Source organism: Lepus europaeus, chromosome 7 (assembly GCF_033115175.1).
Source record: "Lepus europaeus isolate LE1 chromosome 7, mLepTim1.pri, whole genome shotgun sequence".
Lineage (NCBI taxonomy): Eukaryota > Metazoa > Chordata > Mammalia > Lagomorpha > Leporidae > Lepus > Lepus europaeus.
In genome coordinates, this window is record NC_084833.1 from 70,562,399 (window position 1) to 70,634,487 (window position 72,089).

General features: G+C 37.4%; 1 protein-coding gene across 1 annotated transcript; it reads left to right on the forward strand.

The window, feature by feature from the left end:
* The first annotated feature begins 3,629 nt into the window (after window positions 1–3,629).
* On the forward strand, window positions 3,630–56,145 carry LOC133763849 (large ribosomal subunit protein uL23-like). Its single transcript, XM_062197574.1, has 3 exons — window positions 3,630–3,709; window positions 51,243–51,354; window positions 55,641–56,145. The coding sequence occupies exons 1-3, from the start codon at window positions 3,630–3,632 to the stop codon at window positions 56,106–56,108; spliced, it is 660 nt and encodes a 219-aa protein (XP_062053558.1). The 3' UTR covers window positions 56,109–56,145.
* The last annotated feature ends 15,944 nt before the right edge of the window (window positions 56,146–72,089 follow it).

A 72,089-nucleotide genomic window follows, 5' to 3' on the forward strand; every position in this document is an offset into this window, starting at 1 on the left:
ATAAAACCGTCCCCATTTGTATGATAACCAGAGTAGAATAGGGTAAGAATTGGGTGAAGGAGAAGGAGGGAATGCAGTACACCTGGTAAGCTATACGTAACAATAGTAGACAGAGCTAAACAAAGAGCAGGTGTTCTAGGTTTAATTAATGGCTCCAATACTCCTTCCTTTCCTGGAGGATAGCACTTTGCTGCTGCTCCTTCTGAAAAAGAAGAGTATTTCACTTTTCATCTTTGGACTGGACCGCTGACAAACCTTGTTTCATGGAGTAATGTAGAAGTTACAGTGGGATAAATCTGAGCCTAATACTAAAGAGTTTTTGAGTATTTCTTCCTTTCCTGTTGGGCCTCTGCCCTAATCCAGGTTTTGCCAATGATTTGAGCAAGGTGGGAATCATGTAGGACAGAGTACCCTCAGGTGAGCCTCACTGTGGATCAAAGCTGCCCAGCCAAGACTAGAGGAACCTCAACCAACCCAAAGACATGTGAGTGAAAATAGACTGTGTTTTCGCCACTGCATTTTGGTGAATGCTTTTTGCATAGCAAGAGCTCAGAGATGGAGCAGGTGATGGAGCAGAACTGTTTAAGCTGCCGCTCAGGATGCCCAGCATTCCTTATGGGAGTACTTGGGAATCAGTCCTGCCCTCATTGTAGATCCAGCTTTTTGATAATGTGCACCCTGAGAGGCCAGCAAATGATGGCTCAAGTGCTTGGGTCCCTGATACCCATGGTGGGAGACCTGGATCCTGCTGTTGGGGCACATTTGGAAAGTGAACCACCACCTTTGATGGTATGGGCATTAAATACATCTTTCTCTTTCCTCATAATATTTATTAGGACACACAATCCCACTATCCCCAAGAAAAATGCTTTTTGCTAATAGAATCAACTCCATTTGCTTTATAGCTTTCAATGCCAAAAATAGGTTGGGAGTTAAAGCACAATTCAAACTCTTCAAAATAAAATACTAACTTTTATTTCAAGCCATCCCAAGAAACATTTAATTCCTCTTTAAGTTACAAAGTGTCGTATAGAGTATGTTAAGTGCTAGAAGCCTTCAAATAGGATTGCAAGCCAGAAATCACTGCAATCCTTGACTGTATCACCATTGGTCTTATTTGTTATAAATACCATGGGGTGCTGACTAGGAATACAGTGTCTATCAATCAACAATATGTTAAATAAGGGGATCCTCACAGGTAAAACAAGATTTCATTCTGACTGGTTGATAAGAGTATGATGACCTTGGGCTTGCAGGAATGTAACCCTGTAACTCTTCTAAACACGATGTTTCAGGATTTGCTAATTCAATGTTCCTGGTGTCTTTAGAGACCAAACTACTGTAAATAGTGAGAATCAGCTATCGGTATTTGCTTATATATATATATTGTGTATATATATATTCATGTGTCTGGGATTATGTCAAAATATTCATGGAAAAGTGGAATATGGTACAAAAATATTGAAATGCATTCAGGTTGCTTTTTCATTCTATGCAATTTCCTTGAACTTTCTGAAGACCCAACATTAACATGAATTTCAAATCTTTAGCACCAAAATAAATCTATCTCTGATTCCACTTATTCTGTGAAGTGTTTGAGGCTCCTATAATTGTGTAGATAAAATATATATCTTTCATAGAATAGCATTTTAACTACATTTCCTGACATGCAATCACCATGCAATTCTTTGCAGAGGGAAGCCACCGTTTTCTCCAAGCAGAGCTTAGAATTTTCCCTGAGAAGATTATAATGACAAACAATGTTCTTAACTCTGTTAGTCATTCGCACACACTGTAAGTACTGGGCATGTCAGCTCTTCATCCTTTTTATGCTTTTTTGGTTGTAACTTTTTAAATGAATTAGATTGCTACCATGTAATTCAGGGGGAGAAAATAGCTGAATATAAGCTGCTCCAAATTTACTTATAAGGCAGACTTATAAAGAGTATTTTTAAGTCAGTGAATCATTTCATTTAAAATGAAGGCTACAGAAAGTATGAGGAGCAACTGTTTATGTCTAAAATATTCTCCTTCCTTTATTCAACTCACAGTATCGTCGCTGTACCTGATGTTTGTCCTTAACCTGCATTGTGACAGTTCATTTTATTTTTCTTTTGCCTTTGATCTCTTCGCAGCATCTAGCCCTGTGTTTGCAGCAGAGTAAGTTCTTAATGCAGTTATGAACTGTAACTATGGATTGTATAAGTGTCACCACACTGGGGCATTATTTGCATTGCATATAGAGGTATATGTGTGGGCATCATATATAATATTTAGGAGGATTTATTTATATTATTGTAAACTGCCCCAAACCAATATTTTAACCTCAGACACGTTGGAATTTCTTTATAAAATTTCCAATCTTCAGTCTAAGTCAAGCCTAGTGTAGTGGAAAAAAATGTAAATTTCAGGGGCTGGCGCTGCAGCTCAATAGGGTAATCCTCTGCCTGCGGCACCATCACTCCGGGTTCTAGTCCCAGTCAGGGTGCCGGATTCTGTCCCGGTTGCCCCTCTCCCATGCCAGCTCTCTGCTGTGGCCAGGGAGTGCAGTGGAGGATGGCCCAAGTGCTTGGGCCCTGCACCCGCATGGGAGACCAGGAGAAGCACCTGGCTCCTGGCTTCGGATCAGCGCAGCGTGCCGGCCGCAGCGGCCATTGGAGGGTGAACCAACGGCAAAAAGGAAGACCTTTCTGTCTCTCTCTCTCTCTCTCACTGTCCACTCTGCCTGTCAAAAAAAATAAATAAATAATGTAAATATCAGTTAAATAAGTAGTTACTTTCTGGGTTTACCACACACTAACTGAGAAACACACAAAAAAGAAACAAAGCCTTTATGGTCTTTTTTTATATTAAATGTGCAATAAAATAGCATTCCTCTTCGGATGACTATGAGGATTTTACATCTTACACATGAAAGTGGCTGACATATACCATCCACTTTATACGTTAGGTTTTTCTTACAAGATAATATTTATGCATGTATCTTGAAATAGTTCAATGATAAATTTGCCCCTCACAGAGGTTATTGTTGTTGTTTTAATCTTCTGAACTGTAGGCATCTGGATGCAGCTGGAGGGCTGTGAGTTATCAAAAAAAAAAAAAAAACTCTACTATAGGCAATAATTTTAATGTTAATTAACTCCATCTGGAAGGAAAAGCAGGTGTTGAAATTGATCACTTAAGTACAGAAAGCAAAGGCTGTTTACTAAACTCTCCCTAAATTAATTTGGCTGAGCTTGTGGTTAAATTGCTTTCAATTCACTTTTCTATAAATGCCTTATGCCAAATGCTGAAATTGGAAAAAGAAGTAGACCAAGCAGATTTTAATGAAATGTAGCAAATTGGACTGAAAGGTCACCTACAAATAAAATACTACATTTTAAAAATAAAAATATGCAATTGTTTTTGCTTCAATAGCAGTTGGAAATTGAGGGAAAAAATCTGAGGCATTTCCCACATGTGGTCTACAAATCACCTGCGTCAAATTAACATGAGCTTGCTAGGAAGGTCGTCTTGGGCTCTCTGCCAAACCTACAGAGTTGAGTTTGCCAGCAAGGCCCAAGACTCTGCAATTTAACAAGTACCCAAGTGATATTTACTCTTCCTAAAGCTTAATCATTCTTCTAAAGATGGAGAAAAACCGAACAACACTGCTAGTGACGCAGGGTCCTCGAAAGTTGACAAATAAAGATAGCGGTTTTCTGAGCAGGTAACATATAAATGAGAAGCTTGGAATGTGTCATTAAGAAGGTGAAACACAAATCCAGAACTACATAGTCCATTGAAGAGAACACTGATAGAGTGGTTACGTTCATGTAACTGCTTTGCCTTCTGACATTATGTAACTCCTCCATAGAAAGCCAGATCCCTTAAACGTCCCTCGGAGGCCCTCTACAGTCTGACTCAGTTGCCCATTCCACTCCACTGCACAGTGTGGTCCAGTGTCAGCAGCAGCCTCACTCAGACCTTCAGAGTCAGAAGCTCTGAGGGTAGAACCCAGCAGTCTGGGGCTTGACAGCGCTTCCGAGTGATCTGGTTCAGTTTAAACTTGGAGAACCACAGTACACCCTTCCTAGTTCAACAGATTTGAAGTAGTCATCTGCTTTGAACAGGCATGAAACTAGAAAAACAGAAAACGTGAGTCTTTTGTTTCTCTGTCAGATAGAAAACCAGTTGGCACAATCTGCTAGTGCCTCCAACCATGAAAGAACCAACAGTTAATGAATATTTACATGTCAATGTGCTGCTGAGGGCTCTACACTTATTGCTCAGTTAATCCTTCTACAATCTGATGATGTGGGTTTGAATATTAGCACCATTTTCTGCACTGGAATTGAGGAACAGAGAAGTTTAGCAACAACTCCAAAGCCACATTGCTGCTAAGGAACAGAACCAGGGATTGAATACAATCTGTTTCTAGAGCATGTGTTCTCTACTGTTCAAACTGTTCCCAGGGAATGTTACCAACTCTCAAAGGACACCTGAAGAACTCATACCCTTAGGACAGACAGTGACTAAACTTAAGAAATGATCAGGACTGATTAGCTCAATACTTCCAACATTATGAGGAAAGATGTTTTCACATGTAGGTGACTTCTTTTCAAATATTCCTCTATTTTTTTAATCACTTCAAGACCTGCTTATACTTGAGTCGCTATTCAAACAGCACTTTAGTTGAACATATCTAACAGCCATGCAAAACACCTTGTATCAGAGCCTATATTTTCTCATCTACAGACTGAGGATAATATTTAATCATAGGCAAATAGTATGAAATCAGGGAATGTTATGTGACTGTGCATCTTAAGCTTTAAAACATTAATTATATGCTTGAAATGTTGTGTCAGAGTGTTTTTCATATAGTGAACTTCAAGTACTTATTGATTGAAGAGTGTCTGCTTTAACTGATCTTTTATGCCATAATTAACACTTTCTTTTTAAACTGTTTACATATACTGCTTTTGTGTTAGCAATTCATTTATAAACCTCCAACTCTCATCCTCCATCCAGTAGTAAAATGCTAAAATTAGCTTGAGGTACTTATATGAAACTCATATTCTTCTCTGTCTGCTCTGTACATATTAATTATTTATTCTACAATGAAACCTAGAATACTTTATATTTTAATGAATACCTCAAGTTATTATGATTAGCTGAGTGAGGAAAATAGTGCAAAAATCTTCCAAATATTTAAAACTATACAAAAATACATTATAGCAAAAGAAATGACCTTCACTTTTTATCTTATAATATAAAATTTTTCAGATAGGTTTGCTCATTGGTTTATCAAAATACTATTCAATATTCATTTATCAAAATATAGTTCAATAAATACATTGTCATCTATTAACACTAATATATTTGTCATAATTGCTAGAAGAGTGATCCTTCCCTTAAAAGAAGATTCATTTTAGGAATTTGGAAAACCTCTCTTATGATGCAGGAAAAAATTAGACACTGAATCCCAGGGCCTTAACATGATAACTATCTCTTATTCATTATGGTACATGGCCATTGAGGATTAGCCAAAGATGGGAGAAACAGAATGGAAGCTCTATTCCATGTGCTTAGTAATGGAACAAGACTAAGTATCTGCCACACTAAAGCTCCAAAATCTGAAACTGTTGTCTCTTCAATTTTCATGGGAGAGACTGAGAACTTGCACTTCAGTGTTTGGTGTTTCATTACCTCAAGCTGCAAGAGTCACACAGCATTTCAGTCGGTAGTCCATTGACTGAAACACTCAAATAACCCAGCCTTAATGATAGGGGCCTTGGAGGTACAAAGAGACATATTGTGGAGTATTTTGCAAATCTTATTGTCTCCGTATCAGTCTACTTTAAACTCAATGACTTGGCTAAATAATCACCTATCCTTAAGCAATTTAAAGTTACCAAGCAATCTGGAATGAAGAGAAGCTCTAACTGAATTGGTCTCTCATCTCCAGAATTTAAAATTTACTTAAGGCTGTAATGAATGATTCATTAAATTATAAGGAGTATGCACTAAACAGCTAAATTGCTTGATACATGCTTTGATTGCAAAAAAATGGACATATTTAGTAAGGCAGAGCTTCATGCAATAAAATGATTAAGGAATATAAGATGTAGAAAAAGTCTAGGAATACATAGAGAACATTTTATTAAGATTTACTTATTTATTTATTGAAAGTCAGAGTTACATAGAAAGAGAAGGAGAGGCAGAGAGAGAGAGAGAGAGGTCTCTATCCACTGGTTTACTCCCTAATTGGCTGCAATGTCCAGAGCTGTGCTGATTCAAAGCCAGGAGCCAGGAGCTTCTTCTAGGTCTCCCATGTGGGTGCAGGGTGCCAAGAACTTGGGCCATCTTCCACTGCTTTCCTAGGCCATAGCAGAGAGCTGGGTCAGATCAGAAGTGGAGCATCCAAGACTGGAACCAGGTTCCATATGGGATGCTGGCACTGCAGGCGGCAGCTTTACCCACTAAGCCACGGTGCCAGCCCCACAGAGTACATTTAATTGGCACGAGAATCATTCATGAGAAAGATGTCAGTCATTTTTTTGCTCCTAAAGTAAATATGGAATTGAGTACATGATTTAGGACAACACAGCATGCTTCATTCTTACAGAAAAGGAAGGAAAATAACTAATCTGTTAGACAACTTCCCCATATGCAGGAGCTCTGCTAATGTTTTGTCTATATCATATCTATTTCATCATCACCAATGACCCGTAAAGCAAACATTATTCCTATTTAATAGATGAGTTCATAAATGTGGATCAGCTTGAGCAAGATCACACAGTAACTAGTAGAACAAAGATTCTGAACCATAATTATTTCTAATGTATGTGTATAGGTATGAACATATTTTTATCATTCACAGATGGGATACATCCTGCACACAAGCAGTGTAAGATTAGAAAAACCATTTGGTCTGGCCCTGCCAATGCAACCATGGATGGGACTCTAAATCTATAGCTGGCAATGGTGCTGGCATTGTGGTGCAGCAGGTTAAGCCATAGTCTGAGATGCCTCTATCCTATATCAGCACTTGTTGAGTCCCTGCTGCTCCACTTCTGATCCAACTCCCTGCTAATGTGCTTTGAAAGGTGCAGAAGGTGATTCAAGTGCCTGGATCCTTGTTCTCCACATGGGAGAACTGAATGAATTTCCTGGCTCCTGGCTTTGGCTGGCTCTGTTGCTGCCATTTGAGGAGTGAACCAGCAGATGGACGATCTCTTTCTGACCCTCCCTCTCTGCAATTCAGACTTTCAAATAAGTAAATACTAAAAACATATTTCACAGGCTAATTTTTAAGTTGATAAGATTGTATGGCCTGCACAGGATATTATAATTATCCAAATGGCCCTTGGCAAGAAACATTTCCGCAACCCCACATTCTATAATAAAATAGGAGCCCCTTCACTGAAACCCTGCCTGTATAAGAAACAACACATGTCCTGTGAAAACACATTAGTGATTTTAATGAAGTCATAATCTACTCATATCCATACTCAGTGAGCCCGTTATAACTTTATGTATAACATTTTTGTAATACAGGACCATGGACATGTAAAACAAATAGGCAAGATCATTGAGGCGTATTCTTTGAACAGCCCTTCTCCACATTTTCATTCTAAATTGCACAAGAATTGGCAGCTAATTAGCAGCTCATTAGCAACATTGATAAACCATGTGACAAAAACAAATGCTGTTCTAACAGAAGGAACAGAACTTTCCAATGAATATGAAATAGATTATAGCAATGGAAACACATCGCTAAAACATAGCACCCTATTCTTTCTTAAGTCATTCATACTTTCAAATGTTTATTTGCCACCTGGTTTGAAGCAATTTGGTAGTTTGGGGTATAAAAATATGAATAATTGCAATTCTTTCAGGATCTCATGAAATACTGAAACAATTAAGGAATCTATATGTTCCCTTATTGTAAATGATCTTTATGAAGCCAGATTATGATCATTTAGGAGGAATTTAGCATTATACGGATGTATCCACACATACACCTCTCCAAATACTGGCCGATTACACTGCTGTTAAAGTATGTATGACATCTATGACTAAGAAGCCAGGAGAAAACCTTTGATGTATATGAGAATTGGATCTCATACACCAGATTCCCATGTTTTGAATGATCAGACTTAATTTTCATGCAAAACTAAACTGTTTCTTCTCCGATTAAAAACATTTACTCATATCCCTTTCCAATGAGATTCTTCCTTAAAATAGTGCCCAAGTTTCAGCTTTTCTTTCTAAATTTCTTGTGTTCTATGCTCAATGCTTATAGATCTCAAAATGTTTCATATAGCATCACAACTGTCCTACCCCCTTACTTTAAATGCCTATACTACCAACTCATTTTGACTTTGTAATACTCTCTTCCCTCAAGATGCAGTTTACATCATCAACACAGAACATCTTCCTTGGGGGCTTCCGCCGTTGCTCATTTGGTTAATCCTCCACCTGCAGCACCGGCATCCCATATGGGCGCCAGGTTCTACTCCTGGTTGCTCCTCTTCCAATCCGACTCTCTGCTGTGGCCCAGGAAGGCAGCGGAGGATGGCCCAAGTCCTTGGGCCCTTGTATCCACATGGGAGACCAGGAGGAGGCGCCTGGCTCCTCGCTTCGGATTGACATAGCTCCAGCCGTAGCAGCCATTTGGGGAGTGAACCAATAGAAGGAAGATCTTTTGTTCTACTTAATACGATTGGTTGAACTCTTAAATTAACACACAATTATTTTTAGGTGTTTAAATTTAACTGAAAAGTGATCCCTATTAAATATAAGAGTGGGAATAAAAGAGGGAGGAGATGCACAGTTCGGCACATGCTCTCTCAGACTTACCCATAATGGAAGAGCTAGAAACGTGCCAGGGGAATCCAATTCAATCCCATCAAATGGCATGTACCAATGCCATCTTACTTGTTAAAGTGATCAGTTTAAGTTCATTATTGATCTAAAAGATAGGATTAAGTGTCAAAGGGATTACATAAATAAGACCAGTGTCTGCAAATAATTGATAGAATTAAAAACAGAGAATGATCCTACATGGGAATCAGGATACACAGCAGACTCATAGAATGGCGAAAGTCCTAAACAGCACTCTGGCCTCAGAATCAACCCTTAAGGTATTCGGGTCTGGCTAAAAAGCCCATGAGAGTTTTGCAGGCATGGAAAACCAAGACACTGTGGCAAAAAAAAAAAAAAAAAAAAAAAAAAAACACTAAATGAAAGATCGCTGTGAGTGAGATCCAAGTGAAAAGAACAGGCCATCAAAGAAGGAGGTACCTTTTCTGAAGGGAGGAGAGAACTTCCACTTTGACTATGACCTTGTCTAAATAAGATCGGAGTTTGTGAACTCAAGAGGCTTCCATAGCCTTGGCAACTCATGACAAGAGCCTAGGGTGATTACTGACGTCATAAATAGAGTGTCAATTGTTAAATCAACAACAGGAGTCACTGCACACCTGCTCCCCATGTAGGACCTCTGCCCTTAATGTGTCGTACTATGAGAATTAATGGTAAAACTACTACTCAAACAGTACTCTATACTCTATGTGTCTTTGTGGGTGCAGTCTGTTGAAATCTTTATTTAGTATATAGTAAGTTGATCTTCTGTATATAAAGATAATTGAAAATGAATAATGATGAAGAATCGGATGGGAGAGGGAGTGGGATATGGGATGGTTGAGGGTGGAAGGGAGGTTACGGGGGGAAAAACTGCTATAATTCAAAAGTTGTACTTTGGAAAATATATTTATTAAAGTTGAAAGAAAAAAATTAAAAATTCTACTGGATATTAGAATTGGTTATGAAATCTTGACTACTTTCAAAGCAAGGCATGAATATTAAATCCATTATTTTCTGTTTATAGATTACATATGTCCTCCTATTTCATATACTGTGCTGTTCAATTTTGGGCTTTACATGTTGACAAATCTAGAAGTTACAGTTATGCTCACAATGTAAGCCTCATTTTAATAAGTTAATTAATTTAATAACTTAAAGAAAGAGCTTTATAAGTAGAGTTGAAATAAGGTGATGATAAATAAATGTTTTTTCTTTTTTTCAAAAACACCTTTCTCTCTGTCTCTCACTGTCTAACTCTGTCAAATAAAAAAAGAAGAAAAGAAAAAAAAAAGAAAGTCTTCCTTAAACCCTACTAAATTTGCCAATTAGCCAGTTTTCATACGTTGAACTCATACCAGAAAATGGATACATTAACTTCTATTTCTTTGGAACTTGAAGATTTTTTGAAAGATTTCTTTAATTTATTTCAAAGTCACGGTTACATACACACACACACACACACACAGAGAGACAGAGAGAGAGAGAGAGAGAGAGACAGAGAGAGACAGAGACAGAGAGAGAGATAATCTTCCATCTATTGGTTCACTCCCCCAATGACTGTAACAGGTAGGGCTGGACCAAGCCAAAACCTGGAGTCAGGAAATTCATCCTGCTCTCCCACATGGACTGAGAGGCCCAACCACTTGGGCCATTTTCTGCTGCTACTTCAGGCCCATTAAGAGGAAACTGGATTGGATAGTGGAGCAGCTGTGACTCAAATTGGTGCTCACGTGGGATGCACGGAATAAAGGCAATGGCTTAACCAGCTGTACCACAATGCCAGCCCGAGGACTTGAAGATTTTTGACAGCAGGTTTATCTTCTCAATCTCTTTGTCAGTTAATACTGTACAAGGATACAATGTTAAATTTTTAATAAATATTTGAATGATTAAGGAAATCATACGTTTGTGTGATACTCAATCTCGTTTAAAATGGAAAAATATAAATGTTGTGTTAGTATATGTTAATCACAGAAAATTCTGCTTCATGCCAATAATTTTTTTAAAAAAATACATATAAATGTTTTATCTTAGAAAACAAGTTCAGCCGGCACCGCGGCTCACTAGGCTAATCCTCCGCCTTGCGGCGCTGGCACACCGGGTTCTAGTCCCGGTCGGGGCACCGATCCTGTCCCGGTTGCCCCTCTTCCAGGCCAGCTCTCTGCTGTGGCCAGGGAGTGCAGTGGAGGATGGCCCAAGTCCTTGGGCCCTGCACCCCATGGGAGACCAGGATAAGCACCTGGCTCCTGCCATCGGATCAGCACGGTGTGTCAGCCGCAGCGTGCTACCACAGCGGCCATTGGAGGGTGAACTAACGGCAAAAGGAAGACCTTTCTCTCTGTCTCTCTCTCACTGTCCACTCTGCCTGTCAAAAAAATAAAAAGAAAAAAAAAAAAGAAAACAAGTTCTATTTTCACAGGTGAATAATATTCACTTGCTATGATTAAAGCTTAGTGATATAAATGTATCTAGAATCCCATTCAAATTGTAGAATGCTCTCAATTCTCTCCTTTCACACATAGTAACTATTAACATTGGGGGAGTTCTCTTTATATCTTGCCTTTGCAAGTATGTATGACAAAATTGATGATTTTTTTTTCAGAAATAAGTAGTAAGAATTTTTCCTTAAGCTTTTCAAGCAAAATTAAATAAAAATATTAATAACTAGGATTGATTTTGAATAACAAAATTGATGAATTTGAATAGGGACTTTTTAAAAAGATTACAATAGTACCTAAAACTACATGGAATTGGTCTGATTCCTCATTTTCTATTACAATTAATTTCAAAAACCATTGGAACAGAATTTTTAGCATTTATTCTTCTCTCTCTAGGATAAATTCTTTTCAAAGTCTTTTTTGAAATGTATAGTAGCTTCTCAGCCTTGACTATCATCTGGGAAGACAAACATCAGTTCAGCTATCTATTGCGTTAGCCAGTGTCAAATATTAGCACTCCTCATCATCTTCAGAGTTATAATTTATTGTATTCAACTTCAGATATACAGTTTGTCCCACACCTGCTGCTAGATTTATCTATTTAAACCTATATATAAAATGGTCCAAAGTTGATTAAACAGTAGAGATAGTGTAAGTTGTATCATACTTACAAATATACTCAGATAATGTGCTAATTTTAAAGGTAACTTATAGTTCCCATGTGATGTAAAATACAAACCAAGCAGACAAATAATAATAGGAAATACTACCATAAAATGTCATATAAAAATATGAAAATAAAGGACCAGCACTGTGGCGCAGTAGGTTCATCCTCCACCTGCAGTGGAGGCATCCCATATTGGCCTGGCTGCTTCTCTTCCAATCCAGCTGTCTGCTGTGGCCTGGGAAAGCAGAAGATGATGGCCCAACTCCTTGGGCCCCTGTACCCGCATGGGAGACTGGGAAGAAGCTCCTGGCTCTTGGCTTTGGATCAGCGCCACTCTGGCCATTGTGTTCATTGGGGAATGAATCAGTGGATGAAAGATCTTTCTCTCTGTCTGTTCTCACTGTCTGTAACACTACCTCTCAAAATAGATAAATAAATTAAATATAAGTTTAATATTGAATACATGTAAATTTTAGAATATGAGCAAATATGTTTATAAAGAAATTTTATTATAAATTTCCTATAAAACATTTAATATTATAAATACTTAAAAGATAAGTTATATTATGAAACTATTCATCCTGAGTAGTGGTCAAAACTAAGAATATAGTCTCATTAGTACATTTGAATCAGTTTCTTTACCTTAAACAGGTTTTTAAATTGTTAATACACATCTTTGTTGTAGAAAATAAATCCTTAGAAACAGACGAAAAACACATGTACATGTCTGTGATGTGAGTGCACTGCATACATGAATATATACACTTAATTTGCAACCCCCTAGCATTAATCTTATGTGCTTATTAGTGAGTAAACCCAAATTAGCCAATTGCATATTAAATTGAGTGAGAACATCATCCTAAAATTTTATACACATATGAACGGATATATAGTGACCTTCATATTATTATCATGTTTTTATATATGTATGTCATATCATATAAATGTTTACTATTTCTGAAATTATTACATGAAATGTGATGCCTGATTCACTGTCAGAGCTTTGAATTTATAGTACAGAGTATTCAGAGGATGGTAATAATATTAATTATATTATTAATATTCATTCAGTTTTCCACCTCCAGTACTACCTCTTTCCTCAAACCTAATAACTCCTCTTACATGGTCTTTTAAAAAAATAAAAAATATGTCACCTATACACACCTTGAATCAGATCATTGTACTTTTGTGTTTGTGTGTTTGCATATGATCATTATTTGTTTGAGCTGGTAGGCTGTTTAAACGATTAGTTATTTGGTAGGCAATATCACTGCTCCAAAATATAATGTAGAGATTATTAAGTTGTTGAGAAGAGGGAAAAGCCCAAACAGCATCAATAGAATTCCCGTTCATAAATGCTTACATTCCCTTGACAAATCACAATGAATTTGCACATGGTATAGTGTGAGAACTGTGTATCCAGATGCCTGGATGTACACCAGAATGTTGCCAGTAGGTTGCTGGATGACTTTGGATAACCTACTTGACCACCCAAGTCCCAAATTCTTCATTTGAAAATCAAAATGAATTTCTGTGTGTTAATGAACTGTGGTGTTAAATTACAGTGCTCAGCACATACTTGGCACATAAGTACTCCACATGTGATGTTAGCCAAAAGGCCAAGAAGCGGTATAGGTAAGTATTCAAAAAGTACTAGCTGTTACTGCTATATCTAATACATCACAGATAACATACATGATAAACTATTGAAAGATTATTTAATTCCCTGTTCTCTATTTGTGATAATGCTTATAAGGTATTCATAAATCTCAACAATGGACAAGGTATCTCAAGGTCATACATTTAACAATAACTCATTAATATATTTTCCTTTTAGTAAATCATTATCAGAGCAAATCATTAGGTGACCTTTTTGGTTACAGCAATCCAATAAAACTTACATTAGCCAGCATTTCAGGAACATTAGTCTAATGCGCTTTCAGAGATCACCTTCTGTGAGCAGTATAATAAGTTTGTGTGAAAAGCATAAAGCATGTAATATATAATAAAATTTGGACTTTAATGAACCATTTTGGCAAACTGACTAGTATTATAATTCAATAGTGCACATTCCATAATTAGTGAATTAAAAAAGCTAAGCATATTCCCAAAATGCTGCACTTGATTATTGTTTCACTTATTTTCTACCTTTATTATACACCTCTAATTTGTTTAGTGATATGAAGTGAAACTTATATGACCTTGGTTATGGAAATACTGGGAAATAAGAGAAGCAATTCTTTTGAGGTGGCAAAATTAGCAAGTTGGATAGCCATCAAGGCAGACTATTTCCTGAAATATTAGCCATTTTGCCGGTACCTATATCTTGCAGGGTTTCTCCAATACTCTCTAATAATTTGATGGTGTCAGGTCATAGATTTAAGTCTGTAATCCATGTTGAGTGGATTTTTGTGTAAGGTGAAAGGTAGGGGTCTTGCTTCATGCTTCTGCACGTGGAAATCCAGTTTTCCCAGCACCATTTATTGAATAGACTATTCTTGCTCCAGGAATTGGTTTTAGATCCTTAATCAAATATAAGTTGGCTGTAGATGTTTGGATTGATTTCTGGTGTTTCTATTCTGTTCCATTGGTCTATCCATCTGTTTCTGTACCAGCACCATGCTGTTTTGATTACAACTGCCGTGTAGTATGTCTGAAATCTGGTATTGTGCTATAACTTTATGGATTAAGTCCAGAGATGTTAGCAGGCTGGCATATCTCAAAAAGTCCAAGATTCTCTCAGTTGTAAGCAGAACCACTTCTTTTCATGATATAGCCAGGATATGTCTCCATTTGCAAGGCACACTCACATTACAGTAATAAAGAATTTGGGGGAATCATATCTTAGAATTAACACTTCTTTCTTCTTTTAATTTTTTATACTTTTAAATGAATAAGCCTCAAAGTCTTGTTAAAAACAAAATAATGTGAAATGAAAATTGTTTAACACCCTTGATAAGGACAAATTACTTAAAAGGAAGTCATTGAGGACGTTACACATAAATCTCTACTTTCTGCATCTTACTCTTAGAGCTACTTCTGGTAAGCTAATGATCAGATTTTCTAGAAAATTCTTGGAATAAATTGTATTTCTATTGTACTTAAACTTAGCAATCATTAAAGGAACTGTATTTCCTTTCCCTGAAGTTTGTTATAAGGAACTACAGCACAGACACAATAATTGTGATGATAATTTGAAACTTCTGGCATTATACTTAGCATATAATGGAAAGGATATAGCTTAGAAAGAAAAGTAATAAACATTAATGTGCAGATGGCTTTTTTATTAGCCAAATTAATTTCCTTTGGGTAAATTCCAAGGAGTGGGATGGCTGGGTTGTATGGTAGGGTTATGTTCAGGTTTCTGAGGAATCTCCAGACTGACTTCCATAGTGGCTTAACCAGTTTGCATTCCCACCAACAGTGGGTTAGTGTCCCTTTTCCCCACATCCTCTCCAGCATCTTTGGTGGTAGATTTCTGAATGTAAGCCATTGTCACCTGGGTGAGGTGAAACCTCATTGTGGTTTTGATTTGCATTTCTCTGATTGCTAGTGATCTTGAACATTTTTTCATGTGTCTGTTGGCCATTTGGATTTCTTCTTTCAAAAAATGACTATTGAGGTCCTTGGCCCATCTCTTAAGTGGGTTGTTTGTTCTGTTGTTGTGGATTTTCTTGATTTTTTGTAGATTCTGGTTATCAACCCTTTTCTGTAGTATAGTTTGCAAATATTTTTTCCCATTCTGTCGGTTGCCTCTTCACTTTCCTGACTGTTTCTTTTGCAGTACAGAAACTTCTCAATTTGATGCAATCCCAAATGTTAATTTTGGTTTTGACTGCCTGTGCTCCTGGGGTCTTTCCCAAGAAGTCTTTGCCTGTGCCCATATCTTGCAGGGTTTCTCCAATGCTCTCTAATAATTTGATGGTTTCGGGTCGTAGATTTAAGTCTTTAATCCATGTTGAGTGAATTTTTGTGTAAGGTGATAGGTATGGGTCTTGCTTCATGCTTCTGCACGTGGAAATCCAGTTTTCCCAGCACCATTTATTGAATAGGCTGTCCTTATTCCAGGGATTAGTTTTGGATCTTTGATCAAATATAAGTTGGCTGTAGATGTTTGGATTGATTTCTGGTGTTTCTATTCTGTTCCATTGGTCTATCCATCTGTTTCTGTACCAGTACCATGCTGTTTTGATTACAACTGCCCTGTAGTATGTCCTAAAATCTGGTATTGTGATGCCTCCGGCTTTGTTTTTGTTGTACAAGATTGCTTTAGCTATTCGAGGTCTTCTGTGTCTCCATATGAATTTCAGCATCATTTTTTCCAGATCTGAGAAGAAGGTCTTTGGTATCTTGATTGGTATCGCATTGAATGTATAAATTGCTTTTGGGAGAATAGACATTTTGATGATATTGATTCTTCCAATCCATGAGCATGGAAGATTTCTCCATTTTTTGGTATCCTCTTCTATTTCTTTCTTTAATGTTTATTGTAGCTCAATTCACAATAGCTAAGACCTGGAACCAACCCAAATGCCCATCAACAGTAGACTGGATAAAGAAATTATGGGACATGTACTCCATATAATACTATACAGCAGTAAGAAACAATGAAACCCAGTCATTTGCAACAAGATGGAGGAATCTGGAAAACATCATGCTGAGTGAATTAAGCCAGTCCCAAAGAGACAAATATCATTTGTTTTCCCTGATCGGCGACAACTGAGCACCAAAGGGGAAACCTGTTGAAGTGAAATGGACACTATAAGAAACAATGACCTGATCAGCTCTTGTCCTGACTCTAGATGTACAATGTAATACTTTATCCTTTTTAGTATTTGTTGTTGTTGTTGTTGTTCTAGTACTAGTGGTTGAACTCTGTAATTAACACACAATTATTCTTAGGTTTTTAAATTTTAACTGAAAGGTGATCCCTGTTAAATTTAAGAGTGGAAAAAGAGAGGGAGGAGATGTACAATTTGGGACATGCACAATCAGACTTGCCCCAAATGATGGAGTTAGAAATGTGCCAGGTGATTCCACTACAATCCCATCAAGGTGGCATGTACCAATACCATCTCACTAGTCCAAGTGATCAATTTCAGTTCACATTCAATGGCTCAGATAGGTCTAAGAATCAAAGGGATCACACAAACAAGACAAGTGTCTGCTAATACTAACTGACAGAATCAAAAAGGGAGAGAAAGATCCAACATGGGAAGTGGGATACACAGCAGACTCATAGAATGGCATTTGTCCTAAACAACACTCTGGCCTCAGAATCAGCCCTTAAGGCATCCGGATCTGGCTGAAGAGCCCATGAGAGTATTGTAGGCATGGAAAGCCAAGATACCATGGAAAAGAATAAAAGAAGAAGACCTAAATGAAAGATCTCTGTGAGTGAGATCCCAGTGGAAAGAACGGGGCCATCAAAGAAGGAGGTACCTTTCTCTGAAGGGAGGAGAGAACTTCCACTTTGACTATGACCCTATCGGAATAAGATCAAAGTCAGCGAACTCTAAAGGCTTCCATAGCCCTGGCAACTCGTGACTAGAGCCTAGGGAGATTACTGACGCCATAAACAGGAGTGTCAAATTGTTAAGTCAGCAACAGAAGTCACTGTGTACTTACATCCCATGTGAGATCTGTCCTTAATGTGTTGTCTAATGTGCAGTGATGCTATAACTAGTACTGAAACAGTATTTTTACACTTTGTGTTTCTGCGTGGGTACAAACTGATGAGATCTTTACTAATTATATACTGAATCGATCTTCTGTATATAAAGATAATTGGAAATGAAAAAAAAATCTGGTGTTAAATTGGAAATGGCATAGAAAATTAATTAATTTTTTAAAAAAAATATTATGTAGGATCTCTGTCTTTAATGTGCTGTACACTCTTATTTAATGCTATAACTAGTACTCCAACAGTATTTTTTTTCACTTTGTGTTGCTATATGGGGGCAAACTGTTGAAATTGTTACCTAATATATACTAAACTGATCTTCTGTATATAAAGAGAATTGAAAATGAATCATGATGTGATTGGAAGGGGAGAGGGAGAGGGAAAGGGGAGGGTTGTGGGTGGGAGGGAAGTTTTTGGAGGGGGAAGCCATTGTAACCCATAAGCTGTACTTTGGAAATTTATATTCATTAAATAAAAGTTTAATTAAAAAAAAAAGAAAGAAAAGTAGACATCTTAGGTAAATGTATTTGAGTTTATTTATATCTGATATAAATAATGATATGCACCCTTGTGAACTATCATTGTTTCCTGTTAGCCTTCATTATTGTTTTCTACAATAAAATAAATTTTATAAACATAAATATTCCACAAAATGGCTTATAATTTATATTTTAAAGCAAATAAAAGGAGATACATATACATATTTGAAAGTGTGTTATCTTTTGTGTTCTCTAGTTTTCAAGAAATCAACTGATGAATTTTGACAGAAAACATTAGCAAATTCAATTTGCCTTGTGACTTTAGATCTTAACAAAATGTGATCAGTGACATAATGACACTCCAACTATTTAAAATATTTTAGAGGTAACTTGGTTCATTTCATTGAGTTGCATAAATTTCTAAGCCATTACTTAATTTTCTTTTACTAAAGTAAGGTGTCTTTTAAAGGGAGACATTCTGGTTTCATGTATTTATTTCTTGAAGTGAATCATATTATTTGATTTCATGCTCTTTATACACAAGCCAGGGTTTGGGTTAAGCCTTACCCAGTCCCCATGCTCATTGTAATAAAAAGATACCTGCCACCCTGCAAGTGACATGCAAAAATGAAGCAAAGATTTGAGGTCCATTAGGAGTGTGGTATTGTTCTGTTATACCTTCCCTATTAGTTGATCACAGTAACTGGCAGCCTCGTAACTGGACATTCAGAACTTTAGTTTGTGATATGGTTTCTCCGAGAAGTACACACTAAATTGTCCAATTGTAAAACATCATTTTTTTGCTGGAAAGACTTATCCTCCTGGAACGTTTTACAGTCCTTTGGATGTAGTGTCCCCTTGCCTCTTGTCCTGCTAGTTCATGTCTTTCCAGCAAACATGGAATGGATCCTAGCATTCATTAGTGGTCAGAAATTGAAATATCCACAAGCCATGTTTTTATTAGCATAACTGATGACATTCCTTGGAAATACTTGGAAATGCTCATCTTACTTCACCATGCATCCAGGGACAGTAGATGTTTTCTCCTCTGTAGTAAGCACATCTAAGACAGTGCATGTCTTCTTGTGGTATGACTACACTGGTGCTCATCCCCTTTTCTTTATTTTCTTTCCATTTGCAAATAAATAAGCCCAATAGCCTGGCAATTCCAGTCCTGACTGGCTGAAAGAAAATACATAAAAGGTTGTATTAAGGGGTGGGTGTTGTGACACAGTGGGTTAAATCAAAGCTTGGGATGCATGAATTCTATATATGAGTTCCAGTTTGAGTTCTGGCTACTTCATTTCTATTTTTTTAAGATATTAGTTATTCATTTGAGAGGTAGAGTTACAGAGAGAGGGACAGAAAAAAAAAAAAAAAAAAGGTGTTCCATATGGTGGTTCACTCCCTAAATGGCTGCAATGGCCAGAGGTGGGCTGATTCGAAGCCAGGAGCCAGGAGCCTCATCTGGGTCTCCCACGTGGGTGCAGATGCCCAAGAACTTGGGCCATCCTCTACAGTATTCCTAGGCCATAGCAGAGGACTGCATCAGAAGAGGAGCAGCCAGGACCCGAACTAGAATCCATATGGGATGCTGGTGCCACAGGCAGTGACTTAGCCCACTACATCACCGCTCAGGCCCCCGCTATTTCACTTCTAATCCAGATATCTGCTGATTCAGCCTGGTAGGCACCAGATGATGGTTCAAGTGCTTGAGCACTTTGTCACCCATGTGGGATACCCAGATGGAGTTCTAGGCTCCAGGCTTCAAACCGGCCCAGCCCTAATTGCTGCTGGCATTTGGAAAAATCTTTCTCTCTCTCTCTCTCTCTCTCTCTCTCTCTCTCCAACCTCCATCATGCTGCTGCTGTGTATGTGTGTGTGTGTGTGTGCATCACTCTGCTTTGTCAAGTAGATAAAAATGAATAATACATAAACGTTAAGAAAAACAGTAGTGTGAAATCTGTCTGATCCAGACGGTATTCTCAGTAACTGCTAACGTCATTATTATTGGTAAGTAGATTTGAGTCAACACCATATTTTTTGTGAGCCTTTTAGATTCAAGAGAACAGAATGAGAGTCTCCTTTAGACTTTCAAATGCAAGCATTATGTAGTACAAACACACTATGCATATATAGAAGCTTATTAACTGTGAAGTAATATGATAAACAAAAAAGTTAAACTTTCTAGATTGTAATGCACTGAGGGTACAGGCATCTGTCCCTTCCCCAAACAATAATCCCACTTGTAGTACATAATTGCCCAACTTGGAAAGAAAAATGTTAGGAAAATCCCAAGGGGTTCATATTCATCTTCACGAGCTATTTCTACAATTGCTACAGAAAATGAATTGTTCATCTGTGTACTATAAATAATTGCATAAATAATGACGGTGCCAAAGAAATGATCAACAGCTATCCATGGACATTTCACAGCAGTCAATTCCAAATGCAACATGCTTGGAAACTTAAAGAAGTCAGACTTGTTAATTTTCTAGCAAGAAGCTTTAATAGAAAGGATGTAATTCAAACATATGTGAGCAGCCATGCTCCCTGGCACTTGAAATCCCTAAACAGCTGTGAGGAGAGAGCCCATTGGGAGGATGCATCAGTGCTGGAAGTGGGGTAGGGAGGAAAGGAGTGAGCAAGAGGAGGCATGGCAGCGGCTTTCCTGGAGATTTCTTCAAGGTTTCTGTCAAAAACCTTTCTAACGCCAAGTTTGTCTATGGGACTATGGCTAACATTTTCTGAAGACTTTTTCTTATGCTCTAGAAATTTTGCATGTGGTTGTCTAATCTTCACTAAGTATGGGACTGGTATTATGATTCCCAATTTGTAAGTCAATAAGCTGACTTAATGAGGTATCAGTGATTTAACTAAGGTGGATAACATATTCAGGATTCAAATCTCTAACTCTGAAGTGTGTGCTATTTCCATCACCCCACTGTCCTTCAGAGCACGTACACATAGGATAGTCAGAGATCTTCATGTGAGAAAGACTCCATACTTGTCATCCATTCATCCATCATTTTCATAGCAATCCAAAAGGATATGTATTATTTTTGTATTATTTCAAACCATGTAAAATTGGCAAATTGGACCATTTTGGCTATCAAGTGACTTCATATAGTTCAAATTAATTCACCCAACAATTTGATTTCTATGTTAAAACATGGGATGTGTCCTCCACTTTCTTACCAACCCCTCAACCTTTTATTATACTCTCTATCTGCCTAAAATTATCCTAATATTTTCAAATTTAGCTCAAGTATCAACTTCTTATTTAAGCCATTCCTCATCCACTATAATTGTAAAATGGGAAATGTTTTCTGCCTTCCCTTAAAGTTCTTCATCTGAATTTTTCTTAGTTTTTTTTTCTTTTTTGATTTCAAATTATAGATATTTTGAGTCCAGTGTAATTCCAAAATATTATATCTTTGAAGGAAAACTATATATCTTCATAATGTTATTGTTTCTTAAGACTGTAACCATATTATTCAATAAACATATATGTGATCAATGGTACCAAGTTTAAACTATGTATACCTTGTACTTATCACTTTCACAGTTTTGATATTATCTTATTTATAAATTGGAAAGTTAAATCTAGAACCTTAAGTGTGGGAGCTTTGAAGCATCAAATATATCTCTGGGTCAGGCAAATAATTGGTGCTTCGTAATTGTGTTTCATATACAGTGTGCTTCCCTACCCCAAAATTCACCTAATAACTAGAACAAATGTTGTTTTCCTTTCTGTTTACCAGCTCTGCATAAATATTGATATCATATTCAGCTCCATGCCTCTTACAGTACACAGTTCTTACCAGTCCATTATTCACTGAGTCTTATTCTAAGATAGTAAGGTTCTTTGTTTAATTTGGAAGCTTTGTAGAAATTTATTTTAAGATAAGACTCATGAACATGTCTGTCATTAATTTAATTTTCCACATATTTTCCTGTGAATGAGGAATGTGTCTCCTATATTTTTAATTCAATGAATTGCCAAAACTTTGACACTACAGGAATGAAATTTTTTAAAATAGAAAAGACAACACTACCCAGTATGTTTGGCTACATACGTGTGTTCTCTAGTTGTCTCTAATATGTTCAAATATACATATTATGAAAAAACTACATGTAAACTATATATTTATTGCATCAAAATAAATTTAACTTGATTTTAGAGGCAGGAAGATGGAAAGACAGACAGATACACAGATGGAGACAGAGAGCATTTTCATCCACTGGTCCACTCATCAAATGCCTGCAACAGTCAAGACTGGTCCAGACTGATACAAGGAACCAAGAACATAAGTGGGGAGTCCTCTGTAGGTGGCAGCATCCCATTCCTGAGTCATCATCTGCTGCCTCCCAGGATGCACATTTAATAGGAAGCAGGATGAAACGCAGAAGTGGGAATCCAACCGAGGTATTCCGATACATGATGTGAGCATCCCGAATAGTGTTTTCACTGCTGTGACAAATGCCATCCCCAATCTTTATTTTTCTTTTATCAAAGCCATTGATTGCCTAAAACAACCTAATGTTCTGTACAGAGAAGTTGTCAAGGACATTAACTGCCTCAAAGTAAAATGTCTGCTCACTGAAAAATAGTTAGTGGTAATTATATATTTATTTTCTTACTCATAAAATGTTTATATGCCAAGGCAAAGTGCTAATTAGTTATAACAAAACAATGTCCCACTTTATTCTGGTACGGATGTTCAAGAAAGTCCCCATCTCTGGCATGAATATTAAACCTGGCTTGGCATCAGGACCTGTAGGGATGTTTGTAAAAGCACAGCTTTCCAGGTCCTTCATTGAATTAGGATCTTTGGAATACAATATACTGATATTTTTAAATGGCTTTAAAATTGATTTTGGCAATGATGTAGAGGACTTGTAGTGTGTCAACTTATCTAAATTAGAACTGCATTTCCAGAATTCCTTTCTATGTATGGTTCCTGCTTAGATTAGTCAAATACTTTTTTTTTTCTTTTGACAGAAAGAGTGCATAGTGAGAGAGAGAGACAGAGAGAAAGGTCTTCCTTTTTGCCATTGGTTCACCCTCCAACGGCCGCCGCGGTCGGTGCGCTTGGCCGACACATAGCGGCAATCTGAAGCCAGGAGCCAGGTGCTTCTCCTGGTCTCCCATGAGGGTGCAGGGCCCAAGCACTTGGGCCATCCTCCACTACACTCCTGCACCACAGCAGAGAGCTGGCCTGGAAGAGGGGCAACCGGGACAGAATCCGGCACCCCAACCTGGACTGGAACCCCGTGTGCCAGCGCCGCAAGGCGGAGGATTAGCCTATTGAGCCATGGTGCTGGCTTAGTCAAATACTTTGTATAAGGATGTGAATACAGCAGTGAAGCAGCAGGCATCTTAATAGGTCAGGGCAGAGCCCAGGATCCTGGTGCACCTGACACACCTGGAACCTGTAACTCAGTAGGCTCACTTTAGTGTTGTGAGCCAACAGTTGCACCTACAGAGTCTCAATTTTCTGCTGAATTTCCTTCTTCAGTGCCATGTTCTCTTCAGCCGGGTGCATTTATTTATTTATTTATTTATTATTTATTTATATTATTTTTGCTGTGATAAAAGTTACCAGCCAGCTTCTTTTGAAGAATATCCTCAATATTAGAACTTTGGAAACAGTGAGATATTCAGAGTGCCCAGTTCAACCTTGACATTCCCAGTGGTTCTAACTACTGGCACTTCATGTGCATATTCTATGTTCAATTGCCTTCCTTACTGACCTTAAGTCTCAACACTAGCCACAACTTTGCATGAGTTGTGTAACCAGCTTTCACAAGTGCACAGTGTTAAATCCCTATAATAAATCCTTATATTTGTATATACATGCATGTGTACACGTGTAGGTAAGTATCCATGGTAAGTATACATACATGGATATAGATATTTGTGAGTGTATATCCCTATATATATATATATATATATATATATATACAAAAAAAATCCATCTGTTCACCCATAAAGCCAAAAGCATTTTCATAATTCTGCTTTTGTAATTTAACCTTCAATGATATATAATTTGTTACTGTAAGTAATTTCAGAAAAAAACAGATCTTTAATGATGTGCTCTCTGAATTTGTTTTATGTTTTCTGAAGTTATTTCTCTGATCTGATTAAAGACATCAATATCCTTTACTGCAGTGAGTAGGACACCAAATGCTAATCCTAGATACTAATACTAGTGACAAAAGAGTTATTTTTTAAAAAAACCTGATATTCTTCAGTAATAAATTAATCGTACTAAAGATTATGTGCCCTGAATATTTGTGTGACTAAGTAATTGTTGCCATAAACATCTTATTAAAAGTATTTTACTGGGGCCGGCGCTATAGCATAGCAGGTAAAGCCAGCTGCCTCCTATGGTGCTGGCATCCCATATGGGCACCAGTTCGGGTCCTGGCTGCTCCACTTCCGATCAAGCTCTCTGCTAGGGCCTAGGAAAGCAGTAGAAGATGGTCCAAGTCCTTGGGCCCCTGGGCCCCTGCACCTGCGTGGGAAACCCAGAGGAGGCTCCTGGCTCCTGGCTTAGGATTGGCGCAGCTCAGGCCATTACAGCCTACTGGGGAGTGAATCAGCGGATGAAAGACTCTCTCTGTGTCTCTCTTTCCTTCTCTCTCTGTGTAACTCTGACTTTCAAGTAAATAAATACATCTTTAAAAAGAAGTATTTTACTGTGTGAATTAATTGCCTCCAAATGCTTTGGAGAACTTGGAAGAAAATGAACTAAAAGCTTTAAATTCCCCCAGATCTGGAATTTTAAGTTGGGATAGACTTATTCAACAAACAGATAATTTTCCCACTAATTATCTGATCTGTAAAATGAGGTTTCTTAAGATAGAGGGAGGCAAAAGGAGAATCTAGAACTTCCTCTAACTTCAAAACAGTAAATCAAAAGCAACATCCTAGTTTTGGATGAAAGAAATAAATCAGTGAGCCAGCACGGGAACCTTGAGAGATGCAGGTGTTGCAATCCCTCTTCCATCCTGTTTCAACACATCTTTGTGGCTGGTGGAGAAGAAAGAAGGACCTTAGAGTACAACAGTGGCTTATCACAAAATTGACCTCATGATGACTCCAACTGCAGTCCCCATTTGCTTTTTTCCAAGTGGGATTTTATTGTTTGAGCAAATCAAGGCAACCTATTCCACCTAGTATGCATATTCTGATTTTTACATTCTTCCTTCTATGATTTCTTCCTCTCTGTATTCATTATTGAATGTTATCAAAAGTAGTTTGCTTCCAGGTGGAAAGACCAGAAATGCAAGGAAAATTAAAAAATTATGGAAATGTATGCTTTGAAAAAAGAAAAAAAAAACTTTGCTTAGATTTAATTTTTTTAGTCAAAATAACCTCATAGTTTCATTCCATTTTTTCCAGAATTTTGAAATACCCTCAGACATTTTCACTGTTCTTCTCCAGCACTGCATCTACTCACCATCCTATTCCATAGTCTAGTTCTCAGGGATCTCGATAATTTCTCCAATGCATAGAATAACATGTTCTTTTATTATATTGATGATATCACTTTGATTAGATTTAGAGAGCAGAACATTGTTATTACTACACATACATAATTAAAGCATGTATGCCAGTGAGTGAGGGAAAAATCCACAAAAAAATCAATAACCTGACAGCTAGGTAATATTTCTAGGAGTCCAGAGATCAGCAACCATGTCAGGGACAGGCTCTTAGGTAAAAGAAGAACTGTTGCACTTGAACCTCCTGCCTTTAAGAAAATAGCATGATGCCTAATGAATTTCTTTTGACTTTGCAGGCAGTATAAAATCATGCAAGCTGCTTTGATTCATTTACTGAATAACACAAAAGTAACAAAACAAGCTATCCTATTAGTTTTGGGTGGGTCCCAGAACAAGAAAACTCTGGTAAGCTCCAGGTTGCTGTGCAAGATCTTGTGCTATTTGGGCTATATGACCAGCAGATCCAGCGGTGCTTGTAGTGTTCATAGAACATAGGAATAATAAATCATTTTCCCAGCCCGCAGCATTCATATATCCTTTGAATCTGGAGCAAAGTTATCCCACCCTTTGCAGATAACCAATATACTTGTCATTATCAGTACCTCTATTGGGACTGGAACTTCACATAGCCTCAATGTTTGCTAATGACCCTGTATGTTACCACATAATCTGAGTCGATTATCATGAAATGTGAATTATCTGATACATCAATCCAAAAATTGGGAATATAAGGCATTCTGTCATCAGATGCAAATTTCCTGAAGAATGCTGAGTTTTAGCACATTCTAAATGTGCATATGAATTATAGGAGCAAGTGACACAGATGCACATGTCCTGTTCTCCTGTTTTGTTACCTCCTGTTGCCTGACCTTTATGTATCTATGATTTCATGAGGAGTTCTCTGTGGTCATTTGGTTAAGGGATAAAAATAAGAAAAGCCAGGTTTACAAATGGTTTTGCGAAAAATATGATGTCACTACATGAAAGCATAAGGCTATACTATTATAGCTCTGTAGCCAAATAATAAACCCATTCTGGGAAGCTCTGAAAGATAGTGGTGAACAAAACTTCTTCCAGTGAGCACAAATTCCAGTAGCATCCTGATTTTTCATCTTGCTAGAGGTATATACATTCACTGAAACATGAGCAGCAGCTAGTGGTTTGGCTCAATGCTCTGGAGAGTTAAAAAGGAACATGGTGAGAAGATCAGTATTAAGGAGGAACATGGATGTGGACAAATTTCTCTGAATGGATCTAGAATATAAAAATACATATTCCCCATATGAATGTTCAACAAAGGAAAGGCTAGGGTGAATGTTCTTGATACCCAGGTGGACAGTAGACCTCAAATAATGTGTCATATTCTTTATCCAGCTATCCCAAATGTTTTCCCCATAGGCTCATGACAAAAAGTGGTCATGGCAGAAAAAATAGAGGTTTTGTGTGGTCTCAGTAAAATGGACTTCTAGTCACCAATGCTGATCTTTAATAGATAGCTCTTGTTGAAGAGTCAACATCAAAGACCAAAACTGAGCACCCATTCTCCATCCGTCATCATGCTCTGAGAATCAGCTAGCTGGTAACAGGATGATTGGATAAGACCATAAGGAAAGAGGAAATACATTATTCTCATTGTAAGACAGCTATGTTGAATACAAATTTAACTTCCCTATCTGCAGGGCCGGACTGAAACCAAGAGTGAGGAGCCTCTTCTGGGTCTCCCACATGGGCACAGTATTACTCTTGACCATGGAATTCATTTTGCAGTGAACAAAGTATGGCAACTGGATCATTCTCATTGGATTCATATGCCTCCATATGATCTTAATCCAGCTGATCTGATACAACAGATAAATTAGAAAACTCATTATAGATATGAGCCAATCCCAGGGTAATATCTTCTAGGATGTTCCATATGCTCTTAAATCAAAGACTGAATCCTCAATTTTGAGAAATTTTAATGGAAGCACAAATAGAGCTTGTGATCTTATATGCTAAGAGAATATAGGTTTATGTTTCCAAGGAGCCAATGAATTATGTTCTGCATTCCCAGCAATCAAGTCAGAGATAGGATTACATCGGAGAATCTGAATTATCATGTATAGAGTGTTGATTTTCCCTGTTCCTAAAAGTATAACACAATAAAAGTATTGTGTTGAATAATTATTCCTATACTTTAGAAAAATAATTCTTCTTATATGTAATTATTAAAAGGAAAACCCCTTTAGAACTATAGTATTTGCTTTTGTTATTATTTAATGATGCATCATAAAGAAAAAAAATCACCAATTCACATTGCCATCCAAAATCTTTATAAACATAACAGGTAAAATGTTTCACAGCCTCAATTCCCATGATGTTCCATGACTTCAATAATTCAAAGAAACTCACTGATCTCTAAAAGGAAGGAAAAAGGAAGAGGAAATATGCATAGATCACTTCAGTTCCATATGTAATCTGCCTTGTGTCCATTATTATAATTACTGATGAATAACTCTATGGACCTAACATAACTGCATTGTTCTATAACTGTCTTCTCTAAATCTGGGCAAGTGGAGGATTGAAGCCAGAGAATGGAAGCAAGGATTCCAACTTGTTCTGGCTTTGTGAAAGACCTGGGTCAGAGGTGGAAGGTGGTTTGCAATTATGTTGCAGGAGTACATTAAAAACTCTTGAAACTTTGCTTCACTTGATCAGCTATTTGTCCTTAATTATCCAGTGTTGACAAATGCCCTAAATCCTACCTGTCCACGCCTATGACAAATTATTACCAGAAAGCAGTAGATATGAGAACCCTTTAAGGATGAATTATCTGGAAATGGAAGAATTACCCACAGAATGAGAACCCACAACTTATTTTTTTAACATTTATTTGCAACCATACTAAAACACATTGCAAGAAATAGGCTGACACCTTAATTCTTCCACCTTTAAGATGGGGTCATTAGTCCAAATGCTCAATTTCTGTAAATCTCAGTTTTCTGATGTGTAGAATGACATAAAATGCTAATCTCTTGCAATGTATCTATGAGAACTGCGTGAGGAATACAGTAAAGTCTGCACTTTATAACACTGGGACATAGTAAGTATTCAATAAATGGTAACTTAATTTTTGTATAAGACATCCTAATTTACAAATTAAACACTTCTATGATTTGTTACATTTTGAACAGCAAAAAAAAAAAACACTAATTATACAGCAAATTTTTTTATCCTGTAAATAAAAATAGAAGTGACAAATAGCTGTTAGTAACTGTGCAGATAAAGTTGACAAATTCTTCAGAATAATTTCTGCCTGTTTCTTTCCATGTTGAAAACAAAGGTAATCTGTTTTCCAAGTGTTTTGCCACCTTTCCCGAGCGCCCATCTTTAACAATGCTTTATTTACTTGTTTCTAATGAATTCCTTCTGCTTTTTTCATCAAACTGTCTCATCTGGAAAAGAACATCTGTACTGCAGGCCCTAATTAAGGCTAACTAAAGTAGCTCTTGCTTTTTCGCTTAATCCAATCTGCCAGCAATCAAGAGAAATGACCTGCAATGGCAGGCTGGCCTCACTCGGGCAGCCTTGCAGAAGTGGGGCAGAGTGCCCATGTCAAGCAGGAGTCCAAAATGATGCTAGATGAAAATGAAAATGACAGATTCTCTCACATGAAAAACGATGCCTCTTAATAGCTAAGGGACACAGAAAGCCTGGGAACACTAGAGAAAATGTATGTAGGGAAAATAGTGCCCTCTGAAAGCAAGAAAATGTGTAACTTCCTGTTATATAATTTCCCCCTTTGAGTCTTCTGTTCTGATCAAAATGAAATGAAACTTGAGTGAAATTATTTAATTTTGCCCTGCTTTCACTACAAAATGGGTTAAGATGGTTAATTAATATGCCTTTTCTAACACTTGCTTCAGCTTTAAGAAATTTTATTTTAAGCCATTGCATGGGCTTCCTCTGGAGATATTATTTTTCTGGTTAATGACTACTCTATTCAGTTGTACATTTTCCAGAATCAACTCCGAGACTGCACCACTTAACTTCACTCAAACCCAACCTTGAGGAGCAGGCATTTGGTCTATCACTTAAGACACTGGTTAGCAAATCTGTGTCCCACCTTGGAGTATCTGGGTGCAATGCTTGACTCTGATCCTGACTCCAGTTTCATGCTGACACAGACGCTGGGAGGCATTGGTGAAGACTCAAGTAATTGGTTTCCTGATTCCCATGTAGACGATCTAGACTGAGATTCCAGCTCCCAATTTTGGCCCAAAACATTGCAGGCATTTGGGAAGAGAAGGAGCAGAACTCACTCTCCCTTGCTCTCTCTCTTCCTCTCTCTCTCTCTCTCTCTCTGAATGTTTAAAAAATAAACAATAACCATTATATGTTTATCCTCTCTTGGCAAATCTATACAATGGCACCAATGCTACAGGAGTGCGTGGCAATGAGAGTGATGGAAGTTCCTGATATTTTCTACTTCTCCAGAGGCATGTCTGCATCCTTATTTTTTGCCACACTGTTTTTTTCTTAAGTGGTTTTTGTTTCACTTCTCTTCCCTAAAATCAGAAGAATTTTTAGCGTCAAAGCGACATGGTTTTCTTGCAGTGGAGAAAAAGAGGATGGGCATTGGATCCAGACAAGGCTTGGAGTCACCTCTGGCCGCTCTTATTCTTATCTATGTCATCCTCAGCAAGTGCCAGTTTCTCATCTTCTGTGCTATCATCTGGATGTTTACTTTGTTTGGAGATAGCATTATGTAACACTGTAGGATGGTTCGGGGATTACGTGATAGAGTAAGTATAAAGTATTTATAATGCCTGGTATACATACATGTCTGGCATGTACCATTTCATTTTGCTTCATTTGTGTCAAATTATATTTAGTATAGTGATATGGAAATTATCTCATTCCAGTGTGTAACAATTTTACAAACAGTCATAATCTCTTAAAGGTTGGGGCAAAAATCCCCAATTCTGTTCACATTTCCACTACCCTGAGCTCTAGCAGGCTTGGTCTCTGCTGCTCCTTCAAAGACTTCATATCTACTTCCACGGTGGTTTATTTTTTTCTTGCTGAAGTATAAAAAGACAGGGTCATGAGACTTTTGAACAATGCTGGAGCATAGTTCTTTGAAGTCAGACTAATTCCAAAGTCATTGTACATCTTTGAGAAGCTTTCTTTTGTGCATAGAATACAGTTCACATTCCCGGGCATTGTACAAAAGCCTTTACATTATCTGGTTTCCACAAGCATCTTCTGCTCACCTTTAGCCAGTCCTCACCACTCTGAGCCACTTATATCAACCACAGGCTTTTGGGCTTCACACTTGCACTTGTTTTTCCCTCACATAAAACATCTTACCCACTCTCTTTCTTTATAGTTTGCTCATTTAGCAAGACTCAGATTGAGGCTCTGGCACCATAGGTTAAGCCTCCGACTGCAGTACCAGCATCGCCTATGGGCACCAGTTTGTATCCCCACTGCTCCACTTCCAGCAAAGCTCCCTAATGGCCTCTGAAGCCGTGGAAGATGGCTCCCATGCAGGAGACCCAGAAGAAGCTCCTGGCTCCTGGCTTTGGATCGACCCAGCTCCAGTCATTGTGGCCATTTGGGATGGGAGACCTCTCTCTCTCTCTCTCTCTCTCTCTCTCTCTCTTTCTCTTTCTCTTTCTCTTTCTCTTTCTCTCTCCCTCTGTCTTCAATTCTGCCTCTCAAATAAATAAAATAAATGTTAAGAAAAAAGACTCAAACTGGAAAGTCCAACCTCAGTGATACCTTTCCTCGTTGGTTCAGGTTCTAAGGGCATTCTTGCTCTGTTTTCTCAAGACTCATTCCTGCTTACAACCATATATGCCAGAGAGCAAACACTCAGCATCCGTTTCTTAAATGACCTAATGAAATTAAGTACTTAATTAATTAATGTAATATGACTTGAAACAAAAGATGGCTTTTTAGCTTAGCACCAAGCCAATCACATGGTGAGAAGTCAATGCCCACGTATTGAGCAAAGCAAACAGATAGCTACCTAGGTGGATATTTAAATTCTCTTATACACAATTGTACTTTAGTGAACTTGAAAAGAGCAAGGCTACATAAGGTGATGTACAAATGAATTGGGTTACCTTTATCAGAAAAATAATTTTATTGACAATACTTTTTAAATTATGTTCAGGTAATGTGCTAAGAACTCTGTGTGCATGACCTTATATGATCATTATTACAGCTCTGTGAGATAACTACTATTGCTATTACTATCTTGAAGGTAATGGAATTGAATATGAAAGAAGTCAGTGGGTTGTCAAATGCTGCACCTCCAGAGAGTAGGAACTGGGCCTGTAAACACAGGTTTTTGTGAAGTAAGGGCCAACGTTGTCAAACACCTGCTAGGCTGTGACCACCGCTATTGTAGATGGTACCTTTCCAGATTGTCACCAATACCCTAATATTAATGCTATAAAAGTGATTCGCTGGCATCATAGAGAAATGCAGTTAACAAACTGTTGAAATCTTTACTTAGTATGTACTAAGTTGATCTTCTGTATATAAAGATAATTAAAAATGAATTGTGATAAAGAATGGGATGGGAGAGGGAGTGGGAGATGGGATGCTTGCAGGTGAGAGGGTGGTTATGTGGGGAAAAACTGTTATAATCCAAAAGCTGTAGGGGCGGGCATTGTGGTGCAGTGGGTTAACGCCCTGGCCTGAAGCACGGGCATCCCATATGGGAAAATTCTAGTCCCGGTTGCTCCTCTTCTGATCCAGCTCTCTGCTATGGCCTGGGAAAGCAGTAGAAAATGGCCCAACTCCTTGGGCCCCTGCACCCACACAGGCGACCTGGAAGAAACTCCTGGCTCCTGGCTTCGGATCAGCGCAGCTCCGGCCTGTTGGGGAGTGAACCATCGGATGGAAGATCTCTCTCTCTCTCTCTGCGCGTCTCCTCTCTCTGTGTAACTCTGACTTTCAAATAAATAAATAAATCTTTTAAAAAAAAAGCTGTACTTTCGAAATTTATATTTATTAAATAAAAATGTTCTAAAAAATTGATTCATGGGGGAATGTCAAACTTCATGGGACTTGAATGTACAAACTGGAATTTGATTAACACAACAAACATCTGGTAGGGTGCACATGAATTCAAGGTGCCTTGGTTGCAGAGTAGTCAAACACATATGACCGATGAGGATGCCATGTGCTGTGCTAGATGATTTGAACAGAGTGTAACTACTATCATCATCAGGGTATTTTTATGGTATGGGATATTAAGTTCAATTTCATTGATTAGGAGTTGTAATTTTTAAAGATGTATTTATTTATTTATTTGAAAGGCAGAGGCAGAGAGAGAGAGAGAAAGAGAGAAAGTCTTCCATCCGCTGGTTCACTCCCCAATTGTCCACCACAGCCGGGGCTGTGCCAATCCGAAGCCAGGTGCCAAGAGCTTTCTCCGGGTCTCCCACATGGGTGCAGGGGCCCAAGGACTTGGGCCATCTTCTATTGCTTCCCTAGGCCATAGCAGAGAGATGGATTGGAAGTGGAACAGCCAGGACTTGAACCAGCACTCATAAGGGATCCTGGCACTGTAAGCGGGAGGCTTTACCCGCTACACCACTGCACTGGCCCCTAGGAAATGTATTTGTGGCAAGATATTTCTTTTAAAAAATTAAATTTTATTTTTCTCATTGGATACAAATAAGAAAGGTAAAATTATTTCTTGTCATTTCTCTTTTTACCCCAATGGGTCTCTGAACTCAATTATCAGGGTGAGAGTGGACTAGAAATTAATATCTTTGTGTTCTATAGGTTGCTCTAAAGCCATTATTTCTGTGTCCCACATGCTTCAAGCTTTTGCTTAGCTGGATATGGTAACCAGCCATTTGAAGAGAGGGTTGGCTTCCCATAAAGTGAGAGTGCTTACTGCTAAGATTTCTCAAAGGGACTCCTTTGGCCTCACTGGTGCATAGCACTCAGGGAAAGAGGAAAATTGAAGCAAATTGATTCCATGAATGGCTCTAAAGGCTGGGACTCAGAAGATATTCTTGAATCCAGCATGTACAAAATAGAACAACACATTTTTGATGACTTATCGGAGGCAGGGAGTTCAAATAATGGCATTTTATGATGAACTTTAAATTAATTGGTGCCTCTTCATTTTATCAGGACTCTGAGAGGACAGAGTCATCTTCAATCCCAGGAAAAGATCTCTTGATTCTTCCCTTATTCTTGAACAACTAGGGTCAAATTTCTAGGAAAACCTAAAATATGGAAATCACTTTTTTTTTCTAAAATCACATATAGGAGACAAAATTTAAAAATGGTTAACTACTTTTATTTGATTACCTTGGTACATATTTATGGTGCTTACACTAATTTAACAAAATGACATTGATCACCCAAATATTCTATGCATTTTGCAAGGCACAAGGAGTTAGATAATAACAAAGATATAGGTCCTGATTTTAAATTGCCCGTGGTACTGGAAAGACAAAATGTAACTGGCAAACCTAATGCAGTTCAGAATAATCAAGGCAACAGAAACCAGAAGCACCAATTAAAAAGACCATACTGGAAGGAGTGCTGATCTGATTGTTCAAAATGAAGGAAAGATTCCTGGGGAAAAATAGAAGAGCAAAGCAGAGGTCTAAATGACAATGAGAAGTTGAGACTGTCAGTAAAGTTTGAGGCATGTGAGTTCAGGGTTATTAGCACCTTGCACATCTAGCAAATGGCAGAGTTGAAATCCAGAGCCTATGCTGTTTCCACTAATGTACACTGCTAGGAGAAAACCTTTGTCAAATGAAAATAGAAATGGATCAACAAAACCAAAGACAAAGAAAAGTAGATTTCAAGTACTACGACCAACATAGAATTCTGTAGGCACCATCTGAAGCCCAATCTTCAGAAACAGATGAGTAGACCAGATGTACACAGTTAGCCTGCTACCTTGCTGGTTTACTAATTTTCATTATAGTGATTACAATCTGATGTTAGTAAGATCTGGGCCTCAAAGAGCCTCCATCCTCCCTTTAATTCCACTACATGGAACAGAGAAGTGATTAAATCTCGAGACTAGAGAGGGAAGGCTAGTTGCTCTCTAGAAGGACCCCTAGGATACCACTGAAGAGAAGATGCTAAAATGCAAAAGGAAGTGTTAGCAAGTCCCTAGGTTTACCATATCTATTAAACACAGCACACAGGAATTCCACTCACTAGAGGCTAATACATGCTGTGCAGCAGCAACAGCAGCTAGAGCAGCAGCCATAGACAGCTGCAGTACAGGCACCATGAATTTGCATGAGGTGTAATTTTATTAGATAGATGGGCCTATTTGATTAATCATAGCAACTCGCAGGAAATGGTATTTGCATACAGCACATCTTTTCTGCCTGAGCATCCATTTGTATGTGAGACACATTCCACAAAAAGCAGTTAGGAAATGGGCATCAGGCACATAAAAGGTTTATGTTGTTTTTATGAACAAAATTGCTGTTTACAAATATCACACAGCAGGTTCTCTCTTTTATAGACAGAAATAATTCACCCTTAAGCTATAAAGGTCCCAGAGAAATAGGTTTGCTTATATCCATCCCATTTTAAATTATGAGAAGTCCAGGCCACCATCCTAGAAGCTTTTACCTTTCCAGGCCATGCCTTGAATATTCACACACAACAGCCAAGTGATGAAATAGCTGGGGATGCTTGCTGGCCACAGTCCATTTATAGCATGTTAGCTAAATGTCATTCTTTGCAATGTACAGACACTGAGGTTTCTATAGCAAGAAAGCCAGACTCTTCATTTTTCCAAAACATATATGTTTTAGGTCATTTCAAGGGGACAAGAAAATAAAGATTGTAGGCAGTAAAAAGTAATTCCCATTGTAAAGTACTTTTGGAACAGTCTTCCTAGCTAAAGCTTGAAGATGGTTTTCAGAGAGAACTTAACTCATAAAATTTTCTTTTTTCCCCTATTTTATATGATCTTGATTCTCTTATTTGAAATCACCACTACTTCATTTGGAAAGTGGGATTGGCTTTTAAACATAGCATTGATATCATTGACTTGGTAGGTAAGAGGATATTTGAAACGGCAATTACAGCCATACGTTGGCCTTCCATCTACAGTAGCATTAGCATCTTTCCACCAGAAAATTTTACAACACAAACAAAAAAGAGCAAAATCCTAACAGGGTTGAAAAATGAAAACAACACAAACAAAAACTTTTTTGACTTAAAAATTTAGAATTAACTGATAACTAGGCTAAGAAATCCAATAACAATTGTAGAATTGCATATAAACATACTTTAACATAAAATTTTAAATGATCTGGAATAAAATAAGAAAGATGGAAAACTGTAAATGTTAACTTTTAAAAATGAATCATCAAAAAGTAGACTGTATATTAATAAAGCTAATCATTAAAAAACAAAAACTAAGAGCATTATATACATAAATATTATTTCCTAAGTACATATTTCCTCTCTATATGAAAGCAATCTGTGGTAAACGCATTAAATTGTGTCGTATTATAGTTTTAAAATGATGTACATCTATCTATAGGGAGATGTCCATGAGATATAATGCAAGAAAATCAGAGCAGTATATATAATATATTTCACTTATGTTAAAATGTAATTTAATATGCATACAATATAGTTGATGTGAGGGCATTAGCTGTAAGGGAAAGATAGACTGATCGAGAGAGAAGTGACAGGCTGAAGGAAACTTGTTTGTTAATTTTAGCTATTTTTTACAATACTTTTTCCAATTAAGTCAGTGTTCCAGATGCGGGAATTTAGCCTAATCATTAAGACACCAGATAAGATGTCCATATCCCATATCAGAATACCTAAGTTAGATACCCAGCCCTACCTCTTGACTCCAATTTATTGGCAATACAGATCCTGGGAGACATTCATGATAGCTCAAGTAAATGGATCCAGGCCACTTATGCGCAAGACCTGGGCTGAGTTTCTGGCTCCTGGCTTTGGCCCAGCCCAATCACAGACATTGTGAATATTTGGAGAGGAAACTGACAGATGGACCATTCTCTGTCTCTTGCTTTTGCTCTCACTCCCTGGCTCCCAGGCTCCTTTGCTCCTCTCTCCCTCTCTCTCTCTTATCTCAAATAAGTAAGTAAATTAAATGAAAAGTATAAAGAAAACAATGTTACAACATGGTGTGGTGATGGGAAATGGATATGTTTATTTTGCTGATTTGGTAAGTGCATGCTGTATGCTCTCATATAATGTATTTAGAGGCATATGCAGTTATTCCATATTAATTAAAATATCAAAAATGTATTTTTAAAGAAAAAAGCATATTTTCACCCCCTGGCTCTAAAGATGGGACTTATTGGTCTAGGATTGGAGATTAAGAGTAGCTTTCAAAAAAAATTAAAACATTCCCAATATGATTATGTTAGACAGCAGATGTGTCTGCTATCTAACGACTGACACATCAAAGAGGAGAACACTGATAATGTTGATAATTACAACAAAGCCAGGGCCCGTGCCACTCCTGGTAACATGTTGAGGTGTCTGAAAACAAATCCGCCCTCCTCTGTGATAACAGATGTTCACAATTTCCCTACACTCTTTCTATCATAGAGATACACCTGTAACACATGAAGTCAATAAAAGGCTCTATTCAGCTTAGAACATAAAATAATATCATTGAAATATTACTCTAAAACATAATTTTAGTTGTATACTATTCCACATAGACATCTTATCTTTAATAATTATTTTTAAAATTTGAGTAAATTCTACTTTTTCTCTGCCATAACATCACTGAATATCCATATCCTCAAATCTGTATATGTCACAAATTATAATGGTAATATTTATAAGTAGAATATATAATATTTGCATCACAAGTTTGGATGTTTTACCAACTGATCACACATGGAGATCAATTTTATCATTGTAATCGCTAAGATTATGTATTCGTACTTTCTCATAAACACAACACTGAGAATTATAAATTTTAAAGAAACATCTACACTGATAGATGGTAATTCTGAGTTCAATAATTTTGCATTAATTTGAAAAGAGGATTGATTTTTCTCATGGTTTTTGGAAATATGTGTGTTGCCTATTCAATCTCTATGCTCTTTCTGAGGTTATAAATTTATAAGTTTCAACACTTCTACAATATTTTAGAAAAATGCAAATGAACTATATAGGTATCCCTAATACTTACAATAAGTGTCATTCATATGGAATGCTAGAGAATTTATAAACTTTTTCTCAGAATTTTTTTAGATATTCTATGTGAGTCATTCTATCATCATTTCACATACAAAATAGTCAGATTTCTTAATTTTGTCCAGTGGAGCACAAGTAGAAAATTGTGTTTCTGTACTTTGAGTCACATTTGTTATAATTTTCAAACTACATTTCAGTCAAAATAAGGAAATTCAATAATCACTTTACTGAGAATGCCAATTTCACAAAACAATAACAATAAATATGAGCCCAGTAAAATTCTGTAGCCATAGTTTGTTTTCACATCACCTATAGACATTATATTCAATCATAAAGAAAAAGCTATACTATTGTTCAGGTCAGAACAATACAGCATTTGATTATTTCATTAATAGATTATTAGGCTCATTGTGGGGTGAAAGCATCCTTGTGCTAACAATCTACCCCAGGAAATATACCAGTAACCACCTAGTGCCATATATTGGGCTAGGTTAAAAAAATAAAAATAAAAAAACAAATCTGACACATTGGTGCCATCAGTTGCTTTGACCCTTATCAGATATAGGCTGAGAGGGCAGTGTATGTTGGATGAGAGGCCATGAGATTCAGAGAATGACAGGATTGATAGAGGAGAGGATTCCTGAGTGATAAGTGGTCATAGTATAACCCCAAGACAACCCACTTACAGCTAATGAAATGGGACAAAGAAAGAAATTATTGCTGAGGTAAAAGCTCTTTCACCTGACATTCTGCCTCCAGTTCTCTGGTAATGCTGATAGTTCTATCTTTTGTGTGGTGAGTGAAAAAATCTGTATTTCCTGTTTCAAATTTTTTAAGACTTTTCAGTGTTTACCTAATGCACAGCCACATCCCTTGTGGGGTCCTCTTCTTTTCAATTTTCCTCTCCAGCCATCCCCATTACAGCCTGTTGTTTGTGGGTTGCCTCAGACCACAGATCTCAATTTGGTGTCTACTAGAACCAAAGGAAACCCACCCCCTAGAGTTCAGCATGCTCCAGTTATACCCTTTCTCTTCTCCCCACTGCGTCACTCCAATTTCATGTGCTCATTCCCCACTCCAACTGTACACACATGTACCCAACTGGGAAGTACAAAAACACACACATCAAGCAGGCACCTATCCTGGAAGTATGATATCAGTGTGTTATATGCATCCTCAATCTCATAGTCGGTCCCTTCACTTTGTATGTAGGTAGAAGAAAACCTCATGTGAGGATAACTGCAACCTGTAAAAGATCAACACTCCCTCCTGTATCCCATCTCCCTTCACTGTTCTCTTCTTATAATTGATAAGAGAAAGTGGCAATGTTTTGTAATAGAATTGTTTCTTCCTTTGCATCTCTCAAAAACCTGGAATTGGTGAATGGCCTCAATTGCAAGTGGTTCTTTGACTATGAAAAACGAATCCCATTTGACCTCAGCTCTGGGATTGGGAAGCAAGAAAAGTCCTTCTTACGTCCATGTACAGGAGAACAATTCAGCATCTATTACAGTATTCAAATTAAGAGGTTAAATTAACTGGATACCCAGTTAGGGTACTAAATTTTAGCAGTTAAGTTGTGAAAGAAATTCAAGAGACATTTATGAGGTAAAATTAGCAGAACTAGGCATATAATTGAATGCATGAGAAGGACAATGAATAAGAAAAAGAGTCAAGGGATTCCCTAAGGTTTTTGACTTGATCAGTTCTATTCATCACCAACCAAGAGAAGGCAGATACAAGAGGCTTCATTCAGGGCAGCATAGATGATCATCAGCCATTATGGGAAATTGTAGTTTGTTATGTCCATAGTCCACTCTAAAGACAACACTCAGTAGAAAAGTTGTCTGAAAACTCCAGAACTGAAGTGTTGGAAGTCAGAGCCAAAGCCCTATTTGCAAAGCTGCTTGTGGTTTTAGTGGATTGGGCTCCAGGCAAGGCTGAAAATTTATTTTCTTAGGGGGTAGGGCAAAGAAAAGGCTTTTTGGGCAATTTGGTGACAGAAAATTGTTCTTAAAAAGGAAAGAGGTATGTATTTATGTATTTGAACTCAAACTAATGGACCCCGTATTCAAGGATTTCTACTAGTATCAGTGAATTGGCTAGTAAATAAAGCTCTATGATGGTAACTGCTACAGTGTTTCCATAAGCCTTTCTCTGGCATTTTGTAGTAACTGCAAGGCAGACAAGATCATGTGGGAGATACAACTCCTGACGTTTCACGAGTCAAAATTGTCCATATGCTGTGTATAGAATCTATTGATACTTCTCACCCTTTTTCCAAATTGAAAATTAGAAAACGCTACGTTCTTAATCTCTTTAGTTAGATCATTGAAATGTGTCTTGGTCATACCAAGGGAAACAGTGACAAAGTCAAGGTCTTGTCCTAGTAAATTATTATAGCCAGGGAATTTCATTAAAAATGAGCATTTCATTGCCACCTATGCAACAAACTCTAGAGCCAAGAAAACTGAACAAGGCTATTAAAATTTCAGGCATAATATTTTGTGGCTCCAAAAGCTTATATTATCATGCAAGCATTTTGAACACCTTTAATCCAGAGATCAATAAATTATTACCTTGTCATATTGCATCACCTGGGATGCACAGAAAATAAATTGATTTTGTGATTGCTCAGCCTAGTCATTATAAAATATCGAACATAGGTACTATGTGATTTTTTTTACTAATTCAGGTGCTACCCTGGTTTGTTTTGAGTGTGGAAAATCAATTAATATCTGTTTGTCAACATTTTCTCCACTTCTTCCTTCATCTTGCTCTTGTCAGTCCTGTATATCTAACAACTCAGATGTACTGATACAACAGGACAGAGAAAGAAAGAAAAGACACAGCTTATTAAATTATCAGGGGAGCAAGATATAAATGGTTATAGGAAAGAAGTTATGTGAACCAAATTTTACAACCCAAACACTACAAGCACTGAAAAAGCTATTCAACAAAGCACCTGATAAAAAGAGACTATTGGAAGTGGTGATAATCTTCATGGTGTCTGAGCTGATTTTTTTTTAATTTAAAAATTATATAAAGGTAACAAATCTCTTATTTTTCATATATACAGTTTTAGGAGCACCTACTCTCCTTCCTTTCTTGTGTTTATTTTAATTTTTATAATAGCATACTTTGAATCTATACTTAGAAATTTAAACTTTTACTCAGCAAAGAATTCAACAAGTAGTAAGTAGAATCTTGAAGTGCAAGAATACTTTTATTATGTAGAAAGAAGTGGAAAGGTAATTTTAGGCATAGAGGAAATAGGGTAAATTAACATAAAGGCATCAGGGTGCCTTATTTTGTGTAGACATATTTAGAACTACTCATTAAGGGAAAGGCCTTTACCAAAGGAGAAGGTTCCTAATTATTGACTATTTGTAAACTGTGTTAGAAGGTCTGTTCTTTCACCTGTATCACAAAGCTTGCTTCTGAGAATTTGTTGCAAGGCCCCTTTTATTTCTTACTGTATACTTCATTTTTTTTCAGTCTTACCGACTCCAATAATTTCAACTTGCATGTTTATTCTTATTATTCCTAAATTTATACCCCAAGGATAGGCCTCTTTCTGATGCTTCAGATACACATTTCAACCTGCTTATCTTCACATAAATACACCACTTCTCTGCCATTTGCACAACAGTTAACTCATGGTTTCTCCCTGCTATCAGGGAGGTTCTCCTTATGTTCTTATATTCTCCTTATGTTCTTAATGATGCTATAACTTGCCAAAATACCTAAGGAAAAACCCCAAAAGTGATTCTTGACAACCCCTGCTTTTCTATTTTCACCTCCAATTAATTACTATGTTCAAATAACTATATCTCATAACTAGTTCACATTTGATATCGTCTCTCCATTCTTACAGGCTATAATCTATCGCTCTTAAAACTAACAGGAATCTATAGCTGTAAATATTATATCTTAGATAAAAGAAAAAATTCTATTTTGTCAGAGGATTAAGGATATAGATAAAGCAGCTATTTGTATTTACCTTTGACCATTGTATTGGTGTGTAAATGATAATCATTGTTAACATTAAAACAAATATTATTACACAATTTATTCAGTGGTAAATACTGAGTTCTGAACTAATTATATCATGCAAAATTTGCTAAGCTACAAAGCTAACTGAGGAAGTGTTAATGGAGTTGAGGCAACAGACATTTAAGGTACAATTCTCAGGCATTAATTAACAGCCAGAAGGATGAAAAGAAAGTAATTTAGATAAATATTTGAGGGAATCAAACCACACTGTAGGAAAATGAAGTGGTAGGTTTAGAGCAGTTTAGGCTGGGTGATGATCACTTCCTAGTAGTACATCAAGAAAATATGGAATGTCTGAAACAACTTTAAATTCAGTATAAGAAAGAATTTTTCATTATCAAACAGTCTGAAAATGAATTCACTGTTTTAGATAGCATTCTCTAGGCCAGGAAGATATGATGCAGCTGTACAATCATAGAATCAGAAGACACTTGGGAGATTCAACATTGTATGGTAGACCTTGAAGATTATCTAAGTTTTACTCCCTGTAATTCTAATGTGCCATGAAAGTTCCTTCTTTCTTACTTTGAGCTTTTAAACAATTTTGAAAGTACTATCGATAAACAGAACTTTAGGTCTCACCAAATCAAACTGAAGTTGCACTCAAGCACAAATTTTTACCCTGCTGAAATGCAAAGAGAGCTGTTCCCCGCTGGAAGCTTCAGGGATAAACACATCATCCTGGTGGTGATAATTGGTCACCTGTTGATAGTTCCCTGCTGTATGCAACTTAATAACTGCGCACTTCACTATTCATATTATAGGAGAGAATTTGTGACTGTGTGCTTGTAGGGCATACAACTGATAGGAACCAGAACACTCTATTTCAGAAGAGTGAACTAGCAGACAGCAGAACTGGTCTATAACTCACTTGATAGCATCTGGTCTGAAAGGATCAATTATTCTTCTCAGGAGCAATTCTGAGATTTTATAAACCATTCAAATTGACATAAAAATTAGTAGGACATAGTTCATTCATTTTTTGGAAACCATAATGTGTAGCTATTACAAGCCAACATTGTACAGTCTTGGAATTGGTTAGTTGAATAAGTAATGGTCACTTTAGAGGAACTTCAGCAAAATTGGCTTTACATACATGAAAAATCCATTACAGTCCAACTTTTTTTCATATCATATATGCTTATATAAGTCAGCAGGTGGGTGACTTATAAATCTATTTGGAGAAATTGAGAAAGAATTCACAGAGGTTACACTTTAACCCAGCCTTATAGAAAAGCTCATTCATTTGTTTATTCATTTGTTCACCTATCCATCCATTCATTAATCACTTTTTTCAACGCTTTTAATTCAGGCATGCTATTAGCTGAGGGAGATAAGGGTATAACAATATAGTGGTCTCTACTGACATAGAAGAAGGCAGGCCATGAAGAAGTGAGGAACATGAATTTCAGAGGCAAAAAAGACATTTTCCCAGTGCAAAGTGCCTGTACTGTGTGTACTGGGTCTGGGATATTGGAAGAGAAAAGAGAACAGACATTTTTGAGGTGGATTAGAATACACAGAAAAGAAGACATGAAAAAATAACTGGGTAGTTATGGTAGGGTGTGGTCGGGCAAACTGCAAGATGACTCTAGAAAGGAAGGGAAAATTTGGCCTGGTCTTCAAGGTTTTTGAATGGCATGTTAAGAACTCTAAATATAAAGGAATAACAAAACCAGTTTTTTGTTTTTTGTTTTTTGTTTTTTGTTTTGTTGTTGTTGTTGTTTTCTGTTTCTCTGTTTCTTAGTCATGTTGGCAGTATGGAGGATGAATTGAGTTCCAAGGCTGTCCTATTGTGGACCAGCTAGTACTCAATATATGCTATTTTTATACGAGTCACACTATTGCACCCTACTGTCAGGGAAATAGTAGCTTAAAAGGGGTTTGGGTCAAAGTTGTAAAACTTGAAAATTTTGCAAAAGAAAAGACATAAGGTAACTAGAGTATAATAGCAATGCATAGTGTACTGAGGGAAAAGGTTTTTAAAATATTAGCATAAAATACACAGTAATAAATATATTGATGAGCTGTGCATTATCTAGCTATAAAGTAATAAATCTAATTAAGGTATATGGTTTTAGATCTAATAAAAACAACTTTCCATAACAAGGCATTTGCCATTTAAAACTTGTGGTTTCTCATTTTTACTTTAATTCTAATCGCTGAGAATTATATCTAATGATGGTTAAAGACACACTCATGTGAGATGCCATCAATTCAGGAGAAAGTTGAAACTGAGCAAGTACTCAGACAGAAGTAGTGAGTATATCGTTGAAAAACATTTAAGGAAAAAAAACATAACAAATGTGCTACATTGAATAAAATAAACACATCCAGAAAAAAATAATAACTTTTATAAGTATAGGATTAGCTAAAATTATAGCAACTGAATTTGAAATTTTGGTAAAGGACAACATCCAGACAAATAGGATATAATGAGCCTATGTTACAAAATATCCAGACAAAATTAGTGGCATGTGGTTAATTGGTTTAGAGGTTTTTGCAAAGTGTTGCCAGAACAAGGGTATGAGTTTTTCATAAGAAACATGGATTCAAATATAGATGCTAAAAATTTAGCTGTTAGTCTTGATAGTTTTAACATAAACATCCAAATGAAGTAGAAGTATCAGCCCTAATTTGCTAATTAGAGAACTGAGGCCCAGATAATTTGAATATTTGAATAACATGCTCAAAGTCAAGATCATGTAACCAATTTCAAATCTATACTAACAACAACAAAAGACGTATAGTTCCCTTTGCCCTCTATATGTCGGACACTATCCTAAGGCCTTCATAGTGATATAACTCTTGTAACAGTTCTTCCAGGAACACACTAATGGTCTTCATTTTAAACATGAAGAAACTAAAGAATACATGTAAAGGTATTACATGTATTAACCCACTTAACTACCTCAATTCACATCCATCTCACCAATATCACAGAAACTCTTGCTATTTTTAGTAGTTTTCTTATGAAGAAACTGTGGCAGAAGTAAAAGACCCGGTAAAGGTAACCACCATTATGTAATAAAGCTGGGATTTAATGAAGTCTGGAGCACACCTCCACCCCTAGACAGCCATTCTGCAGTGTCCCTGTACCTTTCAGGAGCATTCCCAAATAACACCTTCTGGGATTGCCATAATTTTTAAAACATTTTTTCAAATAATGATGAGAAAATGAATTCTTTTTAGTATTCTTTCAGGATGCATATGATTTTGTTTTGTTTTGTTTTTTGAAACATATGATATTTTGACAGTACACATATTTTTTAGCAAGATTTACCTAGATTATATTGCACCCTTGCTGGGCCTCCTTCTTTGGTGTTGTTGCAATCCCTATCACTTCTGTGTAACTATGAAGCAGATATTATACCCCCTACTGCAACCTCTTATGCAGAGTTCATTTTTTCTCTTCATGAACACTTCTTTACTCAAGTCTATTTTTTACTTAAACCAAATATAATCAGATTTTTAGGATACCACATTCCAAGTTAAACCATTGGACCATTCTTTATGCTACTACCTACAGATTGTAAGCAGAGATGACTAACACAATGAGGAAAATGTGTCAGGTGAGGATTGATTATTAAAGCAGGACTGGGCACCATGGAAGAGAGGAATGTAGCATTTGAAGAGTAGATAGTGCTTGGAATGCCAGCCTTGTCACTCATAAGCCACTCACTTAGCTTCTCTGATGCTCAACATCTTCCATCAGCAAAAGGAATGTTATTTAATTATGTAGCAGATGTTACAAAGATTAGAGAAAGTCTATGTTAAATGCCTTTCAAGACAACTAGCAATGACTTCAGGAATTTGTGAGTGCCTGCAAACCAGTGGATTGACTTCAGAGCGTTTTTATCTTTCTTTTTAAAAATATTTTATTTATTTATTATTATTTGAATGGCAGAGAGAGAGAGAGAGAGAGAGAGAGAGAGAGGAGAGATTGTCCATCTTCTTGCTTACTCCTGTAATGGCCACAAAAGCCAAAGCTGAGCCAAGCCAAAGCCAGGACTCTGGAACACCATCCAGGTGCCCTATGTGGGTGGCAGGGTCCCAACTACTTGAGTCATCTTCTGCTGTTTTTTCAGGCACATTAGTAGGAAGCTGGATTGAAAGTGGTACAGCCAGGACTTAAGCTGGCACTATATGGGATCCCAGGGTCATAGGCAGCAGCTTCACCAATTGTGCCACAGCATTGGCCCTAAGCGTATTTTTATATTCACTGGTGCTGACTAGAATTGGGCATTTTCTTCAGTTATAATAATATGGGTAATAAGCAGTAATAATGCAAGCAGTACCCTGACTCTGTAACTAATAGAAATCATTACAGGTATTTTCACATCATAACACCTGTTTTGACAAACAATGCTTTGAGGAAGGGTCAATGAGTTTCTCAAGATCATCCTGGCCATGAAAAATGTTAAGAACTGAACTTCTTGTTGCCTTTTCATAGTCAGCTATGTACTTGGATATCATAGTTTCTAGAGGTTGATCTACAATACATAGAGCATGGGGACCTGGCTGGCAGTGTAAGAAAAGCAGGGAAATTTCATGGCACTAGGGGAATCTCTGAGTGTTTGATGTTAGAAATTTAAATTGAAGTTAGAAATGTTTACTTCACACCTGTTCATATCATCTCGGTGCCAAGAATCAGATAAACCTGCCAATCGTGAAACAAACAGGTTTTTCCCATATTCAGGTATTGAATCCTCAACTTAGTTGCTAACTGCATGAGTTCATGATTCAACAACATGAACCTGTCCTTTGGCATTACCATTTGCACCATGATTTAGAGTGGGGTCACAGATAATTATATCATCTTCTATTTATCCTATCTTCTGTTCAAATGTTTCATGAAGCACCTTAACTTATATCAGGAGCAGAGGCAGCCATTTGTGATCTATATTATTCTAACAAGATATAGCTTACCATGACATTTAGTACATTGCTTCCAATATCAGACAGCCCTGAGTATAAATCTCTGCCCATCATTGACTGGCCGAGTGCCTAAGGAAGTTGCCTGACTCACTGGGTCTTCGTTTACCCATCTTTTCTACAAATAAAGGCAAAGTTACAGGCAAATTCTTTAGAATATTTTATCAAGGGACAGAACGAGGTCTCTCTGTACTCAAAGAATTGAAAGCAAACGTGGTAGCAAGAAACTTTTTTAAAAAATATTATTTCACAGTAACTAATAAGTAATCAACTAGGGGTTGTGAAATTGTGATATTTTCATATATAATTCTATACAACTATTAAAATCACACTTTTAAAATCTATGACAGAAAAGTTACACATTAAACATTTTAAAAGATACATATATGTAACATGATCTGATTCTAAGTAAAACTGCACAGGAAATGTTGAGAGCGACTAGCTGTAGGTTGTGAGATTATGCATAATTTTTAAATTTTTATTTATTAAATTTATTAAATTATTAAATTTTTATGGTTTGTCCATCTTTAAAGAAGAATATCAGGAAGTTATGGGGGGGAGCCATTGTAGTCCATAAGCTGTACTTTGGAAATTTATATTTATTAAATAAAAAAGAATATTTTAAAGACCTCAATACATATTCAATGCTTCTTGGTTCCCTTCCTTTGACTGGCTCCTATCCCAAGTATACTCAATGACTTAAAAATCCAATTTCATTCCTGGATAATCGATATCTTGAAGTTTACTTTTTTTTAAGGGTAGAAATATTAACTATTTATTGATTTTCAGAAGCTTCATGGCGATCTGATAGAGGGAGAAGAAAGAATTCTAAGGCTGCCTGCTGTCCAGACCCAAGGGTTTGGACAGTGTGAACTTTTTTTATTTTTTATTTTTTATTTTTATTTTTGACAGGCAGAGTGGACAGTGAGAGAGAGACAGAGAGAAAGGTCTTCCTTGTGCCGTTGGTTCACCCTCCAATGGCCGCCGCAGTAGCGCGCTGCGGCCGGCGCACCGCGCTGATCCGATGGCAGGAGCCAGGTGCTTATCCTGGTCTCCCCTGGGGTGCAGAGCCCAAACACTTGGGCCATCCTCCACTGCACTCCCTGGCCACAGCAGAGAGCTGGCCTGGAAGAGGGGCAACCGGGACAGGATCGGTGCCCCGACCGGGACTAGAACCCGGTGTGCCGGCGCCGCAAGGCGGAGGATTAGCCTGTTGAGCCACGGCGCCGGCCGACAGTGTGAACTTGAATATTCTTGAGACCAAGGGAAGGGACACACAAGAGAAAACTACATGAAAATTTCTGGATGCCAGGGCAGATGTTTTATTTTAAAACTGCCAGTTAATGCATACAAAGTCCAAGTCATTAGCTTTAAAAATTCCAGAGAAGATAAATAACCTCTGATTTAGGTAAATAAGGGTCCTCAGAATCCCTTAGGGAGTGACTGAGCCAGAAGCAGGACTACACACGAGAGGAACACCTGGTAAGAGACCAGGTTTACCTCTATCTCAGTAAGTGTTCAATAACTCAATTCAAACATTCTAAAACATTCTACAAACCACACAATTCACTTGCCTTATCTCGGTACATAAGACGAAAGGAAGGACATGCATAAAACTAAAGCAAAGCCCCAATGCATGTCTGCTTTGTGCATTTGTTCTCTTTGTTAATGCATCTATTTGTTTTTCAAATTTTAACCAGGGAAGATTTTCTTTGAATGTTAGGAGAAAAATAGACTGAAGCTAATTTTTCTAAGATCTTCCATTTAAAACAGAGGAAGAACTAGTTGCTTAAACACTTCTCTGTGATAATGGTTTTCTTGGGCAAATTTACAAAATAAAATGCAGCTTGCCCTTTCTTAGCCCTCAGTGGAAATGATGCATTTTAAATACCAAATCGGAAAAACAGATTCCACTCATGAGGTCTAATTTACTTTAGCTGAAGTGCAGATGTTGGGAAGAGACTCACAGACACAGCCCTTTCCCATCACCAGTGTTCGCTGTCCAAGCACATGTGGATGTTAATGCATGCAACCAGGAAATAATAACCTAAATGATCCAGAGTTTAGGTCTCTAGTCATGATGAGCACAGCTATTGGACTGAAAAATGAACCAGGTCTTAAGAGTTCTGAGTCAGAGACAAAGCAAAGGGGCTTTAGCAGCATGCATGACATCTAGTTGACATTGCACTCATTCTTACTCTAGGCTTAGTCACCCTCTGTTGTTGAAAACTCACTGGCTCCATGATTCGGACAGAAACCACCACCAAATGATTTATGTTTCTCTGATTACTAATTTCTTTGTTGAAATACAATCAACCCACACTACTGCACAATTATCTTTAATAGTGGTATGAATTTGGGGCTGCCGTTGTGGCACAGTGGTTTAAATTACCACCCAAGATGCCAGCATCCCATATACACACCAGCTGGAATTCCAGGTGCCCCACTTTCGACCCAGCTCTCTGCTACTGTGCCTGGAAAAGCAATGGAAGACAGCCCAAGTATTCATGGCCCTGGCGCCCATGGGAGAGAAGTTCCTGGCTTCAGCCTGGCCCAGCCCTGGCCATTGTTGCCATCTGAGGAGTGAACCAGCAGATGGAAGATCTCTCTGTCTCTCCCTCTCTCTGAGTCTGTCTTTCAAGTAAATAAATAAATAAATAAATCTTTTTTTTAAATAGTACTATGAACTTGAAATCATAAAGTTAGATCTACAGAATTCCTCTCCTCAAATTCTTCCTGTTCATACCAGTACATATATATATATATATATTCCTAAATAAACTGCTGTACATCACAGTATATAATCTGAGAAAATCAGTATGGTATATGATCCCAAGTATAACTGCACAAAAAAGAAAAGTGTCACAAAAATGATCAAGGGAACTAACTTCATTTTCCTTTATAAGAAACCTCAGTATTCTAATACATGCGTCAAAAGCATGCATTAAGTATACAATTGAGCAAAAAGTACTGACATGTAAGTTAAGCAACTTAGTTTTCCCCTATATAATTTTAGGATTGAGAAGATCTATTTTCAAGGCCAGGTCTGTGGCATAGTATGCTAGGCCTCTGCCTGCAGTATCAGCATACCATGAGGCCACCAGTTAGTGTCCTGGCTACTCCTCTTCCAATCCAGCTCTCTCCTATGGTCTGAGAAAGCAATGGAGGATGGTCAAAGTGCTTGGGCCCCTGCACCCACATGTGAGACCCGGAAGCAGCTCCTGGCTCCTGGCTTCGGATCCGCCCAGCTCTGGCCAAACAGTGGTGGGAACAATACCCAGGGGGTTTGCATGTAGCAAGTTTCCCATGAGCTCATTTTTGGTTGTGACAGTACTTGAGGGCTAAGCTTTCTTACACTCATTTTACAGAAGGATAACTGAGGATCAGAGAGACTAAGTAAGTACTTAACCTACTTAACCCAAGGTTATAAAGGCAGTGAAACTAAACTCAGGCTGCATCTGAAAACACCAAAATCAACCTTCTTCCCAGGCACTAGGTGACCTCCTAATATGCTGATGAGCAATTTCTTTTATTTATTTTATAAATCTGTCTCATTCTCTTCCTATCTATTCTCTCTCATTCATTTTCTCATTATTGGTACCATGATTCACATGAGATCCTCTCTAACGTATTCTTAATATGAGGAACATAGTAATATTTTGGCTACCTCTGTAGAACTATCACAACTCACAAGAAAGACACATACTTTTCATAAATTTTTTAATATTTTGTATAGTCAAAATAGTAGAGAGACTTTGTACAGAGTGTTCCCCCAGGGAGGAAACTCAAAGGTGTTTGCCCTAGTTTGCACCTGATTAACCACTCCAGTAAGGTGCCCACAGTATAATTAAGTTTAAGTACCTCCTCAGGTGCTTTGCAAAAACCCATTCTGGTATAGTTAAGGCCATCCACACAGGGAGGGGTAAAGTGAACCTCATGAAATAGCATCTTTTTTTTATACGGAGTTCATTTGCCCCTGATGTTTATTGCCCACCTGAAGTCATAAGCTTGTGTCTGTGACACCCCAAGTGCTTGCTGAATAAATTATGTCGATTATGGAAAATAAGGAATACAAGTGCCTATTATCACGCAGGTGTTACTGTCAACCAGGAAGGGGCTTCTAAGAAGTGGGAGACATGAAAAGGGGACTCGGATTTTTTAGCAGTCTAATTCCAGAAAGCAGGCTTTGTACTTTCCTTAGGTTAAATGGAAATCGTAAGACACTGCTGCTGTAGACCATGGGTATTCCCTGGTGCCCCACAAGAGTCTCATAAAAGGCAATCTGGAAATCAGCAGCATCATCTAACAATTTACAAGGAAGAAACCTCATCTATTTAGTTTTTGTTAATTACTTTCCCCACATGATGGTAATTTTAATAGACAGTGTGAATCAAAGGATTTGCCTCAATTTGCTCATTATCCCAATGCAGACTACTCTCTCCAGGGAACAATTACCGCAATGCCCAGGGAGTGAAAACACATTTGAGCTTCAGGGATAGTCAGTGTATCAGCTCCCCCCTACTTGATCTTCAGTTTGTGAAGGTATGATTATGTCATCAGATTTCCATAGTCTCCATTTGCCAAGCCATTTTTTTCTGCGACATTTCACTCATTCATTCAAAAGTATTGATTCAATTCCTGCTGTATGGGATACATTGTGCTGGGAAGTATAGATAGAAAAATAAAAGCCTCACCACAAGGAATTTAAAGTCTAGGAGCAGAGCTACTGAGTGCCATCTAATCTTGTAGGAGACTGGGAGAAGTGAGACACCAGAGAGAGGCAGGTGGTGGAGAGGTTTATCTGCACAAGGGTAGGGAAAGAGCCCTGGAAGGTGTTTTGGAGAAGGTGATAAAAGTTCTCTAGCTGAACCTTGAAGATAATAGTCTGTTCATGAGACAACTGGGCGAGAGAAGTGCAAGCACAGGAGACCAGAGGTGTGAAAGTAGGAATTCATTCCATGTATTAGAAAACTAGGGCTAGTTACAAACCAGAGATAATAATAGAAACCACTTATCAATGATATGATGGATTCTCGACACTGTTCTAGGCTTTATATATATATATATATACACACACACACACACAAGATCTCTTTTATAATTCTCATGCTCTTTAAGAGGTAGAAATTTTTATTTGCATTTTAATTTTTAACTTTAAATTATTTGTGTGTGTGTGTGTGTGAGAGAGAGAGAGAGAGAGAAAGTCACATCTGCTGGTTTTCTTACCAAACACACACAACAGCAGAGGACTAAGCCAGGGCTGGAGACAGGAAGTGGTAGTACAATACCGGTCTCCCAATATTGGTAACAGGAACCCAATTACTTGAGGCATCAACAGTGACTCCCAGGTTCTGCACTGGCAAGAGACTGGAGTCAGGAGAAGGAGTTGGAAATTGAAAGGAGGTACTCTAATGTATGGTGCTGGCATTTGAACTACTAAGATAGAAGCCTGTTCTCTTAAAAAAAAAAAAAAAAGCTTTTAAAGGTTGTTTGAGAGGCAATGAGACAGAAATAAAGAAAGAGAAAGAGAGGCAGATAATATAACTTTTTTATCGATGAAGTCCATATCTCAATGTCGGAACTTGTCCAAGATCATGTAGTCAGTGAGAAATAAAATTAGGATCTAAGAGAAGTACTCTCATTTTACACAAATACTATTCACTACAATGCTATGTTGAGGAAGAGGCTTCTAGGCCATTACAAGGACTTCTATAGGATCTCATCTAAGAGTTTCATGAGAAAGAATTTTAGGACAAAATAAAAAAACAAAACACCGGGGCCGGCTAGGTGGCATAGTGGCTAAAGCCACTGCCTGCAGTGCCAGCATTCCATATAAGCACCAGTTTGAGTCCTGGCTGTTCCACTTCCTATCCAGCTCTCTGCTATGGCCTGGGAAAGCAGTAGAAGATGGCCCAAGTCCTTGGGCCCCTGCACCCACATGGCAGACCCAGCAGAAGCTCCTGGCTCCTGGGTTTGGATCGTCACAGCTCCGGTCATTGGGGTCAATAGGGAAGTGAACTGACAGATGAAAGACCTCTATCTCTCTGTCTCTGTCTCTCTGTCTCTCTCTCTCTCTCTGTCTCTACTTCTCTCTCTGTGTAACTCTGACTTTCAAATAAATAAATCTTTATTAAAAAAAACAAGAATGAAATACAGTGCATAAAAAACTAGTTGGGAAGAGATTAATTTGGTTGTCCAGGTTGTTTTAGCAGTGCTAATGAGGTGCATTGTTAGAATGGTGGAGATTACAAAGGAGCAAGATAGATTTGAATGTTGCAAAAGGGTGGGTTGAGGTAAGATTTTAGAGAATAAAAGATAAATGGAAGGCAGCTTGCCAGTTTCTTACATAGGTCACTAAGCATAAAAGAATACTCTTTTTAATTTCCATGATATACCGGCATTCTTTATGATAGTTTCAGAATGGATGAGGCAACACCTACCACCTCACTTTGCATTGCGACTCAGAAATACAAGTTTATACCTTGGTGTAAGATTTAAGTTCTTTGCACATCTGGAGGAATCCATTCCCTATGCATGAATTTTCTTTCAGCACACTGTGTTGAACAGACTTTTTTTTCTCATAACATATACAGAAAATAATTCTCTCTCATCAATCTCAGGAAACCTGCTCGTTGGGCTTTCAGCTCCACAATGACCTTTTCTTATTGCCTGAGTAATGCCTGCCTAGCCCATTTTGTAACAAATACAGATTGCTTTCCCTCCTCTTCTGTCTACTGATGGGCTGATTAATAGCTGCACAAGTGGCTGCTCCTTGAGATTAATTAATCACCTGTCATAATTGTTCAGCAGTTAAATAACTATTAATCTGGATGCTAGTCAGAGTGAAGGTTGACAGGGTTAGGGAAGAGGAGAGTGCTCACTGTGAAATTAGGGCCAAGCTTTTTGCTGAGATGCTGCTTCTGAAAGTCAGGTGGTGCGTTGTTTGGGGGAAATGTCCCTTAAGGGCTTCATACGTAGGAAAGATGGGGGGATTGTAGGTCACTGCCTGCTTACAAATTGAACTGTTGTAGCTCGCCTCTTAGAGTAGGGTTATAATTAGTGACATGTACACAAGAGGTGGTATTAATCTGAGGGTTACGGGTCAGGGCTTATCTCTAGAAAATGAGGCCACCCCACCCGTAGGACAAAAGAAGTATCAAAGGCAGGAGCTTCACTGAATCTGTGGAGACTGGGGAAAATAACAAAAATGCCTGTTTTTCTCCCTACACAAAAGCAGCAGAAAAGGGAAATATGAGGTGGGAGGACACATTTTTGTATTACTCTGTTTTTCCTGCCCATCAATAAGGCTGGAATAGGTTTAGTAACAACCTTTCAACCTGCTTTGCAGATATTTACTTATGGGTCCCAAGGAGACTGGTGCAGATGCTCACCCCTGAGGGGAGAGGCAGGGAGGAGGTTGAAGTACTGTTCAGGAAACCAACTCAGAGGTAGAACGGGGAAGTTGGTGAAAAACAAGCAAAGGCAAGCAAAGGATTTTTCTGCTTTGTTTTGTTTTTCTTGTTTATTGTGTCTTCTTTTAATGAGGATTTGGGAACAATGGAGATGGTAGGAAATTTTTTTTTTCCCCAACTCCTCATTTGTCAACCATTGAAGGTTTACACTATTAGAGTTGTATTATCACATTACATTTTACATAATGAAAAGGCTTCAAAGAGCTCATGGGAAAGTGGAATTAGAAGATAAATTGGGGTGGACATTTGGTGCATTGGATAAGACAAGATGTTGCTTGAGACTGCCACATCCCATTTTGGAGTGCCTGGGTTCGAGTAGGACATCCATTCCTGATTGATTCCAGCTTATAGCTACCGCACACCGTGAGAGGTAGTGGTGAAGGCTCAAGTAGTTGGGTTCATACCACACACTTGGGAGGCCTGAATAGAGTCTGTGCCAGCCCTAATGTGGGCGTTTGGGAATAGAACCAAATTCTCTCTGTCTCTGTCTGCCTCTGTACCTCTTAAATAGAGAAGATGTTTTTGTAAAAAAGTTACATATATTTTCCATGACATTTTTGTTTCTCATTACAAGGGGAGTTCAAAAATTTGTGGAAAATGACAATAAAGGTAAGTTTATGTTGGTGCAAAAATTTTTGAAAATCAGGCATAGTGTTTTTCATAATATGTATTGCCCTTGAACTTTTTCAAGCACCCTTGTGAAGCTTGTTTCTCTTTCCAGATCATGTTAGTAGCACTGAAAGAGGAGACTTTGGAAAGTGAATACTTAGAGAACTTCATAAACTATTATGTGTGTATTTAATACTACTGATTTTGTTAGTACTTAAATGACTCATAAGTCAGGCTGGGGCTGAACTGAAAATTTTGTCTTCATAGTCACAACCTTTCACCTAGTGTTTTGGTATATTGATATATTACAAAAATATTCCTTAAAATTCATTTAGTAATTGTTTAGCAATTATGCTACCTCTTATGGCAATGCACTCTTTTTTTCTTTTTCTTTTTCTTGACAGGCAGAGTGGACAGTGAGAGAGAGAGAGAGACAGAGAGAAAGGTCTTCCTTTTTGCCGTTGGTTCACCCTCCAATGGCCACTGTGGCCTGCGCACCGCGCTGATCCGAAGCCAGGAGCCAGGTGCTTCTGCTGGTCTCCCATGCAGGTGCAGGGCCCAAGCACTTGGGCCATCCTCCACTGCACTCCTGGGCCACAGCAGAGAGCTGGACTGGAAGAGGAGCAACCGGGACAGAATCCAGCGCCCCAACCGGGACTAGAACCTGGTGTGCTGGCACACAGTCAGAGGATTAGCCTATTGAGCAGCGGCGCTGGCCAGCAATGCACTCTTAAAAACCAAAAAAAGAGCTTCCTTCTTTGCCTTCGGTGCCATCCTGCCCCTCCTAAAGTCGAAGCCAAAGCAAAGGCCTTAAAGGCCAAGAAGGCAGTGCTGAAAGGCGTCCATAGCCACAAGAAGAAGATCCGCACATCCCCCACCTTCCGGCGGCCCAAGACACTACGCCTCCGACGGCAGCCCAAATACCCTCGGAAGAGCGCCCCCAGGAGAAACAAGCTTGACCACTATGCCATCATCAAGTTCCCCCTGACCATGGAGTCGGCCATGAAGAAGATAGAAGACAACAATACCCTGGTGTTCATTGTGGATGTCAAGGCCAACAAGCACCAGGTCAAACAAGCTGTGAAGAAACTCTATGACATTGATGTGGCCAAAGTCAACACCCTGATCAGACCTGACGGAGAGAAGAAGGCATATGTGTGGCTGGCTCCTGACTATGATGCTCTGGACGTTGCCAACAAAATTGGGATCATCTGAACTGAGTCCAGCTGGCTAATTCTAAATATATGTTTTTCCACCCAAAAAAAAAAAAAAAAAAAAAACCAACAACAACAACAAAAAGAAACTTGGAGGAGATTCTTCTCAGTACATTCTAATTAGATGAGAATTCTTGCATTTATTCTGCACTGATTGGATTTCCAGGCTTTTAAATGTCAAGTGAGAAGTCAACTGGCATATTCTATGTCAACTGGGTCATTCCTTCTATCCAATTCTGTTTCTATAAAACACTGTGCTAAGATCTATTGTTCTATAAAACACTGTGCTAAGATCTATTGTTCTGACCTCAAATATATTGAGCTCCCTTTTCCTACTTTTCATTTACATTCTTTGCTTTATTTATAACAATAATATAAATAAAGTATTCACACTAGACTAAGCAATTCCTCTGCTTTAAAACTATTTAAACCTGAAAACTGAAATGTTGGAGCACATCACTTTAAAAATGTAGACTAAAAAGTAAACATGTATATTTAGGGGCAATATAAGATAAAAAGTAATAGAATTGCTTCCTGGAATAAGGTTAGATTTAAATCTTGAACCTGTGTCTTACTACCTTAATTGCTTTGGTAGCTACTAAATCTCTACTTAACTCCATTACTTCATCTGTAAACTGCAGTTTGTCTACTTCATAGGCTATCATGAGTATTTAGCTTATAAATGATTTAATATTTTATTAAGGCCAGGGTAAGCACTTAGCACATATTGAGAATCAGAATTATTTTAAAAATATGTCCCTATCCCACATCACTAGAGTTTGACATCAGTCAGTAACATTTACTCTGCCTTGTTTACAAAGCTATTCTGTCATCTGGTTCCAACTGTGAAACCGTCACATACGCCAACCATTTTGAGAAAATATCTGAGATTCTCTAAACATATTTGTTATAGGATGAATTATCTCTCCCTCAAATGCATCCGTTGAATTCCTAACCCTTAGTACCTCAAAGGATGATCTTATTTATAGACAGGGTCTTTACATCATAGGATAGGCCCTAATCCACACACACTTAGAAGAGAGAACAAACACCATGGGAAGATGAAGGTAGAGACGGAGTAAGGTTTTACAAGCCAAAGAATGCCAGAGACTTACAGACAACCATGAGAAGCTAGGGGAGAGGCACAGAGCAGAGTCTTCCTTGCCTGTCTCTAAAGGAGTCAACTTTACACTTGATCTCAGACTGCAGCCTCCAAAAATGTCTGACAGTGAATCACAGGTTGTGACCATTTATGGATTACTCAGTTCAGGTGAGAGGTACGCAACAAAATAAAAGCTAAGTCAGCCACTATGTGACTATTTGTTTACGAGAGTCGGCCAGGGTTAAAATACATTTGAATTATGACGTATGTCAAGACATCATATTAAGCTCATTAGTGAGCTACAGAGAAAGCCAATACATCTCTCAGCTATGTATCAGTTATTCTCAACCAAGCATCTGTAAGACTTGACCTATAAATTACGTGTTCAAGAATATCAGACTTTAACAAAAGGGTATATTATGATTAATGGTCTAGTGTCAGTGGAATTAATGATTTTCTATTAGGAAATACTACAGTCATGAGTCTTGGTCATGAATGTATGAGAGACTCCATTAAGCCATTTATCCCTAAAATATTGCAGTTTTGTAAACAAATTTGGATCCTTTAGCTATATAAATTGAACCTGAATGCAGGAAAATCTTATAACTGCCTCAAGCCCCTTATGCTTTAACAAATACCAGAGAAGGAAGAGAGGCAATGTTTCTCATCATCCCAGTCACCTGCAAAATAAAATTAACATTTCTTTTTTTCAAAAGATTTATTTTATTATTTTATTTTTATTTGAAATGCAGAGTCACAGAGACAGGGAAAGACAGAGATAGAGATCTTCCATCCTCTGATTCATGTCCCAGATGGCCACAATGGCCAGGGTTGAGCTGGGCTGAGGCCAGGAGCCAGGAGCTTCATCTGGGTCTCCCACATGGCTTGCAGGGGCCCAAACCATCTTCTGCTGCTTTCTCCTGCCATTAGCAGCGAGCTGGATCAGAAGTGGGACATGAACCGGTGCTGAAATGCGATGTCAGTGTTGCATGCAGCAGTTCTACCTGCTACACAACAACGCAGGCCCCTAAATAAACATTTCTTAAAACTTCTTTCTGCCTCATCTCCTTTTGTCTTCTCACTGCATGATATTCAGTACTCTAGATAGTGACACTTTGTTCAGTCTAATGACTGCGTCATTTTGCTTCACATTCCTCTTTCCATAACTGTTGCTCTCTTGCCCTGGAACATCCTCCTGCTCCTTGTGTGCTAGAGGGCCTCAGTGCACATGCCATCTCTGCAGGGGAGCCTGTTCCGATAACTCTGGTAGTCAGCACGTCCTTTCTCCTCTGCTCCTGTTCATATTTTATGCACTTCCATTCCCTCAGAATTATTTTGGATCAGTCTACTTTTGCAGAAGACTGGAAGCTTCTTGTGAACAGGCATTTTGTTTAGATCCTCTATTTAAATGCCCATTATCATACATCACATAGGATAAGCTTTCAGTGCATGAGTAAATAACTTGTTCCCTGAATGAGAGAGTAAATTACAGGGGAGATGATTGAAAATTGGTAAACTGGTAATTTCCCTGCAAGAAATATGGTTTTTTTTTTTTTTTTTGTATTTTGTATGAAACTGTGATGACTGTCAGAATAAAGCCAATAATATTTTTACAAGAAATAAGTGTTAAGGTGAGGTTGTGCCTAGAGGGAATTCTTAAAAAAAAAAAAAAAAAAGTGGAGTTTTCTATGGCTATAAAGAAAAGAAAGGCCCAAACAGAATCCAAAGAGAGACATTCTGTTTCTTTCAACTGCAAATGACAAACAATCCTAACTCAGCAATGTGGTCCAAGATGTTTACTGTTGGCCTGGCACTGGTCCTGAGTCCACAATGTTCACAATTCTAAGAAATGAGGGACATAGAAATAGAATCTATCGCTTCTCCTTGCAACTCATCAGAATGCAAACATCTCATGGATATTGGAAGCAATAAGAGATAAGTAGAGAATACAAATCTGTACTTGTATGACGGACTATTATTGTCTAATACATTTTTACTAGCATTTATTTATATCCCTTAGGGTTTAGTATGACTTTCTGAAAGGTATAGCCTAGCTCACATGTGTAACAGAATAAAAAAAATGGAACTCTGGTATATATGACTGCAATGTGAAAATACTTAGCCCAGTGGAAAATAAGGAGATCCCAAGAGCTGGATAAGCTCCCTGAGAACTGCATTTCATATTTTGGTCTAGCTGACCTTCTTGAATGGACTCACCTTCTTTCAGAGCCAGGTATAGATAGACAGACAGACAGACAGACAAACAGACACACACCTTTGAAATTGACTGAGCCTGGCAAAATGTAGGCACTCATCCAGATATGTGAGTGACAACTGTGATCCTGAAATTCTGGAGAATTTTCCTAATCAATCAGGAAGTAACAAAAATGTCATTTTAAATCATCAAAACTGCCACTTTCCTTAGAATCTCAAGAACAAAGGGGAAAAAAATAAAAGCTATGAGTCAGAAAAACATTGTTAATACTATTGACCCTAATATTTTCTGTTACCATTATTATAAACTTAATATCTCTGAGCCTCCATTTGACTAAATAAGAGAAGTAAACTCTGTTATTCCTATAGTAAAGTTTATTGTACAAATTCCAGGATATAAATTGAACCTTCAACAATAAACCCAATTATTAAATTAACTTTTGGAACAATCCATGTTCCTTTTCTATAATGTAAATATAGCTTCAGATTTAACTGTCCAAATGAGACTATAAGCCCCAGTCCATTTACATCCAGGTGGAATCAGATAATCATTAGTTTCTTGCCAGCAGGATGGGAGTGGACGTGTTATCTGGTATTGTCAGGCTTAGGTGTTTAAGATGCAGATGTGATTTTCTGTCCATTTCAACTGTCTCTGTCAGTCTACTCAGTGTTATTGTGAACCTTCAAAGTTCCTATCCTTAGAGGAAGGCAGTAGAGCTGCTTATTCTGGATCACTGAATGGTTATGTGTTACAGAGCCCTATTATTTTGCAAGAGAATTCAATTAGATAAGCAAGAAACATTTTCATTACAGTAAAATGCTGAAATTTATAGAATTTTATACCAGTTTTCTTACTGCTACTAGCCTAACTGTAATTTGAGATAGTCTTACCTCAACAATAGCCAAAAATATATTTTTAATTTTTAAATAGATTTTTATTTTATTCTATTTTCTTTCATTTTATTATAGATTTGTTTGTTTAAAGATTTACAGAGAGAGAGAGAGAGAGAGAGAGAGAGGGAGAGAGAAAGAGATCTATCTTCCATCTGCTGGTTTACTCCCCACAGGATCACAAAGGCCAGGACTCGGCCAGGCTGAAGCCAGGAGCCAGGAGCTTTCTCTAGATCTCCCACCTGAGTGTAGAGGACCATCTTCCCTTGCCTTTCCCAGGCCAATAGCAGGGAGCTGGATTGGAAGTGGAGCAGCTGGGACAAGAACCAGTACCTATGGCAAGCCTGGGATGCTGACATTGCAGGCTGTGGCTTTAAGTTATGTCACAAAGCCAACCTCTTTATTTATTTTAAAGACAAAGACAAGGAGACTAAAAGACAGAGAGACTGTAAGATCTTCTCTCATGTGGTTTCCTCCCTAAATGCCTATGACAGTGGAGACTGCTCCAGGTGCAAGCCAGGAGCTGGGAACTCAAACCAGTCTCTACAAGATCCAGATACTTGAGGCTTCATGCACTGCCTCCTACAGGGCACGTTAGCAGGAGGCTAGAATCTGAAGCGGATCCAGAACTTGAACTCATGCTCTCTGATAAGACATATGGGCATCCCAAGCGGTATCACAATTGTAGTGCCAAATGCACATGGCTGAATTTATCTATTAAACACAATAGAAAGACAGCCTTATCAACATTTTTATTTATTCCTAAATCTTTTGGGATAAAATGTTCTCTTAATTTTTTTTCAATTCTTCTAATTACTTTACATATTCATAATCAAATAATTACATTTTCTAAATAAAAATAAATTTTATCAATACTGTAACAACAACTTAACAAGTATGCTTTAGCAGGCAATGTAGATATAGATCTTTATTATTTAAAATTAATGTTCTCTTGATGGAGGGCACTCTGCCATAAAATTTTTACTTTCCTCAAGATTTCATCCACCTATTTATTGATTGATTGACAGAGAGATAGGCAGACATACAGCTCACATTTGCTGGTTTACCTCCCAAATATCTTTAACAGCACTGGCTGCACTAGGCCAATGCCAGGGGCTAGGAATTCAATCCAGGTCTTCCATGTGAGTGACAGGGACCCACCTACCTGAGCTATCACCTACAGACCATCACTTACACATTAGCAAAAAGCTGGAATTGAGAATAGGACTAGGACTTAAATCTAGGCAGTCCAATATAGAATGTGCGTTTCTTTCTTTTTTTTGAGATTTTCTTCTTTATTTGTTTGAAAGGCAGAGTTACTGAGAGAGAGAGAGAGAGAGAGAGAGAGAGAGAGAGAGGTCTTCCTTCTGCTGGTTCACTCCCCAGGTGGCCACAATGGCTGAGACTGGGCCAGGCCAAAGCCAGGAGCCAGGAGCTGCTTCTGCTTGGCAGGGTCCCAAGCACTTGGGTTGTCCTCCATTGATTTCCCAGCCACATCAGCCAGGAGCTGAATCAAAAGAGGTGCAGCCTGAACTCAAACCAGCTGCCATATTGGATGTTGGCATTGCAGACATTGGTTTAGCCCACTATGCTACCAGACGGCCCCTACAGGTTTCATTTTTGAGACTATCCTCTTTCATTTCCATTCACTAGGGACCCATAATCATGAACTTTTTTAATGGCTTAGTGGAATAGTCAAATACTGGAGAGAAGCACTGATGTAATGATCAAAAACTTTCAAATTCTGAGGCATTTTACATTGCAGATTTTCAGATTAGGGCTACTTGACCAATAAAGACTACACAAATACTCCCAAATCCATGAAACTCTCAAATCTGAAACATTTTGTTTAGGAACTCCAAATAAGTGTTACTTAACTCATATTTAAGCCAGTAATGGAAACTCATTCTCTCTCTCTGGATATCTGGACTAAGATGTGTTTTCTACCGTGAGTCTTCTTTCTCTGAACAAGGAAGATAACGTTTAGAGTGATTGTTTTCTACAAAATAAAAATAATATCTCAGATTAAAATGTCCAGCTGTGAGTTGGAGTAATGACCTTTGCTCCTAGCTGCTGAATAAGAAGAAAAACCAGACACTTAGCATTTTGCATATTAATTTAAGAATCTTTTAAAATCTGGTTTATGAATACAGAAATTTATAAATTACATTTTAAAAAATTCACATTAATTTCCTGATGCTAATTTATTTGCTTGCCAATCGGAATCATTTAATTTAATTTAAAACTAACAAACAAAATTAGCACAATTTATAGTTAACACGTTGCCTGAGCTTAATTTTTCATAACTTAATGCTGGTGATTTATGTAAATAAACTACAACTCTATTGAACACTTGTTAAAATACAAGGTAGTGAATATGACCTTTCTGTATATCAGGGGAAATATTTTGGCTAAGTAAAATCATAACTTCAACGTAACACATACATTGCTCTTACTCAGTATATTAATAAAGGTACTTACAATTACAATTCTAGAGATGACATTTTAAATATTTCATCAATTTATGTATATTTACATAAATATTTGTGTATATGCATTTATGGGTAATATAAAAGTATACTTCCAAAAATTTGTAGAATTGGAATTAAAAGATACATCTGATACAAGAATTTATATAAAATTCAGGCTTATGAACTGCCTTCAAAAGTTCATACAAATGCATATTGTGAAAAAACTATGCATGTATTTCAACATGTTTGCACCAAAACAAATTTTTAATTCCATTTTTCTGTAAATTTTTTGAAGTATCCTTATGTATGTATACATATAAGTTTATTATTCTTAAAGATAGAATCATATGGCCTAGAATAATCTGCAAGAACTTAAATATTGGCAAGAAATTAACAAAGTAAGGGACAAAATTGAGTCCATTTGCTTGGCACAATGATAAATCTTATCACATTACATTATGTTAGCATAAAACCTTCCTGAAGATTTAAGCACACACTGAAGTTTTGAAACATCTTCTCAATGTAGTGTACCCTTTTACCAAATACAGCTTTAGATGATCTTCATAACCCGGCTAAAACAGCAGTACAGGAGATTTTTCTTTCTATTTTAATTAATTAACCATTGACTCAGTCTTTCACTTAGTCACACAGAAACTTACTGGGCATTTGCTATAATCTATGTGTAGTTCTAACAATTTAGATTCAGAGTTGTAACAGCATTGGTTTTGTCTATGATTATTTTTTCAGATTGAAACTTTGAATACATGATTTTGGAATACACATAGTCAACCACATGAAAATATTATAAAGCAAGGAAAGAATTGTAATAATATTGTCTGTCTCCTCATTAAATCAAAGAAACTCCTAACGTGGCCAAAAAAGTATGAAAAAGCTAAACAGATAAGTATAAATTTTTCCAAAAATTGCAAATATCTGAACAGTTTTATTAGCTATTTAATCTTGTCTTATCCAACCTTCCCCTCAGATTTCCTGGCTAAAGCCTTTTAGTCTTTGTGGGCAATTTTCTTTTCACTTCTAACTAGATGGAGCACAATATTCTATTTAGATTTTTGTATACACAAAGGTGACAACCCTGAGTCAAAAGCTTAATGCTGTGGAGTTAGAAGTTACTATCTAAAGCACAAATAAAATGCTGGGATATTCAGTATTAGAGACTTAAGCTGTCTTTCTAAATTCAATGCATTTTTTTTAATTTTAAAAAGATTTATTTATTCATTTGAAAGATGGAGTTACAGAGAGATTAGGAGGGATAGAAATGGAGAGGGAGAAGAAAATCTTCCATCTGCTAGTTCACTCCCCAAATAACTACAATGGCCAAGGCTAGGCCAGGCCAAAGCCTGGGGCCAGGAGCTTCATTCGAGTCTCCTATGTGGGTTGCAGAGGCCCATGTACTTGGGCCATCCTTACTGTTTTCCAAAGCACATTAGCAGGGAGCTGCATCAGAAGTGGAGAAGCCAGGGCATGAATGAGCACCCATTTTGGATGCTGGCATCTCAAGCAGAGGCTTAATCTGCTGTGCCACAATGCCAGCTCCAATTCAATACTCTCACCTGTAGCCTAGAGCTCTTACAGTTCAATGAAAAGATACATCTCAAAATATACAACGTGGTCATCCATGCAAAGGACAGTTGGTAAACCTGCAGATTCCATTTATACAGAAATATACCGAAAATTCTATTAAGACAGGCAGACTAGGGCTGATGCTGTGGCGCAGCTGGTAAGGCTGCTGCCTGCAGCGCTGGTATCCTATATGGGCACCGGTTCAAGTCCTGGTTGCTCCACTTCCAATCCAGCTCTCTGCTATGGCCTGGAAAAACAGTAGAAGATGGCCCAAGTCCTTGGGCCCCTGCACTTGCTTGGGAGACCTGGAAGAAGCTCCTGGCTTCTGGCTTCAGATAGGCCCAGCTCAGGCCGTTGCAGCCATTTGGGGAGTGAACCAGCAGATGGATGCTCTCTCTCTCTCTCTCTCTCTCTCTCTATGTGTCTCCCTCACTCTATAAATCCATCTCTCAAATAAATACATAAAATCCTATTTAAAAATGATTGCCATTATTAGTATTATTTATCACACAGAATTTCAGAGTTAAGTGATCAGTTGTTCATAAAATAACCATCATTTAATTTTTGAAAATTTGATCAGTTACCTTGTCTACAAAATGATGTTTGTTAAGGTGAGTTTTCCTACAGAAGAGGATTGTATAGAGGATCAAAGAGAGTAATATGTTTTATATATTGCAGATTACAATGTAGTTGAAATAAACTTTTAAAATACACCTGATTTTAAAAGCTGTCGTTCAATTCTGACAGCAAACACGCTTGCCTCAAATTGTGGAGTAAGGCTGTTATAATTATTGTAAGAACCAAAGCTGTTTTCATCAAAGGATTCAGTCTGACCACTTTTTTCAAGGATAAATAATTGACATTGTAACATTTCCTTCCTGCTATCTGAATCAATAACCTGTTTGCTTTTCCCATGCCCACTTTCATTATATTAAAGAAATTAATTATTAGCCATAGTCATTAATTTTTAATTGTTAAATATTTAATGAACCTTATCAATACAACAGTCCACTGGTGTATACCTTAATGTATCTATAATATTAGTTATACACATTGGAGCTGCTGTAGAAATCTCCAGTTATGTTAATTTGAGCCTTAGACTCCAGGGACTCTTTACCAAGGGCATAGCTCTCACTGATGATGCCGAATCACAAAGGGACAGGATATTATAACTTTTTTCTGCTGAATGGATATAGAAGAACAGAGTTCAAAATCAAAATATTTTCATTTGAGTTCATGCTGAGCAGTGTGATGTGAATGTGTTCTAATCTACTTTTTGAGTTGTTGCTATACACTAAGAGTGCTGCTTATTGGGAGGTGTGATTTATTCCTCAAAGATCATTTCCTCAGAAGGTGCAGGGAGAGAAACAATGATGCAGAAATATCTGTAGAGTGTCAAAGACAATAGAGAGAGGATGAAAACCCAGGTCTCACTGACCATTCAACAAATGGCACCTTTTTGTAATCCCTTTTGTTGTTTTATCATCATGAACCACAGAACATATAAGATGTCTATATTTGGAAACTGTATTCATTAAGTAATCATTTATGTTTCCATTTATTTACAAAATATAATAATGACAATCAAGAATTATGATCAGTGTAAGATAATCAGCTTTTCCACATTGACTTGATGTAATAATAATTACAAACATTCTCAATGCCTAAATGTGTTTATTCAAACTTACATCAGAACTGAATTTCCACAAGATTAAAAAAGCCAAAATCTTGAGAATGAATGTTTCCAGCTTTTCAGAACCCCAGCAATCTAAACTTAGGAAACAATAACTTAAACATAGTAAAATAGACCCTGTGGGCCGGACAAAGAAGTAACTGCAGTAAAAGCCTTGCTAAGAGGAACAGAGTGAAGGCGAGGGAGAAATAGCCTTGACGATGAGATGCAAGATTGGGGTGAGGATCTGACCTCATCAATGACTTATTCAACAGATGATGGGAAAGACAGTAAATGGCTGTGAGGTCCAGTTTTCTCATCTGTGCAGTGATTGTGATAAGCAATCACAATCAGGTACAATAAATAGTATGAGTCATTAAAATTAATAGTAGTGACATCTACTGAAAAAGTAAGTAGTTAATAATTTTCGCCTTAAACAGTTTAAAGCAAGCAGAAAAAATAATGTATTTCAAGGTATATCAATTGGAGTTATCTGAGAAAAACAGAGCCAATATAGTGTATGTGTGTGTATGTGTGTATGTGTGTAGTGTTTCTGTGTAAAATACACAAGGATACCAAAATCCTCATGGGAAAATGGGATTGAAAAATGGGAACAAAACAGTTTTTGAAAACCAAGTATATAAAGGATTTTCAAAATTACCCTCATTGGGTGCCAGCATTGTGGCACAGTGGATTTAGCTACTGATTGACACCAGCATTCTGTATAAGAGCTTTGGTTTAACTTACAGTTGCTCTACTTCCAATCCAGTTCCCTGCTAATGTGCATGAGAAAAGAGTGCATGATTGGCCAAATCCCTGGGTCCCTGCTACTCACAGCTGGAGTCCTGGGTTCCTGGATTTGGACAAGCCCAGTCCTGGCCATTGAGGCCATCTCAGGGGTGAACTAGTAGATAGATCTTGTTCTTTCTGTCTCTTCCTCTCTGTCACTCTGCCTTCCAAATAAATAATTAAATAATTTTAAAAAATCCCACTGCACATTATACAATATACCCATGTGCCAAAACATCTCATTTATTCAATTTTGTAGGTCTGTTAAACTTTCTAAAACTTAATTTAAATAGAAAAGTTTAAGTCCATGGAAAATGTGTATTATGAAAACAACTATGCACATATTTCAATGTTTTTGCATCAAAATAAACTCAAATTTTTAATTACACATTCCATCAAATTTTTGAAGAATTCTAGTATATCTGTTTCCATTATTATTAATTATACTTAAATTTCTATTTTATCTGTAACTGATTTTCTAGTTTTGTTCTATATTTGACTTATTTGAACATTCTTTTCTTTTGATCACATTTCTGTTGCCAAAGAAAATCTCTTAGGTCTGTTAATCCACACACAAACTCAAACCTTGTTTATGGTAGCCGCTAGATAGCTATTTACTGAAAGACTGTGTAATAGAGTTATTACTTCCACTTTAGTTAAGTCTTAGAAATGACAAAGGATTTGGTAGAAACAGAGCCTACTATTTAGGGTTAAAAGATCTTAACCCGAAAAAGAGTATAATTCTCCCCAATGTGATTCTGTTCAAGTCCTTAAAATCACAGACTCCACTTCCACATTACAGATTTTCCTCACATAGGGGCTTCAATGAGATGAATAAAAACATCTTGTAAACTACAATGTATCCTAAATATATTTAGAGGAAGCAGGGAGGGAAGGGGAGAATGTGGAAAGGAAGACTATTTTAACATTAAAATGTCATAAAACGAGAATTCTGTTGTGAAGTAGAAAAAATTTTGGATTTGATGTCAGAAGATGAAAATTTTAGCTCTTCTCCAACATGGACTACTTATTGATTTTGGAGAAATTTCTAAACTTTTCCCATGTAAAAAAGGAAATTACATTTAACACACATTGGCTTCTTTAACCTCAAATGAGATAACAGGTTAATAAGTTTCATGTAAACTTTGAAAGACATTTGGTGCAGCCCTTAAGGTCCCTGTTGGGATCTCCACAACCCAGACCAGAGTTCCTGGGTTCTTTCAGATTCAGGTGTGCTGTTAATGAGCACTCTGGGAGGCAGCAGGTGGCATTTCCAGTACTTGGGTCCTTGCCACCTACACAGGATATTTGAACTGAATTCCAGGATCCTGGCTTCCTTTTGGCCCAGCCTCCACTCGTACAGGCATGAGACGTGAAATAGTGGATGTGTCTATCTCTAACACTCTCTGTTTCTTTTTTTGTTTTATTTAAGGTATATAAATTGCATATATTTCCTATATACAGATTTAGGAACATATAAACATACCCTTCTTCCTCATTTCTCTCCTATTCCCAGTCTTACTTTTTACAAAGATCTATTTTCAGTTTACTTTATACTCATAAGATTAACCATACATTAAGTAAAGAGTTCAACAAATGGTATGAAGAAAAAAAAATGTTCCTCAACAGTAGAGACAAGGGCTATAAACAATCATTGAATCTGAAAATGTCAATTTCACTCCCATACATCCATATATATGCTTTTATTACTGGTAGTTACCATGGATCAGGGAAAACATGTGGTATTTGTCATTTGGGGACTGGTTTTCTCAGCCTTTTAAATAAAAATATATAAACTGAACCACTTTATCTTATAACAAAGCTGTTAGAAAATCATTTTTGTAACAATTTTTAGAAATATCTCCATTAAAAAGCTCATTCTTGTGGAATTCAAAGAAAACACTATTCTTTGCTGATTTTCACACTAAATTATTGTAGAGTATCCAGTTTGTTGAGGAGTAATACATATTTCCCCCAGTAACTTTTCCTGAGCTTAAATAATTTGTACAAAACCAGGCAATATGATGATTGCAAACTTGGAAAATTGAAAAATCCCCAAAGAGAAATCAGTTGTGAATGCAAATAACAATAATAAACAGTGGGCAAAGCCACCGCTTGCAGTGCCTGCATCCCATATAAGCACCAGTTCGAGTCCTGGCTGCTCTACTTCTAATCCAGCTCTCTGCTATGACCTGGGTAAGCAGTAGAAGATGGCCCAAGTCCTTGGGCCCCTGCACCCGTGTGGGAGACCTGGAAGAAGCCCCTGTCTTCTGGCTTCAGATTGTCATAGACCTGGCTGTTGTGGTCAATTGGGGAGTGAACCAGCAGATGGAAGACCTCTCTCTCTCTCTCTCTCTCTTTGCTTCTCCTTCACTCTCTGTGTAACTCCAACTTTCAAATAAATAAATAAATATTAAAAAAAAAAGAAAAACGCAAAGCATGCTAAACTGTGGAAGGTGAAAGGAAAGCAGATCGTTTCCTAATAAAGGGGCCTTTCAAGTCAGAGGGGATTGTGAAGAAAAGTCACTTTAATTTGTATTTGGGCATACAGGTGAAGAAGGATGTGTGGGGAAGTAAAAATGAAATACAATTACTAGACTGAACAGCCCAGGCTACCCAGAGTGGCCAGCTCCTTGGAAGGGCTTGTGTGACCGTTCTTGAATAGGGGCTTAAGTATTACAGGGAAATATGAACTTGGATAAATTAAGGTCTGGCATGCTATACTAAAAATTGTTGATTGTAAACAGTTGGCAATTTTAAGTTGTAAGATTTTGAATAGAAGAATTATGTGAGCAGAGTTCAAAATCTGAAATTAATGAGAGGGATCTCATTTGGAGTTTATTGAAATAATCTAGTCATGAGCAAATAAGCAATGCATGAGGTATTTGGCAGTGAGAGAAGGTATAGATGTGAAAGTTTCTGAGCAAGTAAAATTGTAAATACTTGGCATATGACTCAGAAATTAAAATGCAGAATAATAACAAGGTAACACATGAATTGTTTTAATTAACATAAGCATTGTGTGCAGAAGCAAAGAAATTGGAGAAACAGAAGATGGCTTCGATATTGTGAGTTTGTACAAAAATGGAAACATCTTTGCCACAGATATGTAGTTGACAAAAATTGAAAAATAGACTTATTGAAGAATACATAAACTTTTTCAAGATAATGAAGACAAAAGCAAATTAAGTATAAAGAACCATAATTCTACAGTAGGTATAGAATTAAACTTGTAGGAACTAAACTTAAATCATTTTACTGATCTGGCCTTCATTAAGAAAAATAATGAAAATAATGTACATAAAATAACCTAAAAGTAAGTATGTTCTTGAATTTTAAAAATATATTTTATTCAAATAAATTGAAATAGTAGATGAATAACTTCATAAATATGATACAATCAAGAAATAATACATCTATAATATTGTCCTTATTTTAAATTTATTTTTGATCAAATTTATTTTAAAATATTTTAAAATATGATTTTATATAGGAAATATATCACTAAATCATCTTTGAATTTTCTGTATTTTATTACTCATAGTTAAAAATTTCATCTTGCATTTTACTATAATTGTCATGTAAATGTTCGTGAGTTTTGTCAAATTTGGAAATATTTAATTTTTTTCATACTTGTACATGAGTTTTGAGGTCTGAAAGAATTTTTCATAGCTTAGCTTGTAGCTTTGTAATTTCACACCTCCTGTCTTCTGTACTTTCCACAGATTTCTGTTTTGGGGCTACATAGAATACTTTGAGCTTATGACCTTGGTTTCTGTGCCTTTAAGTTAGCCCAGTGGACTGAGAGCTTTCCTTTTAGTGGGATGAATCCAAACAATTTTACCTCTAGAAGGATATGACTCTGATTACATATATACATATATATATATATATATATATACACACACACACACACATACACTATCTATACTTAATCCCACCTTAGACAAAATTGCCTGTAGTGATTCCAATACTGTCTTCCAAGAGATAAAGTATGACATAAAGAAACATAGAAAGGAAAGAGAATACTGATTCAAAATTTTGGAGTTATATTATCTTGTTTTGTGAGTTTTGCCCAAGAAATAAGGCCTTATGAACACCAGGGGCTTGAACGAGTCCCGTGAAAGTGACAGGCCTAGAAGAGTACACTTTCCTTAGCTCCATGCTAAAGTTGTGTATCAAAGCATAATAAAAACACAGTCTGTGTTATTTTTCTTTATAATAAGAGTCCTCTGTCAGATTTGTTGAGTGTGAGAGGCCAGCAGCACATCTTGGGAGAAATATCCAGTCCATGATCATTGTAAATTGGAGGCGTTAGGGGAAGTAAACAGGAGGGCAATCATCCTTGGAAAGGTAGCCACCGGAGGATACTAAATAATTGACTATTAAGATAACACACAACACAACCTCTTTAAGGGAGATAGATGTGAAGGAAAGACACTCTAATGAACTGTGTCCAAAAGCATACAAACAGCAATGGAAATGTGGCATGGGGCTAATTTCCTCTCCACTGTGACCATATGCTTGCTAAAGGCGTTAATGGCACTAATTGCTTGGGGAGGACTCTGTGAAGTGCATTTTGCCTGCTTTGCTGAGAAACATCACAGAAAACATAAAATTTCAAGATTGCTGTTTGCAGCCTTTCACAAATCAGCCACAGTTTATCTTGGTAGGATTTGTTATTAAGAGAAAAGCTAAATCTCCCATCTGCATGAACTAGATAAATTTTCATTCAACCATGGGGAAAAGGTTCTCCAAATTAACTCTTCATGGATGGGTTGCTTGACACCATTTCTGAGCCAACACAGATGGGCGTGCATACTGTAGCCGCTCCTTAGTATGATGTCCTGATTAGTTCAAAACTGCAAACAATGGAAGTGAGAAGACAGAAAATGAAAGATTCTGAATAGTTAGGGAGCCTGAACAAAAGCAAATCACTGTTACTGCATTCTTAGTAACTGTCTACATAGAAATCTGGTTTGAAATTATTGGGTTATTCAATTAAAGTAGAAATTATGTTTAGCTCCAAAATACCATGTGGTAGCATGGTAATTAGAAATGACCTCAAGAGTTAGCTGCTAAACAAAAGGCCAGTTATGATTCTGAAGTGGCAGAAGAAAGATGGTATATGGATTGAGGAATAAGAAAACTATCTCCACCCCCTAAAGGTACAATTAGATGTCACTATTGAAAAAAACCTACAGAAAAGAGGGAAATCAATGGCAAATTGTAAGAATAATGTGAAGGTAAAAGGAGAACCAA

What these genes read in the sequence shown, in the direction of transcription:
- LOC133763849 (XM_062197574.1), top strand. Translation starts at nt 3,630, where the DNA reads ATGGAGAAAAACCGAACAACACTGCTAGTGACGCAGGGTCCTCGAAAG. An exon ending in GATAGCGGTTTTCTGAGCAG is followed by an intron (nt 3,710 to 51,242) that starts GTAACATATAAA and finishes ATCCCAATGCAG; the next exon opens with ACTACTCTCTCCAGGGAACA. An exon ending in TTGATCTTCAGTTTGTGAAG is followed by an intron (nt 51,355 to 55,640) that starts GTATGATTATGT and finishes AACCAAAAAAAG; the next exon opens with AGCTTCCTTCTTTGCCTTCG.